Raw genomic sequence first — 72,089 nt, forward strand, 5'->3', positions numbered from 1 at the left:
CGAAAAACTCTCGTGGGGGCTCCTGCAGGGCCCAGGGCCTGGGGCAAATTGCTCCACTTGCACCCATCCGCCCCCCCTCCCCCCCGAGCCACCCTGATCAGGAAGTTTAGACTTGAAATTAAATGAAGGTTTCTAACCATCATAGGAGTGAAGTTCTGGAACAGCCTTCCAAGGGGAGCAGTGGGAGCAAAAGTCATATCTGGATTCAAGACTGAACTTGAGAAGTTTATGGAGGGGATGGTATGATGGGATAGACTAATTTTGGCAATTAATTGATCTTTGACTATTAGTGGTAAATATGCCCAATGGCCTGTGATGGGATGTTAGATGGGGTGGGATCTGAGTTACTACAGAGAATTCTTTCCTGGCTGGTGAGTCTGGCCCACATGCTCAGGGTTTAACTGATCGCCATATTTGGGTCAGGAAGGAATTTTTCTCCAGGGCAGATTGTCAGAGGCCCTGGGGGGTTTTCGCCTTCCTCTGCAGCGTGGGGCAAGGGTCATTTGCTGGAGGATTCTCTGCACCTTGAAGTCTTTAAACCACGATTTGAGGACTTCAATAGCTCAGACATAGGTTAGGGGTTTGATACAGGAGTGGATGGGTGAGATTCTGTGGCCTGCGTTGTGCAGGCAGTCAGACTAGACGATCATAATGGTCCCTTCTGACCTTAAAGTCTATGATTCTATGACAGGGAACTGTATCATAGCACTGCAGTGCCCCGGCTGTGCTCCCACATGGCTGGTTCTTGGCTCCCTAGGCAGGACCAAAAGGAGTTGGAAGCATGTTGTGGAACTACAGCATAACCAACACAAACCAGGATGCCTCAGAGCCAAGCCCCATTGTGTGTGGAGCCAGCGTTTAGAGAAATGGAGCTACATGCATCCTTGTGCAGCTTCCCCAGCCTCAGCAGTCAGGCCAAAAGTGAATCCGGCCCCATGGCCTTGTTTGGCCTCAGTGTGAACATGTGCCACACAAAGCATGCGGCTCCTTGCTGTTTCTTCCCAGGAGGGGAGCGAAAAACTGCTTCAGACAGGAGGCCGGGCAGACTCAGAATAAAGGTACAGCCAGACCCAGTTACAGAACAAAGGAAGGGACGGGGAGGCAGCAGATGGAACAAATAGTATCTGCCTATTGCCAGCTAGAAGGCCTTCACCCTCCAGGAGCAGGGGCTTTTCTAATCCTGAAGGGTAAGCCATTACCTTCTCTCACTGAGCAAGTCCCCGGCTCCGTCACAGCTTCCCAGAGGGAACTGTAATTTACCATTAAATCACTGTAGGCTGTAAACCAGTCACCAGTGGAAATTTTCCTTTCCATCACCCGCTTTTTTATTTATAGCGCGCTCTGATTTTCAACAACTTTTCTTTAAAAAAATAAAATATTTCTTTTGTCTGAAAATTGATATAAAAAGAAATCCATCTCTCTACCGTCATTTCTTTTAATGATGTTTACATCAGCAGATGGGTGGAAAAAGCACTTTTAAAAGAGAATTTATTACCCGCTGACCCAGAGCTCTACTATACATCATTGTGGCTTCAGGAAGTTAGTTTCCACAGCAACATGATGTAACTCTCCAGCGTGGCTGCAAGCTGTTGAATTTAACCCTTTCTTTCCTGCACTGTGTGGCTGCATTTTTTTTGGAGAGGTGGCGCTAATTGGTGTGTGACGCATATGGGATTACCTCGGAGTGCTCAAACTCCAGCTAGATTTGAAAGTCACGTTTCAGTAGCTGTCTCCAGCAAATGCAACGAAATGAGGACGATCAGATACAGGGATTGACAGACACCTACAAAGTATCAGTGTATTGTAATAGACAGGTGGCGCCAAGGAAATCCCTTTTCTAGAACCTGCAGAAGAAACACTAACTTAGATATAATAGCCCCTCTTTCAAGGTGTATTAGCAGAGCCTTGCTTCACCTACATCCTCAAAATAGGTGATGAATTTCACCCTGGGCAGAGGAATTGTGCTGGTGAAGCTGTTCCTTTAGCTAATCATTTCATCACTGTGATTAAGAGTAGGAAGTGTACTGAGATACTGAATATTTGTCTGTTTCACTACCTGTGTATCTATTTAGCTAGCTAGGGCTGGAAGGGACCTTGAGAAGTCATAAAGTCCAGCTCCCTGTGCAGTACCAAGTAAACCTAGACCATCCCTAACAGGTGTTTGTCCAATCTGTTCTTAAAAGCCTCCAGTGATGGGGATTCTACAACCTCCATTGGAAGCATGTCCCAGAGTTAACTACCCTTCTTGTTAGAATGTTTTTTCCTAACCTAAATCTCCCTTGCTGAAAATTAAGACTATTACATTTTGTCCTACTGTCAGAGGCTGTGGGGTGTACAATGGGGGGAGAGTGCAAGTGGGTTGGGGTTTCTAATGGTGGGAGCGGGTTGCTAGTGCTGGGGAGTATAATGGTGGCAGTGTGTAGGTGTTACTGGGCTCTATAATGGGAGAGCTTTGGTGGTATGTGGGAGGTATAATGAAGGGAAGTGTGGGTAATACAGGGTGTCTAATGGTGGAAGGAATGAGTGGTACTGGGGATGTATGATGGTGGGTAGTAGAGGATGTATACTGGTGGGTGGTACTGTGGTGTACAATGGTGGATGGGCATTGGTGTTTGGGACTGTATAACGTTGGGAGGTATTGGGGTGCATCCCGGTTGGATGGTGGTGCTAGTACAGGGGTGCAGAATGGTGGCTGGTATGGGGTGTATAATTGAGGGAGGCTGTGGGAGGTACTTGTGGGAAGCAACTATTTCACCACTTTATTTCAGGCATCACCCTATCGTGACTGGTTGTGGCAAGATATGACAATGTTGCATCGAGTCATTATGGTGCGTCTATGTCAGTGGAGTCATTATGCTGTGTCTATCCCTGTGGCTCGCGCCACTGCCTGCAGCTCCCATTGGCTAGGAACAGTGAATCACAGCCCCTGGGAGCTGTGGGCGGCAGTGCAAATGTAAACAAATTGTCTGGCATGAGGCCCATGGGCCGCATGGTGAATTTAACAGCATTGCAGCTGTTTGCAATGACAAAATGTCATCACACATTCATGGGCCATCATGTTGTTCAGATGCCTCACCATGGTCACAGGATTCTGGGAGGGGGACTTTGTGTGCAAAGGGCTTTTCTCATGTCTACGGGCTAAGTAATGTTGTCACAATAAAACTTCCCCCCCCCCCCCCCCCGCACCATGGGATCCCCTGGTAAGCACCAGTGTTGTATATTGCTAACACTTATATATGCAGGGGAAATGATCTTGGGAAGGGTTGCAGGTGTGAGTGTGGAGTGAAAGATTCCTTTGCAGGTTGCAAGAGGACGAAGGGGGAGGAAGGGAGAAAAGAACGGGTTAACTCAACGATTCAGCAAGGCTCAAAGATACGGAATGAAACTGCCACTCAAGGCCAACACACACAAACAAGCTCCCTGCTGCCAAACAGCCAAAAGCCTGTGGGAAAAGAGAACCAGACAGATCTGAAGGGGGATGCAAACGACAAAGATTGCAAAGGCCAGTGAGCTGAAAAACAACAGTCTTGCGACCCTGAAGCCAGTGTGTTTTGGGGAACCTAAGGGAGTCACAGAAGGCCGGTTCAAACTGTTACAGAGAGCACGGGAGATGAGGATCCTTGGACGAAAACGCCCCCAGAAGAACCCAGGGCTTAAAGCCCTCCCAAAAGCTGAAGCAAGTCAGAGATCAACAGCGGATCCTAGACGACCTGTGCACAGGACATAACTCCCGTCTACCCTTCCCCCCCTCTTCTTCTTATGTTACACCCACGCTTGGCCAGCCTTGGGTTGTGCGTGTGTGAGTATGAAAGTGGGTTAGGGCATGGGCACTAACACTTTCTTCCTTCCTTTGAGTGATGTGGGGATCACCCAGCACTCACCACTGTTATTTGATTAATAAAGCCTTAAATTTAGTCACTTGGTGTGCTCCTTCATCTCCTTCCCTAAAGATCCTGCGGCTTCAGCCTGCTCACCTGAAGCCCCAGGCAGGTTGGTAACATAAATCTGTCACAATGTTAAGAGCGTTTTGTCCTTCATCCACTGAGTCAGCAGTTCTGTAAAGATGCAAATACACCAGTGTGCTGCTCAGACAGTCTTTACAATGCTTTATCAAAAGACTAAAAAAGTGACTGGCCAGGCTTGCCCTACTGTGTGCAGCACTGAACTTGGCTTAGGCTTGTCTGGTACTTGGAACTCAACAGAGCTGCATTCAATTCCTACCTCTGTTACAAACTTACCGTGGGAGCTTGGACTTTGTCTGGCTGGGCCCAGGGATTTGTAGAAATTTTGGTGGTGCCCAGAACCCACCCCCCCAAACTCCGCCCCCCACCTGCCTAAGACTCTGGGAGGGAGATGGGGGGGGAGATCTGGGGTGCAGGCCCTGGGCTGGGGCAGGGGATTGGAGTGCAGGACAGGTGAGAGGTTGGGCTATGGGAGGGAATTTGGGTGGGGGAGGGTGTCTGGGGTGCAGGCTCTGGGATGGAGTTTGGGTGCTGGGTGCAGGCTCTGAGAGAGTAGGAGGGTTGTGTGGGAAGGGGGTGGGGGTGCAGGCTCTGGGACAGAGTTTGGGTGCTGTGTGCAGGCTCCGGGCTGGAACAGGGGCTGGGGGTGCAGGAGGGGATGAGGGGTGCAGGCTCTGGGCTGGGAGTGGGGGTGCAGGCTCTGGGAGGGGGGTTGAGGGTTGGGAGGGGGTGAGGAGAGAGGGGATGCAGGCTCTGGGAAGGAGTTTGGAGGCCAGAGGGGGGTGGAGGGAGGGGGTGCAGGCTCTGGGAAGGAGTTTGGGGGCCGAAGGGATGTGTGCAGGCTCTGGGAGGAGGTGGGGGGTGTGGCGCTTACCTGGGGCTCCTAGGCAGGGTGGGCCGGGACTCTCCATGTGCTGCTACCCCCAGGCACTGCCCCCACAGCTTCCCATTGGCCGCAGGAGCAGTTGGGGAGGGACACAGACCCACCCTGTCCAGAGGTTGCAGGGAGGGGCTGGCAGCCACATGGAGAGAGCAGTCAGGAAGCCGCTCAGCTCCACTGCGCTGCGGGTGGTGAGTGGGGGCCCCGGGCCATTTTAAATGGCTCAGGGGACATGCGGGGCGGGGGCGCCCAGGGTGGAAAGTGGGGCCGAGGGAGAGACCCAGCCTCAGACAGTGCTGGAGCCAGACCCATGGTGCCTGGGCACCTTGCCCAGGCACCACGGGACCATAGAACTCGCCGCTCATGGTTGGGCCTCCGTCCAGACCAATGGCATTGGCATTTACTGCTTCTGCTTCTTGCAGTGGTAATGGGATATTCCCCCAACATCGGTCTTCTCTGTCCAGTCACTATTACCGTGAAGTCAAAAACACTGTGCTGGAGACATCAGTCTGTTCCAGTGGAAACTATTGTGCTGTCACAAATTCAGCTTTAGGGGCTGAATTCTGCCCTCAGTTGCACTAGTGTAAATCAGTGAAGACACTTTGGATTTATGCTTGCATACAGGAAAGTACAGTTTCCTTTGAAGATCTACCAGGGCGAGAAGAAAGGTGGAGTCTTTCCAGTGTTTTGATCAGACTCCATGTGGACATTTTGACCTGCGCTGCCTCTGTTATTGCAGTTCCAAACCGCATCCGGGACCCTCCCTGCATTGCAACACCCCTTCTGCTCTTCTAGTCCTAAATTTCTCCAGAGCGAAGGCTGCCAGGGGGTCACTGCCAGCCAAACACAGTGCTCGACTGAGATTCTGGCAAACGTCTACTCAGGACTAAGCTTGACTCACCAAATTCAAGGAAATGTAATTTCTGCCAGCCTCAAGCCCAAGACTGTAGAGTGAAAATCTACCGTTCCATCACGCTCCTGCAAGTTTTCAAAATGCTTAAGGGTTTAATGTGCCTTAAGCCTAAAGTTAGGTTTCTAAAGCCACATTTAGGCACATAAATAAAATTGGCCTGATTTTCTGAGATGCAGAGCACCTGCATTGTCTTTGGACATAATATTAGCATGCTTTTGGGCCACTGCATCTCTCAGGAGAGACAGCTCAGGGCAGAGACTGGAGGTAGGGAAAAAGTGACATTATGCCACCCTTGCACCTCTAGGATTCTGGGGCTGCCAAGGGTCAGTTTGGCCTATAGTGTAAGCTAGAGCAGCCCAGAGGTTGCTCTACCATATGCCTGAGTTGCAATGATCTTAAAAGGGTAGTCTAGTAGTGGATTCCAGCCACATGCACTCTCACCCTAGCCACTCCTCTGGCATTTTTCAATGCCCATGGCTGCAAGGATGTAGACTGCCTCAGGTTTTCATGTTATTACTACACTGTCCAGGAAATTTTCAGAGGAGTGTGCACTAGGGAGGGAAGCTCTAACTGCTTTCTGGCCCCTTTACATTACGAGGGTGGTGTAAGGAGGCTGCAATGCAGCCCAGAATCAGTTGCCCTTAATCTACAGTGGTTCAAGGTATGAATACATTAGAACATAGCCAAGTCTTTAAGGTCACTTTAAACAAAGAGCTTGAAACAGCCAGTGACTCTCATGGACACAAATGTGTCATCAGTTTGTCTGGAAGTGCACAGAAATGCTAGGTCCCTGCCCCCTGCTTCTGTCTCTTTAAATATGAAACACAGTTGCTTGAATAAACATGGCCTGTAACTTTTAGACCCATTGGCAAAAACACTGGACTCTGCACATGGAGATCACGAATTAGAGGTTTATGGAAGGCTTGATGACCCCAGAAGGGATAGCCTAACATACAGAGCTTTGCCAAAGCTCTTATAACAACAATACAATCTTCTTATCCTGTGCTATGTAGGACAGCAGTTACACTAGTGAACATCTCCAGTGAAGGCTAGTTAATACTAATGTATGCCAAAAAGAAGCAGCCACACATTCTGAGAGAGCAGAGTATTGCCATGTGGCTTTTGTTGCTATTCTTAATAAGATCGATATCATTAACGAAATCATTCTCCCGATGCCCTTTACTCTACTTAGCTTAAAATCCTTGAATCTATGAATCATTGTTAAGCTTTGTATCCAAAAGCCTTGTGTGGTCTATTTATTATAAGCCTCAAATTAAACAGGCTACAACTGGAAAGCTTTTGTTGCAGCGAGTCCCATACACTGATCATGTCAGAAGTAAGATGGGTCTGAGCTGCAAAATTTTACCTTTCAGTTGGAGGTCATGAATCCCTTGGCCACTCACAAAGTTTGAGGATGTTCTGCTTCAGGCATCTGGTTTGGCCCATACAGAGATATGCCCCAAGCAACAAGGGGTCAGCCATCAGCCACTGTGGGTGCATGGGCAATGCACCCTTTACTTCCTTGCACAGGCTACGAGCAGCACAGATAGCCATGTAGGAGGAGAGCAGCTCCTACAGGGCCACACCTCCTTCCCCAATACCCTGCCCAGTGAAGTAATTAGAATCATCGAATCATAGGACTGGAAGGGACCTTGAGAGGTCATCTAGTCCAGTCCCCTGCACTCATGGCAGAACTAAGTATTATCTTGACCATCCCTGGGAGGTGTTTGTCTAACCTGCTCTTAAAAATCTTCAATGATAGATATTCCACAACGTCCCTAGGCAATTTATTCCAGAATTTAACCACCCTGACAGTGATGAACTTTTTCCTAATATCCAACCTAAGCCTCCCTTGCTGCAGTTTAAGCCCATTGCTTCTTGTCCTGTCCTCAGATGTTAAGAAAAAACAATTTTTCTCCCTCCTTGTAACAAACTTTTATGTACTTGAAAACTGTTATCATGTCCCCCCTTAGTCTTCTCTTTTCCAGACTAAACAAACCCAATTTTTTCCATCTTCCCTCATAGGTCATGTTTTCTAGACCTTTAATCAGACCTCTTCTCTGGACTTTCTCCAATTTGTCCACAGCCTTCCTGAAATGTGGCACCCAGAACTGGATACGATACTCCAGTTGAAACCTAATCAGCGCCGAGTAGAGTGGAAGAATTACTTCTCGTGTCTTGCTTACAACACTCCTGCTAATACATTCCAGAAGGATGTTTGCTTTTTATGCAACAGCATTACACTGTTGACTCATATTTAGCTTGTGGTCCACTATGACCCCCAGATCCCTTTCCCATACTCCTTCCTAGGCAGTCATTTCCCATTTTGTATGTATTCAACTGATTGTTCCTTCATAAGTGGAGTACCTTGCATTTGTCCTTATGGAATTTCATCCTATTTACTTCAGACCATTTCTCCAGTTTATCCAGATCATTTTGAATTTCAATCCTATCCTCCAAAGCACTTGCAACCCCAATTGGCACTAAGTATAGGGCTGGCATAGCTTACTTCCCCCTGAGAACAAGGGTGGGACCAGGACCCACAGGGTGTATCTACACTGCATTGTAAACCCACATCTGTGCAACTCAGGCTTATGGACTCAGTGTTTCCAAGCTCATGCTTAAGCGTCCACAGTGCATTGTAAACCTGGGTTTACAATTGCGGGAGATGGGTCTCACAGCTGTGCACTAGGCAGACCTTTTGACTCTGGTCTTTGGCTTAAGCTGCATCCAATTGGGGATTGGTCCTGCTTTGAGCAGGGGGTTGGACTAGATGACCTCCTGAGATCCCTTCCAACCCTGATATTCTATGATTCTATGATTCATACTGCAAAGTGACAGGGCTTGGACCTGAGGCACAGTGGGATCCACCTCCCTAGCAGGGTCCTAGGACCTGGGGCCGGAGTGCCTGCTGACCTGCATCAGACTGATTTGTGTGTGGACAGAAGAGGGGCTTGGGCTCAAACCTGAGTCAGAGCCTGGGCTTAGCTGGCAGTGTAGACATACCCTAAGGGCAGGTCTTCACTACAGGAGGGGGTCGATTTAAGATACGCAAATTCAGCTACGCAAATAGCGTAGCTGAATTCGACGTATCGGAGCCGACTTACCCCGCTGTGAGGACAGCGGCAAAATCAACCTCCGCAGCTCCCCGTCGATGGCGCTTACTCCTACCTCCGCTGGTGGAGTAAGCGCGTCGATTCGGGGATCGATTGTCGCATCCCGACGAGACGCAATAATTCGATCCCCGAGAGATCAATTTCTACCTGCCGATTCAGGCGGGTAGTGTAGACCTAGCCTCAGAGTCACAATCTGGATCTTAATTGCTCCCAGGGCAGTGCAGCTATGTGCTTCCTCTTGCTCAGGGTTTGTGGCAAAGCCACAAATTTGGATCCCGGTTTGTGATGATATTTCAAACCTCATCCCATCCCAAGGTATTCACAGCCCATGCGGCACTTCAGTTCCACCTTTGACTAGAATAGATCTGTGAGAAACTGAAAACTGAATCCATTGGAAACATACAACATTGGAGAAGTGACATATAACTTATCCTCCACCATGCTTACTGGAACTGAACAACTTGCCAGGGAAACACATGACTATAATATTGGACACTGAAATACCTGACTACAGTATTAGACATTCCAATGTGTGTGGCTTACTAGCACCTGATGATAACAATTTCTTTCTCCTATCACACGTCTTGTTCTAGCTCTTTGTACTACAATAGTCATTCATTGCCCCCTACAGTCCCCCCCCCACTCACACAAAACTCCCACTGAAGTCAAAATGAACATAAAATAAAAACAGCTGCTGCCTGCTGTCACAGACTAAGTGTGTTAACATCTCTTTATCTACACAGGGGCAGCGCAGCCGACCTCTGGCTTCCACTGTTTTCATGCCATCTGTGTTAATAACATCTCTCTCTCTCTCTCTCTCTCTGCCCAAGTGATAAGGAAAAGATATACTTCAATTGGCATATTTTATCTGCAATGAAATTCGAGACCCAATATTTAGTGAAAATCTTTGCTAATAACTCTCATGGGTGACCCCCACTATCTCATCCATCCTTGGGCACCCAAAGCACTGTGACCAGCCTTCTGACTGATTCTTCCTAGTGAAAATCTCTGAGCAAAATCCTTATAGAAAGGACCCAAAGCGAGAAGCCATGTTTGAGAACTGTGTATTTCTGCCAAGGAAAGTTATCTTCACCATGATACCAAAGCAATCGGCCCACGTTATGGGATTACTGCCTGCCAAATTAGGCTGCTCCCTGGGACGTTGGCATCCAAGACTCCCAACGAAATAGCAATTGTTTTTTGTGATGAGCCCTGTGAACGGCACACCACGGGAGTAATCAGGCAGAGAAATAATGAATCTCACTCTTTAAATTACAATCGATTATAGGGCAATCATGCTTTTTCTCCTGCCATTCTCAACCATTTCTTATGGCCCTTCCTTTTATGCTGTGTCTTTCTCTCTTTCTGTCCCTTTGCCAGTCGGAGCCATGGAACTAACAGTCAATGAAGCAAAGCTGGGTCAGGAAGGAATAAATTTGATGCCTAAACTTCAGGTTCAGAAGATCTAGACTTCATGGAAGCACACGGTCTGTCTGACTACTTTCATATATGATCCCCATCACTGCACCTTCACATGCCATAAAGGACAACTCATCTATATCACTCATCCCTCTGAGAAATTCATGCTTACTGAGCAAAACCTGGAGCATGGAGGCCAATACTTGGAGATGTGGGGCACCTCTTTTCTTGAGTCGCAGCCTGAGACAACTCAAAAGGGGTCTGATTTTCATAATGTGCTGAGCCTCCATCCTCCAAAAATCAGGCCTCTTTGACATATCTCACATTGAGCATCCAAACAGTTGAGGTGTCCAAAACCCCTAGTCATTTCTGAGCATCTTGTCTGCACTCCTGTTCTGTTTTGGAATGAAGAGGGAAGTGGAGCCTCCACATCACAGAACGGCAGTGGTGCTGTGAAGGATGGCCCTGCTCCCAAAGAGAGGCTGAACAAACAGGAGAGGCCAGCCTCTCCACCCTTACTGCCTGGCTAGAGAACTGTCCTGAGACTGAAGAAGGAGTTGCATGGCTGCCAGAGAGTATGTGTGGTAGCTGCTGCAGGGACACAGCAGGCTGAGAGTCTGAGCTTTGGGCTGGGGCCCACACCCAGGGAGCAGGCTGAATATATGGCCCCTATGAGCCTGCCCTATGTGGCAGGCAAGGATCAGCCAGAGCCCAAAGGGCACAGAGGCCCCAACTGGTGACTGCAGGACTGATGCTGGGACGGCACTGGTACTGTGTTTTTGCTGATTAAGGGAAGTGTTGCTGATATAGCTATTTCTTACTAACAGCAGCACTGGAGTGCTTTGTGGAGGAATCTCTGCCTCCCCAAACATGTGGGGGGTCTCGACCTCAAGGCGTGGAGGATGACAGTTTGCAATTGACTACCAACAAGGACTGCCCCCTGCACAGTGGTGTTTCAAAAACCCTCAACCTTGGCCTATCTCTGCCCTCAGTGAAGTCAAGGGGAGTTCTACCCCGAACTGTAATGGGAGCAGAGATAGGCCAATGCTGAGCACATTTGATAACCCCCACCCTGCTATTCAATGACACGCTTGGTCAGAGCAGTGATTTGCACTGGTCTGTTTGTAAAAATGGTGTGTCCTCTTCCCAGTTGCCATGAGCCAGCTGGTCGCTGTCTTTCAGTTTCCTCTCTGAACACAGAGCATCAAGGGCTCGGAGGTGACAGACTCTAACACATATCAAGTACTGTTATGAAAGGGAAAGGAGAGGATGGGATGGGAATGTCAGCAGAGTATGGATCTGTATGCCAGATGTCCCAGACAGCAACTCGGCCAGGTTCAACTGACACAAATACATCCCCTTGACCCCATTCTCCAATGACCTCAACAGCCCCCACTCAGCAACATTCACCAGTGGATGCTCTGTGCTGGAAAAAATAAAGTGAGAAGTAGAGCGGAGCAAATAATTAACCTTTTGATTTGGTGGCTGTAACAAACAATCAAAATTTATTTTTTTTTAAAATAGGTTTGCTTAGAACCAAAGTTAATATTTTCTTTTTACTTTTTGCTTTTTCTCACCAAAATGAAAAACATGGTAAACTGCATTCCGGTTGAAATGCAATGTTTTGAATATTGATTCAAACTGACATTTTGAAATGAAATGTTGACGTGACACAATGTTTTTGGAATGAAATGCCCATTTGAAACAAATTTTTCAGCATTTTTTCACGTTGTAAAGGACGTTGTTAAATGACATTTTAAAAATAGTTCATTTCAATTTTTGAAAAATAATAGTTTGATATTTCCAATACTATTCACCAAAACCTGAAATAGCTTTGGTGCCATGAAACTATTCACCAAATCTGAAATAGTTTTGGTGCCATGAAAATTCATTTTTCAAGGAATTAACTATTGCTAAAAAGAATTGGTCCAGCTCTAGTGAGAACAGCTTGGCCTACCAGCAGTGGTGCAAGTAGGGAGGTGCGCTCCAGTACACTGTACCAGTAAGATATTTATTGCTTGCTACATGTATACACAGGGACTAAAACTGCTTGATAGTTTTTTGATAAAAATAAACCTTTTCCACCAAAAACATGGCTTTTGACAAAAATAAGAATATTTTTTGGTTTTGTCAACATTTCTAAACCAAAATTTTCAAAGTTTTTCAAAAATGTTTGTGTGGTTTGTGGTGTGAAAAATCTCATTTCTCTCACTTTTTCACTCTTCCCCCACATACATGCTCACTTTTTCTGTTAGAAAAAAGTCTAAAAACAGGAGAGTATTTTTCCTCCCACTGAAATTTAACAATTTTTTTTTGTTAAAAGAAAAATTTGTGAAAATGTTCAAACAAAATGTAAAAATAAAAATGCTTGTTTCAAAACTGTCTGTGAAATGTTCTCACATTTTTGAGAAAGCAAAAGAAGAGGAGAGGGCTGAAAACAAAGTTCCATGGGTCTCCAGCAGAGACAGGAATGAGGAAGAGCCACCAAAAGAAATACTAAAGAAGCAGTCAGAGAATCCATGGTATGTCCACATCTTGAATACTGCGTACAGATGTGGTCTCCCCATCTCAAAAAAGATATATTGGAATTGGAAAAGGTTCCGAAAAGGGGAAAAAAAATTATTAGGGGTATGGAACAGCTTCCATATGAGGAAAGATTAAAGAGAGAGGGACATTTTAGCTTTTGAAAAGAGACAACTAAGGGGGAATATGATAGAGGTCTATAAAATCATGACTGGTATGGCGAAAGTAAATAAGGAAGTGTTATTTACTCCTTCTCATAACACAAGAACTAGAGGTCACCAAATGAAATTAATAGGCAGCAGGTTTAAAACAAACAAAAGGAAGTACTTCTTCACACAATGCACAGTCAGTCTGTGGAACTCCTTGCCAGAGGATGCTGTGAAGGCCAAGACTATAACAGAGTTAAAAAAAGAACTAGATAAATACATGGACTATAAGGTGGGTAGAAAGCTGGCTAGATCATCGGGCTCAACAGCTTGTGATCAATGGTTCCATGTCTAGTTGGCAGCCGATATCAAGCAGAGTGCCCCAAGGGTCAGTCCTGGGGCCGGTTTTGTTCAATATCTTCATTAATGATCTGGAGGATGGCGTGGACTGCACCCTCAGCAAGTTTACAGATGACACTAAACTGGGAGGAGTGGTAGATACGCTAGAGGGTAGGAATAGGATACAGAGGGACCTAGACAAATTAGAGGATTGGGCCAAAAGAAATATGATGAGGTTCAACAAGGACAAGTGCAGAGTCCTGCACTTAGGATGGAAGAATCCCATGCACTGCTACAGACTAGGGACGAAATGGGTAGGCAGCAGTTCTGAAGAAAAGGACCTGGGGAGTACAGTGGATAAGAAGTTGAATATGAGTCAGCAGTGTGCCCTTGTTGACAAGAAGGCTAACGGCGTTTGGGGCTATATAAGTAGGGGCATTGCCAGCAGATCAAAGGATGTGATCATTCCCCTCTATTCAGCATTGGTGAGGCCTCATCTGGAGTACTGTGTCCAGTTTTGGACCCCACACTACAAGAAGGATGTGGAAAAATTGGAAAGAATCCAGAAGAGGGCAACAAAAATGATTAGGGGCTGGAGCACATGACTTATGAGGAGAGGCTGAGGGAACTGGGATTGTTTAGTCTGCAGAAGAGAAGAATGAGCTGGGATTTGATAGCTGCTTTCAACTACCTGAAAGGGGGTTCCAAAGAGGATGGATCGAGACTGTTCTCAGTGGTAGCAGATGACAGAACAAGGAGCAATGGTCTCAAGTTGCAGTGGGGGAGGTTCAGGTTGGATATTAGGAAAAACTTTTTCACTGGAGGGTGGTGAAGCACTGGAATGGGTTACCTAGGGAGGTGGTGGAATCTCCTTCCTTAGAGGTTTTTAAGATCAGGTTTGACGAAGCCCTGGCTGGGATGATTTAGTTGGGGATTGGTTCTGCTTTGAGCAGGGGGTTGGACTAGATGACCTCCTGAGGTCCCTTCCAACCCTGATATTCTATGATTCTATGGAGGATAGGTCCATCAATGGCTATTAGCCAGGATGAGCAGGGATAGTGTCCCTAGCCTCGGTTTTGCCAGAAGCTGGGAATGGGCGACGAGATGGATCACCTGTTCTTTTCATTCCCTCTGGGGCACCTGGAATTGGCCACTGTAGGGCCAGATGAACCTTTAGTTTGACTCAGAATCTAAAATGTTCTTAGAGGTAGGCCTGATTAAAGCCTAACAATGTCAAAGGAATGCGGCTCAGCGTGAAATCCTAGCCCCATGGAAGTCACTGGTAAAACTCCCATTAACTTCAGAAAGGGCATGATTCCACCCTAAGGCAGAGACACCAAAGGAAGACAGGATGTTACCAACACAGTGACAGGAAGAACTAAGATTGAGAACAGGCCTTGAGATTTAGCTGGGAAGAGGTCCCTTGAGGCTTAAGCAGGAGTGGTGTCCAAGGAGCAGAAAGGCAAGGAGCCAGGTGGCACTGTTGGAGGGAAGGAAGTAAAGACAGCTGCAGTGGACAGCCTCTCAATGAGAATACTAAGGAGGGAAGCAGGACGGTAGTTATAGACACAAGCTGTGCATATGGATTTCCCTGCCACTGTGCACAGACATCTAACAGCTTCGTGGGAGAAATAAATGCTGCCCAAGGGAGGGAGGAAACAAACATTGGAAGGAGAAGCCAGCTGCAAAGCTGAGCAAGGAGCTAACAGCTGGCTGAGTCGACGGGATGCTGAAAGGAAAGAAACCAGCAGTGTTTCTTGTAGTTTACAAAGGAACGGTTATTGGCCAATTACGGGAAGGAAGTGACAACTGAACCATGTCACATCTCCCACTGAGAGTGACTGATGGGTCTGTACTCAGCATGCCTGTAAAGTTAAGGGAGGTGAAAGACAGCCTCTGGATTTTCTGTGTGGAGGTGTCTCCTCATGGCTCTCCTAAGGGTGAGACAGATGGCCTACAAGAGGAGCTGTTGCTGAAGCGGAGGAGGAGCATGTGGAAAAGGAATCAAGGGTAAAATGAAGCAAGCTTCCCTTGTCAGCATCCTTGCTTGGGAAGCCACCAAACTGGGGCTCAAGCGCATGCATGCATTTACCCCCCCGGCACGTCCCTTTGCATTAGTGAGCAAGGGCACCAAATGTGGGGGGGCAAGGAAGGGCAGAAGCCCCTCCCCGCCCCAAGTTTCTTACAGGAGGTGTGCAAGCTCCCAGGTGGAGCTCTTAACTACAGCACAGCATTAAGCCTTGTCTACACTGGCAAGTCTGTGTGCAGTAAAGCAGTTTTGAGCGCTGTAACTCCCGAGGTGTACACACTACCAAGCCACTTAGTGTGCAGAAACTGAGCAGATGCAGCGCTCTAAAAAAAACCACCTCGATGAGAGGCATAGAGCTTTCTGTGCCAGGGCTACAGTGCTGCGGTGCCAGTGTAGACACCATGGTGATTACAGAGCTGTGATTGGCCTCTGGGAGGTATCCCACAATGCCTGTTCTCACCTCTCTGGACATCAGTTTGAACTCTACTGCCCTGCCCTCAGGTGACCAACCATCAGCCCGACCCCATACATTCCTTTACAAAATTGAAAGTCCCCTTCCTGTTTGCTCGGTGATGCGTGCAGTGGTCTCAGTGCATCATTCCAGATGGCCATGACTGATCCACGCACCAGGCAATTTCCCCCGCTTGTAGCAATGCCAAGCTGCTGGACCTCATGGGCATTTGGGGAGAGGAGGCAGAGCAGTGACAGCTGCTCTCCAGCCATAGGAATTATGATACCTATGGACAGATTTCTAGATGCATGATAGAAAAGGGCCATGACCGGGACACATTGCAGTGTAGGGTAAAAGTGAAGGAGCTGCGGAATGCCTGCCACTAGGCACAGGAGGCAAACCGCCGCTCCGGTGCTGCACCCAAGAGCTGCCGGTTCTACAAAGAGCTGGACGCGATACTCGGTGGTGACCCCACCTCCACTGCAAAGGCCCCTGTGGATACTTTGTTGGCTTCATTGCCAGTTGAGAGTGAACTGAGCCAGGAGGAGGCAATCTTGGATGAAGAGGGGGAGGGGGACCCCGAGGCAGAGGATGGCTCGGAGGCCAGAGATGTATGCAGTCAGAGCTCTTTTCTACCCCGGAGGAGCCTAGCCAGTCACAGCAGTCGGATCTTGGTGAAGCGCAAACAGGAGAGGAGGCCCCTGGTAAGTGGATCTGATTTTGGGAATTGCTGAAGTGAGTTGCTGGGGGCAGGAGGGTTGCTGAAAGCAGGCTTGTCTCCCACCTCCTGCCTAGTTCGAGTGGCGGAACAGGCTGTTGATACACTCCCTCACTTCACATGTATCTCCCTCAGAGATCTCCAGGAAATTCTCGTGGATATTCTGGGCAATCTGCTCCCGCAGGTTCCTTGGCAGAGCTGCTTTGTTTCTTGCCCCATTAACAGTAATTTTCCCATGCCATTGTGCCATCACCGGGGGGAGCAGGGGGGAAAGAGACCATAGCTGCACACAGGCTAGCTGCACAGGGGCCAAGGCGGAAGTCGCATGCTTGGAGAAGACCCTCCCTTGATTCCCTGTTCACCCTCAGCAGCGAAATATCTTCCATAATGATCACCTCACAGTCCAGCAATGTGGACTCCCAATACCCACTGCACTCAACACCCATCCCTCTGCAATTTGGCCCTGCTGAAGTACAGCACCCACTGCATCGTACTCCAAAGGAGAAGGTTGGGTATGATCCCTGGACATACACAAATCTGTAGCCGTCGCAGGACCCCTCCTCCTCTTGAGACCTTCCATTCCCCCCTCCCACTCCCTGCTGATGAATTTTGTCATTTGACTCTCTCCTCTGGTTGTTGTCTTTCAGTAAAAGAATTGTGTTTGTTTGAAAGCAATCTTTATTCTATGAAGTGAAAGCAAAAGGAGCACTGCAAAGCAACATACAATTTTGTTAAGGCCCCTTCTTGCATCATGTGCACCAATCACCTCCTAGCATTACAAGCACTGCAATCCTGAGCATAGCAACAAATATTACTAGCTTTCAGCTTCAAATTGCTGCCTCAAAGCATCCCTGATCCTTATGGCCCCGCGCTGTGCCCCTCTCATAGCCCTGGTCTCCAGCTGTTCAAACTCAGCCTCCAGACACTGAGCCTCTAAGGTCCAGCCCTGAGTGAAGCCTTCACCCTTCCCTTCACAAATATTATGGACTGCACAGCATGTGGCTATAAGCATAGGAATATTGTAATCGGTCATGTTCAGCTTCCCATACAGGCATCGCCAGCGGGCTTTTAAACGGCCAAATGCACACTCCACAGTCATTCTGCACCGGCTCAGCCTGTTGTTGAACCACTCCTTGCTGCTGTCAAGTTGCCCTGTATATGGCTTCATAAGCCACGGCATTAGGGATAGGCGGGGTCTCCCAGGAGCACAATGGGCATTTCGACTTCCCCTACAGTAATCTTCTGGTCTGGGAAGAAAGTCCCTGCTTGCAGCTTCTTGAACAGGCCAGTGTTCCAGAACGTGCATGCATCATTCACCTTTCCAGACCAGCCTGCGTTAATATCTGTGAAACGCTCATGGTGATCCACAAGCGCCTGGAGAACCATTGAGAAATACCCCTTGCAATTAATGTACTCAGTGGCTAGGTGGTCTGGTGCCAGAATTGTAATGTGCGTGCCATCAATTGCCCCTCCGCAGTTAGGGAAACCCATTTGTGCAAAGCCATCCACAATCTCATGCACGTTGCCCAGAGTCACGGTCTTTCGGAGCAGGATGCGATTAATGGCCCTGCACACTTGCATCAACATGACTCCAATGGTCAACTTTCCAACTCTGAACTGGTTAGCGACCAATCAGTAGCAGCCTGGAGTAGCTAGCTTCCACAATGCAATCACCACGCGCTTCTCCAATGGCAGGGCAGCTCTCATTCTCATGTCCTGGCGCTGCAGGGCTGGTGCGAGCTCATCACACAATCCCATGAATGTGGCTTTCCTCAAGTGAAAGTTCTGCAGCCACTGCTCGTCATCCCAGACATGCATCACGATGTGATCCCACCACTCAGTGCTTGTTTCTTGAGCCCAAAATCAGTGTTCCACTGTGGTAAGCACCTCCGTGAATGCCACAAGCATTCTCGTGTCATAGCTACTACGTGTGGAGAGATCAATGTCGCACTCCTCTTGCCTTTGTAGTTTAAGGAACAACTCCAGTGCCACTCATGATGTGTTGGCCAGAGCAAACAGCATACTGGTCAACAGTTCAGGATCCATTCCTGCAGTCAGAAAGAGGCAAGGCAGGGCACGCAGTACAAAAACTATTGAAAGATGGCGCCAAATGCAGACGGAAGCACAGGGATTGCTGGGATGCGAAGCAAGGCATCATGGGGAATTGGGACAGGACCCAGGATGCCCCGCGACCCCTTCCATCTTCCCACAAGTCTTAGCGGCAAAAGAGAAAGAGGTGCTCTGTGGGATAGCTGCCCAGAGTGCATCACTCTGAATTGTGCCACAAGTGCTGCAAGTGAACACGATATTGCACAGGCAGCTATCAGTGCGAACACACAACAGTGGTTTTTCTTCGGCACTATCTGAGCAGCACTGTAACTGCCAGCGCTGTAACTTTTCCAGTGTAGACGAGCCCCTAGTGTGAAATATAAGTTCTGCAGAGGAGAGGTGCCCCTGGGGCAGGGAGTCAGTATTTTGTTTACAAACAGAGGCAGGGTGATTAAGAAAAGAAAAGGCTGGTGATTAAATTAAGGATATGGAAGTTTAGCCTGTAAAAGAGGAATCCCTCTATGGAGGCGGGAGAGGGAGAAGGGATTGTTTTAGAGAGAACACAGAGGGGGACTCAGAAAAAATACAGCAAAGCATTGAGCCTAGGTTACATTCAGAAAAAGGGGGAGATTTGGGGGCGTAGGTGAAAAGAAGGGCTCAAACCCAGGGAAAGGCTAGCAGTGTATAGAGAAGTTCCCACTCTACCTGTGGTACTTATGTGGCCCCATCACCATGATATCTGAGGCTGCACCTTACAATGTTTAACCTATTTCTCCTCCCAGCCCCTCAGTGGGATACCCGTGGGGGAAACACAAGGAGGAGGTTTCAGAGTAGCAGCCGTGTTAGTTTGTATCCACAAAAAGAACAGGAGTACTTGTGGCACCTTAGAGACTAACAAATTTATTAAAGCATAAGCTTTCATGGGCTACAGCCCACTTCTTCGGATGCATACAGAATGGAACATATATTGAGGAGATATATATACACACATACAGAGAGCATGAACAGGTGGGAGTTGTCTTACCAACTCTGAGAGGCCAATTAAGTAAGAGAAATTTTTTTTTGAAGTGATAATCAAGCTAGCCCAGTTCAGACAGTTTGATAAGAAGTGTGAGAATACTTACAAGGGGAGATAGATTCAATGTTTGTAATGGCTCAGCCATTCCCAGTCCTTATTCAATTCTAAGCTGATTGTATCTAGTTTGCATATCAATTCCAGCTCAGCAGTCTCTTGTTGGAGTCTGTTTTTGAAGTTTTTCTGTTGTAAGATAGCCACCCGCAGGTCTGTCATTGAATGACCAGACAGGTTAAAGTGTTCTCCCACTGGTTTTTGAGTATTATGATTCCTGATGTCAGATTTGTGTCCATTAATTCTTTTGCGTAGAGACTGTCCAGTTTGGCCAATGTACATGGCAGAGGGGCATTGCTGGCACATGATGGCATATATCACATTGGTAGATGTGCAGGTGAACGAGCCCCTGATGGTATGGCTGATGTGATTAGGTCCTATGATGATGTCACTTGAATAGATATGTGGACAGAGTTGGCATCGGGCTTTGTTACAAGGATAGGTTCCTGGGTCAGTGTTTTTGTTCAGTGATGTGTGGTTGCTGGTGAGTATTTCCTTTAGGTTGGGGGGTTGTCTGTAAGTGAGGACAGGTCTGTCTCCCAAGATCTGTGAGAGTGAGGGATCATCTTTCAGGATAGGTTGTAGATCTTTGATGATGCACTGGAAAGGTTTTAGTTGGGGGCTGAAGGTGACAGCTAGTGGTGTTCTGTTATTTTCTTTGTTGGGCCTGTCTTGTAGGAGGTGACTTCTGGGTACTCGTCTGGCTCTGTCAATCTGTTTTTTCACTTCAGCAGGTGGGTATTGTAGTTTTAAGAATGCTTGATAGAGATCTTGTAGGTGCTTGTCTCTGTCTGAGGGATTGGAGCAAATGCGGTTATATCTTAGAGCTTGGCTGCAGACAATGGATCATATGGTGTGTCCTGGATGGAAGCTGGAGGCATGTAGGTAAGTGTAGCGGTCAGTAGGTTTCCGGTATAGGGTGGTATTTATGTGACCATCATTTATTAGCACAGTAGTGTCCAGGAAATGGACGGCTTGTGTGGATTGATCTAGGCTGAGGTTGATGGTGGGATGGAAATTATTGAAATCATGGTGGAATTCCTCAAGGGTTTCTTTTCCATGGGTCCAGATGATGAAGATGTCATCAATGTAGCGCAAGTAGAGTAGGGGCGTTAGGGGACGAGAGCTAAGGAAGCGTTGTTCTAAGTCAGCCATAAAAATGTTGGCATACTGTGGGGCCGTGCGGGTACCCATAGCAGTGCCGCTGACTTGAAGGTATATATTGTCCCCAAATGTGAAATAGTTGTGGGTGAGGACAAAGTCACAAAGTTCAGCCACCAGGTTAGCTGTGACATTATCGGGGATGCTATTCCTGATAGCTTGTAGTCCATCTTTGTGTGGAATATTGGTGTAGAGGACTTCTACGTCCATAGTGGCCAGGATGGTGTTTTCTGGAAGATCACCGATGGATTGTAGTTTCCTCAGGAAGTCAGTGGTGTCTCGAAGATAGCTGGGAGTGCTGGTAGCGAAGGGCCTGAGGAGAGAGTCCACATAACCAGACAAGCCTGATGTTAGGGTGCCAATGCCTGAGATGATGGGGCGACCAGGTTTTCCAGGTTTATGGATCTTGGGTAGCAAATAGAATACCCTTGGTCGGGGTTCTAGGCATGTGTCTGTACAGCTTTGTTCCTGTGCTTTGTCAGGGAGTTTTTTTAGCAGATGGTGTAGTTTCTTTAGGTAATCCTCAGTGGGATCAGAGGATAATGGCCTGTAGAATGTGGTGTTAGAGAGCTGTCTAGCAGCCTCTTGGTCATATTCCAATTTATTCATGATGACGACAGCACCTCCTTTGTCAGCCTTTTTGATTATGATGTCAGAGTTGTTTCTGAGGCTGTAGATGGCGTTGTGTTCAGCATGGCTGAGGTTATGGGGCAAGTGATGTTGCTTTTCCACAATTTCAGCCTTTGCACGTTGATGGAAGCAATCTATGTAGAAGTCCAGTCTGTTGTTTCGACCGTCCGGAGGAGTCCACACAGAATCCTTTTTTTTTTTGTAGTGCTGGTAGGGGGGATTCTGTGGGTTAGTATGCTGTTTAGAGGTATGTTGGAAATATTCTTTGAGTCGGAGACGTCGAAAGTAGGATTCTAGGTCACCACAGAACTGTATCATGTTCCGGGGTCTGGAGGGACAAAAGGAGAGGCCCCGAGATAGGACAGACTCTTCTGCTGGGCTAAGAGTATAGCTGGAAATATTAACAATATTGTTGGGTGGGTTAAGGGAACTACTGTTGTGGCTTCTTGTGGCATGTAGCAGTTTAGATAGTTTAGTGTCCTTTTTCTTTTGTAGAGAGGCAAAGTTTGTGTTGTAAATGGCTTGTCTAGTTTTTGTAAAGTCTATCCATGAGGAAGTTTGCGTGGAAGGTTGTTTTTTTATGAGAGTATCCAGTTTTGAGAGCTCATTCTTAATCTTTTCCTGTTTGCTGTATAGGATGCTGATCAGGTGGTTTTGTAGTTTCTTTGAGTGTGTGTGACACAGTCTCTCAGCATAGTCTGTGTGATATGTAGATTGTAATGGATTTTTTACCTTTAGGCCTTTTGGTATGATGTCCATCTGCTTGCATTTGGAAAGGAAGATGATGTCTGTCTGTATCTGTACAAGTTTTTTCATGAAGTTGATGGATTTCCACTCCATATGGCTAAATGCAGTGCCTTGTATAATGACAGGTTTCAGAGTAGCAGCCGTGTTAGTCAGGAATCATAATACTCAAAAACCAGTGGGAGAACACTTTAACCTGTCTGGTCATTCAATGACAGACCTGCGGGTGGCTATCTTACAACAGAAAAACTTCAAAAACAGACTCCAAAGAGAGACTGCTGAGCTGGAATTGATATGCAAAGTAGATACAATCAATTTAGGATTGAATAAAGAAGTTCGCAGATGACACTAAGCTGGGGGGAGAGATAGATACGCTGGAGGGTAGGGATAGGGTTCAGAGTGACCTACACAAATTAGAGGATTGGACCAAAAAAAATCTGACGAAGTTCAACAAGGACAAGTGCAGAGTCCTGCACTTAGGACAGAAGAATTACATGCACTGCTACAGGCTGGGGACCGACTGGCTAAGCAGCAGTTCTGCAGAAAAGGACCTGGGGATTACAGTGGATGAGAAGCTATAATATGAGTCAGCAGTGTGCTCTTTTTGACAAGAAGGCTAACGGCAAATTGGGCTACATTAGTAGGAGCATTGCCAGCAGGTTGAGGGAAGTGATTATTCCCCTCTATTCGACACTGGTGAGGCCACATCTGGAGTATTGTGTCCAGTTTTGGGCATCCCACTACAGAAAGGATATGGACAAATTTGAAAGAGTCCTGCAGAGGGCAACGAAAATGATCAGGGGGCTGGGGCACATGACTTACGAGGAGAGGCTGAGGGAACTGGGGTTATTTAGTCTGCAGAAGAGAAGAGTGAGGAGGGATTTGATAGCAGCCTTCAACTACCTGAAGGGGTGTTCCAAAGAGGATGGAGCTCAGCTGTTCTCAGTGGTGGCAGATGACAGAACAAGGAGCAATGGTCTCAAGTTGCAGTGGGGAAGGTCTAGGTTGGATATTAGGAAACACTATTTCACGAGGAGGGTGGTGAAGCACTGGAATGGGTTACATAGGGAGATGGTGGAATCTCCATCCTTAGAGGTTTTTAAGGCCCAGCTTGACAAAGCCCTGGCTGGGATGATTTTGTTGCTATTGGTCCTGCTTTGAGCAGGGGGTTGGACTAGATGGCCTGCTGAGGTCTCTTTGAACCCTAATCGTCTCTGATTCTATGATTTCAAGCTTGGTGAACTGCAAAAAGTGATAGAAAGTAATCTAGATTTTTCTACAATTTTTTCAATTGTTGTATTCAAGAGTTAGTAACAAAGAATATACGTTAAAATCTTAAACCTAACAAGTATTACTTAAGTGACTTGACACAAGATGTGAGAACATGTTAATATTCGAGCTGAGTGGGTCTAATATTTATTAAATCATCTTTTTTTTTATATTGGAATTAGATACAGTGCTCTTATCAGCTAATTTCTAAGTTATCTGCAAAAACAAACAAACAAACAAAAACAACAACCCTAGAGTTTTCAGGTGGCTAAGTAGCCCTTGGAATCACAGTTAAAGTTGCCCCCCACCATCCCAAATCTGAAACGGCTCCCCAGGCCTGCAGGCCCATGCAGGGGAACACAGGAGCATGGGGGCCCCTTGCTCCTCTGTGGGGGTGTATGGGGAGTGGGCAGATAGGGACACTGAGCAGGTAAATCCCAGGCGCCACCCCTCTTTTGCCAGCCAGCAAGGAGGAAGGAATCTGTGCCAGAACAGGTAGGGATGCCCCTCTGAGAACACGAACCTTAGCCTGTGCAACTTGACAGCCAGCAGTGCGTACTGAGTGCCCTCACAAATTTCCCAGAACAGCTCCTCAAACAAGACATGGTTCTGGGAATCCTCAGAACAGGACTGGCTAAGCTTATTGCCCTCTGGAGCAGGCAGAAGCAGGCACCCGACTGTTACCCTGAGTCACACAATTCAGTACTTGTTCTGCTTCTGGCAGTTCCAGCTGCAGTTCTAATGAGAGGGGAAAACCAGAGCCAATCAGATTGTTTTTTGTGTGGAAAATTTTGAGTTTTCATCACAACATTGAAATCCAAATATTTGCATTCTGAAATACCAACATGGTTCCTCATGGGAGTTGTATGTTCAGGTTTCCTCATGCTCCTATTCTCCTCTATTGACTGGGTTCCCTGGTTGGACTACATCTCCCATGATGCACCATGTTTCCCCTCTCTCAGTATGAGGGTGTTGTGTATGACGGGAGTTGCATGGCCAAGGTGCATCATGGGAGATAAGTGTGGCTGGGGAGCCCAACCCATAGAGGAGAACAGAGGCATGAGGCACCCAAATGATATTTCAGAATTGAAATATTTCCATTGTGGAGCATATATTTTTCTTCAATGAAAAATCTTTTTTTTTTTTGTAGAAAGACTCTTTTGCAAAAAAACTTCATTTAATTGAAAATCCAATTTTCTGTCAAAAAAGAGTGTTGGCAGAACATTTTCAACCAGCCCTAGGAAAAAGAAAAAAAAAGTGTTTTTTGAAAGACATTATTAGGGTGCTATCTCCAGTTTTCAGGCATCCCTGGTTCTTCAATTTAAATAGTGTGCAGAATTTTAAACTGATGTTAACCCTTTCCCTTCTAGGCTTTTTATAAACAGGGCATTGTTACAAACCATTGTATGAGACTTGTCTGCCTGTACTGAATGACAAGCAAAGCCGAATGAGCGCTATCCCTCAGGATGCACAAAGAGTGACGAGAGGATAGGATGAATAAGTAAAGCACCTGCTGATCCATTCAAAGCCAATATTTATCTAGTTATGGGCACATTTATAGGAAACACAGAATTAGTCTGCAAATACTAGCATATTTTTTTATAGCAACCATGCGGGATACTATGCGATTTAAAAATGAAAAAGCAAGAACTTGACTTTTCCAAGATTTTACATCTGCTTTAGTCACTAATAGTCATTGATTTTCGCAAGCACAAGTTAAAAACAAAACAAACCAAAACGAAACAAAAAAATGAATCCAAGCCAGTTCTTTACTAAATAACCATTTCCTGCAAGCTTGTATGTAATGCTCCAGTGACTGCTGCATTCTATACCTGTCCAGGACCATGGTTACTGGTAGCTAAAGCAGAGCAAAAAAGCCTTCCCACCATGAATCTGGGGACGTACAGGCCTTTTTGCCCAATTTGCAAACACACTGATCCTCTCCCCCACTCCATGTTCCTGGCAGTTACCAGCAAGAGACAACCGGTAATATTCCATATGTTTTCACTGTATTTTTTCATAAAAGTATTACAACAGGTGTAAACACTTAATTTCTGTTAAAGCAACAATGATAGTGTTTTCCTGGTTGAAACTACAAAGTGCCAATGCATGTACAGTTTTGTTGCAGGTTAGGTATTGAATGAGGCTCAGGTATTGACTGGCGGTGTATAATTGATTGCAGGCCTGAAATGATTATAGATGTGCAAAGAAGGTGGTTATTTGTGTACTATTTACAATTAATCTAATCAATCATTTCCATTCAGTTTATTACCAGCCCTTTATGGGCAATAATAGACATAGGAGCAACATACCAGATTACATTATGGTCCATCTCCTCCACCATCCAGTCTGTGCCAATAGCTGGCAGAAAAAGGAACAGCAGTTCAATGATTAGGGTACCAGTGAGGGATTTAGGAACTGCCAGGGTCAGGTCCTTGCTGTGCCACAGATTTCCTGTGTGTCCCCGGATAGGTCATTTAAGCTCTCTGTGTCTCAGCTCCCCATCTGTACAATGGGGATAACAGCACTTCCCTACTTCGCAGGAGTGTTGTGAGGATAAATACATTGAAGACTGTGAGATGACCCGATACTAGGGTCATAAAGTCCAGATAGTACAAAGTGAGAAGGCAACAACATCCTTCCTCTAATGCACTGCCCAGTTGTTGCTTCCAGACTGATTATGTTTTACCTTTACGCATGAGGCCTGAGTACCCTTGTAGTGCAGCCTACCTGATGTAATGTTCCTATTGGGTGTTACCCCTTTTGAATCCTCCTAAACTCTTGGCCTAACTAAAATCTTGTGGCAGTGAATCCCACAGGTGAATTATAGAAGAAAGTACTGTGCTGAATTTGCGGCCATTTAATTACATTACATCACTTGTCCCACTGGTTCTTGTATCGTGGGCCTGAAAGAGTTATTTATGAGGAAAGCATCAAGGAGCTAAAAATGGCATTTTCAGTGGAGCCTAGGTGAATTTAGGGCTGTGCCTGACTCCCTGAAATTCCCAACTGAAATATGCATAGCTTGGCTAAGTAAAGGCTAAGGGAGATTTGATCATTATCTATAATGCTGAAAGGATTTAGTGCCAAGCAGAGGGAGGAATTGGCTAAGGCAGGGATCGGCGGAAGGAGGTGTAATTAGGATTAATGGTATGAAATTAAGCTAAGGAAAATTTAGACTGAATATCTAAGAATTCCGCATGGTGATATCTATTAGTCTATGGAATGGTCTCTCTCAAGGGAAATGGCTAAAATCCTATAATTGATTGACTTACTTGAATCATACAGGTAGGAATTTTTGGCAACCTATTCTGGGCATGTTCTAGAGGATATCTTAGGAAGTTCACAGTTGCAACAGAAGTCTAGTCCCCGGGTATTAAATTCATCCCACTCAGGGAAGAAAAGCATATAGGTACAGTCAAAACGAGCTGATATAGCTGGAAACTCAGACACTGAATACTCCTCATGAGCTTTCATGTATGATCTTCGGTCCAAGAATTATTTGCATGAACTATTCAGAAAATCATTATCCAGGAGGAGTGAATTTGAGAAAAGCCTAAACTACTTGTGGGCATTTTACCAACAGAAAAAGAGGCCAAAATCACTGGCTAATTTATTCGCCACCACTTGATACCTCAGCTCTGCTCCGGAATGTACAATAGGCAGAGAACAATCCAACACTCATAGTACAGAGCATGATGTGATCACTTGCAGGTCTTTGCCATGATTACAGTGGTTCTATGTGTCCTAGCAATTCTGCTCTGCAGAGAGAATCCACAAGAGGCTGGAGATGATACCTGAGAGCAGCTGAAGATCTGGGCGAAATTATTTGATACAGACCCTTAAATCCATGGGAATTACAGATGTGCCCTGAGCTACAGTAATAGGAGATACCTGACCATATTCCCTAAACAAAGGCTTATCAGATGTCTGAAGCACAGCTGGGTGGGAAAGAGTTTTTCCATCCCACAAGAATAGTTGAGATTTAAAAAAAATCCCTTCCCAAATTGAGACAAAATGTCAAAATTTCAAAGATTTTCACAAACCAAAAAGCTCTGTGTGTGGGGGGGAGGGGGAATGGGATCGGGGCAGCTGTAATATTGTGTTTGATCATTTCATATGGGGACAAAAAGTTGAAATATTAACGTTTGACATTATACTGCACCCGCCTGTGTTGCCACAGTATCCCATGCCCTGGGGCAGGCTCCCTGGCCATACTACATTTACCATGGTGCACCTGCAATCATGTGACTCCCATGAAGCCCCATGTGGCATGGTCAGAGGGAGACCATGGCATAAAAAATGTACCCTCGCTAAGGAGTCCAGCCCATAGAGGTGAATGAGAGCACAAAGCACCCAAACTAGAACGACCACAAGTCAGATGTAGTTTAATTTGAACAAACTCAAAATGAAACATTTTGTTCAGTTCAACAAACCAGGACATTTAGATTTGACCCAAAATGAGACATGTAATTTTGATTTTCTTGATGGACAATCAAAACAATGTCAGTCAATCAGAAACTGAAGTAACTGCATTTGCTGTCAAAAAAAAAAAAAGAGTTTGATGGCAAATTCCAAGCAGCTCCAGAACTCAACTGACAAAAGACCCCGTTCACACATTCCAAACTGCACATCATAAAAAGTCTACATCCGCTTCCTTTACCCTGAGTCCACTATGATAAAGAGCCTTTCAGAGGTGTGAAACACCCTGTAAGCATTCAACAAAAATCCAAGCAGTGTGCTGGTTCATTAACACAGGAAGCAGGATTCACCATGCCAGAGAAGACCGTTGGTCTCCTCTCAAGTCTGGAATGCTGCCTCTGGAAGTGCACAATGCCATACGCTTCAAAGGACAGTAAAAAATAATGAAACGTCTTAATGCATCTGGCCAATTAAATGCTGTAAATCAGGCGGCAATGATTCCATCCTGATTCCTTCAGCCAGCAGCTTCTGACCTGAAGCATGAGAATTGATTAGCTTTGGCTTACAGTAGCATGTATAACTACACATGTCATAAAATTATCCTATCCTTTACAGAACCCAGCGTTAGCATTTGACTTTGTGACCTCTCGAGGCATGACGTTTGCAGGCTTAAACATACAGTGGAGATTGCAGGGGGAGGGGCAATATTACTGTGTTTCAGGTATAACACTTTCTGAAAGAGAAAATGCAGTGTAGGGTTTCCAAGAGCAAGTCATGGTGCCCTGGTTTGCTCAATGCACACACTATAAATCTTACTGGCATGTGGTGTAAACATTAAAAGAATAATAAAAAAAGATAAAAATAAAGTGAAGAGCTGTATGGTGCCAGTGTCGTCCTTCATTTCTAATCACTTGGCCTTTACGCTGATGCAGTGGAGAGGAAGAGACTTCGGGCCTGGCCTAGCTGCCTTTCACTCAATTAATAATATGGCTGTCAGCACAATGACTAAAGGAAACTCATCAGATTTTCTTCAAGCCAGCAAAGGCCAAGGTGTGGTTTAACCTTTGTCATACTGTCCCTGCCCTCGACATGCCTACCTCCCAAAAGTACACTTTCACTCTGAGCCAAGCCCTTGGGGCCAAAGAGACTGCATCACCCCTGCACTGATTGATAAATAATTCCTCAGTCTCTTGCTGTGCAAGGTAGCCTCCCAATCTGTCGTCTCTATCTCTTCTACCTGCCCCTCTCCCCCCAATCACAGGCTGGTGTGCTGACTAGAAGCCAGAGGGAATCACAGCAACAACAGAAGCTCCTGGGAGAGGGATTTCAGTAGAAGCCAGGGGATGTTACTAGGTTTATGGACACAGTGCATGGTGGTAGGAGGAGTCAGGCATTAATAGTCCACTGCTCAATGCCAATGTACTATGGGCCTGACATAGGGTTGCCAACTTTCTAATCGCACAAAACCAAACACCCTTACCCTGTCCCCAGCCCTGCCCCTTCTCCAAGGCCACACCTCTGCCCCACCCCTTCTCTGAGGCCCCGGCCCCCACTCATTCCATCCCCCCCTCCCTCCGTCGCTTGCTTCCCCCTTCAGATCATGGTTAAAAGATGATTAAATGCCATCTACACCATGAGCCAAAACTGTGTTTGGACTGTACTGAGGACTCTATACAACCATGCTGTAAATAGGCCTCCACAAAACAATTAGTTTGGGGTTCTAATACAGATGTGAACTGCCCCTATTCATCTCAGAGGGCTATTAGATTTTAAGCCTAACACTTGAAGTTCCAGTGATAAAATGGGAGTGTCGGCAGAACCTGGATTTGTAGCAATATCTGGAATGCATTTCTACAGCTTCTCATCTTCAGGCTGAGCCCTGCTCCATTACAGCTGTAGCCAGCATTTTGTGCACCAGAGAGGGAAGGACTGATGTTTGACCTCGCTAGTGTAGAAGGTCAGTGCCCAGGTCTGCTACCTCTTGTATCCTGAGAAAGAGAATAAATCAAAATGCATTCCGGGCAGACAGTTTGTGTAACATGTCCCTGGCATACTATTGGAGGTAATCTTCCATTGAATCCACGGGGGGCATTTCTAGGCCTGAGTATCGAGTGGCAGATGGGAAGAAATAATTTTCCAACTCCGCTCAAGTGTAATTTGTGCATTCTATCCATTTAATAAGTGTATAATGTTAACAGCCCTCTACACTGTGACCATACACAATGCATTCTGCCAGTGCTGCACCTGGAGCTGTCACTGTTACATGATGCTTTAGGCACAGGGCCATAACAGAGCTCTTCCGTGCAGTGTCAACTCTACCTCATTCCATGATAGGATTGTCCATGGCAACAAGGCCATGAACTCTAGCCTTGGGAAGGGCAATTAGATGCTCCAACTATGCCAGTTTAATGGAAGTAACTTGGGAAGAAAAAGTATCAGAGGGGTAGCCGTGTTAGTCTGAATCTGTAAAAAGCAACAGAGGGTCCTGTGGCGCCTTTAAGACTAACAGAAGTATTGGGAGCATAAGCTTTCGTGGGTAAGAACCTCACTTCTTCAGATGCAAGAAGTGAGGTTCTTACCCACGAAAGCTTATGCTCCCAATACTTCTGTTAGTCTTAAAGGTGCCACAGGACCCTCTGTTGCTTTTTTGGGAAGAAAAACTGTCTTAAGACTGACACAGCAGATCAATCTGCTTGTGGTACTTACACGGCTCCCATCAGCGTAGTCTGTGAGCACCTCACAAGCTTTAAGGAAGTGGTCCCCAAACTTTTTTTTTGGCCCAGCCTCATTTTAATGAATTATTTCCTCCTGGGACCCCAGACAGCATGTAGGACACCTTTCTGAAGAGCAAAATGGCATCCTGCACACAGTCTGACTTTACACGCATGGCTTGTGTGAGGTCACACCACATGGGGGATGACATTTTGCTCTACAAAATGACATCCTCCACACAGCATGACCAGTACATATAGTAGGGTTACCATTCGTCCGGATTTACCCGGACATGTCCTCCTTTTGTGTGCTAAAAATAGCGTCCGGGGGGAATTTGTAAAGCACTCACAATGTCCGGGATTTCCCCCTCCCCCGGCAGAGCGAGCGGCTGGGAGGGCTGCAGGAAAGTCCCGGGCTGGACTCCGGAGCAGCTTCCTCCTCCCACCCCCCCCTCCCTGCATTCTGAGCCGGCCGGCAGCTCCTCCTCCTGCAGCCCGCTCCGGCAGCCCTGTGCAGGGCCAGGGACCGGGTTTTGTGTTTTGCAGGGGAGCTCAGCCATGTGTCCGGCTGGCACAGAGCCCAACACCCTGTTCTGAGCAGCAGGGTAAGGGGGGGCAGGAGAAGGGATAGGGAGGTTCTGGAGGGGGCAGTCAAGAAACGGGGGGGGGCTTTTGGAGGGGAGTGGAGAAAGTTTTGGGCAGTCAGGGTACAGGTAGGGGGTAGGGTCCTGGGGGGCAGTTGGGGGGGGTCTTAGGAAGGGGCAGTTAGGGGACAAGGAACAGGGAGTCTTAGGTAGGGGGTGGGGTTCTGGAGGGCAGTTAGGAGCAGGGGTCCCAGGAGGGGGCAGTCAGGGGACAAGGAGCGGGGGGTAGGGGGCTGGGAGTTCTGGGGGGGAGCTGTCAGGGGGCAGGAGTGGGGAGAGGGATCGGAGCAGTCAGGGGACAGGGAGCAGAGGGGTTTAGATGGGTTGGGAGTTCTGGGGGGGCTGTCAGGGGGCAGGAGTGTGGAGAGGGATCGGAGCAGTCAGGGGACAGGGAGCAGAGGGGTTTAGATGGGTTGGGAGTTCTGGGGGGGGCTGTCAGGGGGTGGGGAGTGGTTGGATGGGGCGTGGGAGTCCCAGGGGTCTGTCTGGGGGTGGGGGTGTGGATAAGGGTTGGGGCAGTCAGGGGACAAGAGGCAAGGAGGCTTAGATAGGGAGTGGAGTCCCGGGGGGCAGTTAGGGGCAGGGGTCCCAGGAGGGGGCAGTCAGGGGACAAGGAACGGGGGGAGGGTTGGGGGTTCTGGGGGGGCGGGAAGTGGGAGGGGCAGGGGCGGGGCTAGGGCGGGGCTCCTCCCGTCCTCTTTTTTGCTTGTTGAAATATGGTAACCCTAACATATAGTGCATGCGAGGTCATGCTATGTGGAGCAAAGTGGCATCCTCCACCCACTAGTGATCGCCGCAACCGAGCTGATACCATGAACCGAGGTGGGGTTGTGACCCACAGTTGGGGAAACGCTGCTTTAAGGTATTCATCCTCACAACATGCATCATATGTAGGGCATCACTGTTAGCCCCACGTCATCAATGGTGAACTCAGGCCCAGAGAGGCTCAAGGTTCATCTACACAGCAAAAAGCCTGGTCAACCAACTCAGGATCATGGGGCTAAAAATAGCAGGGTAGACAGTACAGCCCAGAGTCCATGCTCCAGCCTAAACGTCTACACTCTAGTTTTTAGCCCCGCGAGCCCAAGTCAGTTGACCCAGGCTCTGAGACTTGCTGCCCTGGGTTTTGGTTTTTTTTGCTGTGTAGATCAGGAGTGGGCAAACTATGGCCCGCGGGCCAGATCTGGCCTGCCAGGCATTTTAATCCGGCCCTCGAGCTCCTGCTGGGGAGTGGGGTCTGGGGCTTACCCCCTCCAGCGCTCCGGCGCTCCAGCCAGGAAGCAGGGTCAGGGGCTGCTCTACGCGGCTCCTGGAAGCAGTGGCATGGCCCCACTCCAGTGCTCCAGCTGGGGAGCAGGGTCAGGGGCTACTCCACGTGGCTCCCAGAAGCAGCGGCATGGCCCCCCTCCAGCTCCTACACATGAGGCAGCCAGGAGGCTCCGCTTTGCACACTGCCTCTGCCCCAAGCGCAGCCCCCATAGTTCCCATTGGCTGGGAACCTGCGGACGGGGCAGTGTGCAGAGCCGCCTGGCCACACTGCCACATAGGAGCCAGAGTGGGGACATGCTGCTGCCTCCAGGAGCTGCCTGAGGTAAGCGCCGCCTGGAGCCTGCACCCCTAAGCCTCTCCCCATGCCCCAACCCTCTGCTCCAGCCCTGATCCCCCTCCCACCCTCCAAACCCCTCAATCCCAACCCGGAATACCCTCCTGCACCCCAAGCCCCTCATCCCCAGCCCCACCACAGAGCCTGCACCCCCAGCTGGAGCCCTCACCCCCCCCCTGCACCCCACTACCCTGCCCCAGCCTGGAGCCCCCTCCCACACCCTGAATTCCTCATTTTGACCCCACCTCGGAGTCCACACCCCCAACCAGAGCCCTCACCCCCTCCCGCACCCCAACCCCAATTTTATGAGCATTCATGGCCGCCATATAATATCTATTTCCAGATATGGCCCCCGGGCCAAAAAGTTTGCCTATCCCTGGTGTAGATGTACCCTGAGTGACTTGCCTACCTTGCAGGGTTCTAGAGCCCAGACTTCATCCCGAGCCCAAATGTCTACACTGCAAATAAATAGCCCATTACCCCGAAGCGCCATGGGCCCAAGTCAGCTGGCATGGGGTTTTAAACTGCAGAGGCAGAGGCAATGTGTGGAGAGACATGCCAGGTAACGTGCCCCACCTGCCCCCAGTTTTGCTGCTTGGCTTATACTACTGAGCATGCTCACCTGGACTGGGCATGCTCAGTAACACTGCTGAAGCCATCTGCCTTCGCTCTCCTCCCCCCAACTATTGGCAGGCACCGTTCGTCTCTGCCTAGAGGCCCCACCCAAGGCCAGGGTTCTATTATGCTAGGCACTGCACATATATATAGTAAGAGGCAGTAATTGCCCAGAGAAGCTTACAATCTAAATAGACAAGAGAGACGACAGGAGGGGAAAGAGAGGTACAAAACAACTTGCTCAAGGTCAACACACCAGAAAGTGGTGAGTTAGGAATAGCACCCACGTCACCTTGCAGCAAGGCTGCTGGAAGCCAACTTGAATATCCTGAGTGAGCGACCTGGCACTGCAGATAGCCTCAGGAGCAAAGCACTGCATTTGGTTACATTGCCTGCAAAATGGGCTGGTTTGAACAGTTCTGCAAAGTTACTCAGATACTGAACTTCGAGTCTCCTCTTCTGGAGAATAAATTTCCAGTCATTAGCAAAAAAGAATTTAAAAGAGAGCAAAACAGGCTGAGTGGAGGGCATGCAAAGAAAGGACAGAAGGGAAAAGAAAACAAAGAGGAAAGGAGCTGGCAGGTGTGCACTTGAGACACAGTCCTGCCTGATCCTGTCTCGCCTGGAAACTTGTTTCTTTTGACATCCCCAATTAGTGCGTGGCTGGCTATCCAGCCAGCAGGGATCTTGTCTCTATGGACAGCTGGAGACAGAGGAAGGAGTATTTAATTCTCCTGCATGGCTGGCAAAAGGCTGCCGTGGTTGAAGGGTTTGGCTAGCAGCCTGGGGCCATATTTAACCTTGTCACATGATTAGAAAAGGGAAAGTGACAGGCATCTTGGCTGGAGTCATCACGGACTTCCTGGATCCCAGCAGGCTCCTGCTTCCCTTCTCTTGTTTTCTTTGGTGGTTTGCAGGTGGTCCTGCTCAGAGAGAGTACAAAGGCTTTGAATAGCAAAGTATCTGCAACAGACTTCATCCAAGGCAGGATTTACTTGAACAGCTCAGTGGGGTGAGTTGAATTTTTGTAATGTGCCTTTGCACCTTCTGTGACTGCTACAGGTGAAACATTTCCCTTAAAGCTTGCACTAATGCCCGGCAGGCAAAGGGCTACCCCCCAGAATCTCGTCCATTCCTTTGGAACAGAGGAAGAGAAGAAGCAGAAGTGGATTTCTGCAGCCAGCTTGACTAGTGCAGAGCCTAAAATACAATGCTGAACTTCATTCTGCTAGGGGTGTCTGTCCTGGGTGTGTCACACTCCACAGTCATCCATTTCTCCATGCTCTGTAGCTGCATTGCACTTCATGCAGTTCAAGGGGAGAGAATTCCAGCAGAAACACAGCTCCTAACTCCTGCATTGCTCCTCTGTTGTAGGCACCTCAAGGCCTGTACTCCTCTTTGCAGGTCAGCCAGCAGAGAGCGACATAATAACACTTGAGCAGGTCTAACACTGGCCCTCAAAGGGCAGTGGTACCTACATGCCACATTACAAGTTCTTTCTCTGAGATAATCCAAGTATTTTACCAGCCTTTATCTGAGAGTCTCAAGTAGCATCGCTGTAAGACCAAGATGAATCCAAACGGCAGAAACTGGACAGTGGGCACCTATTCTGGGATAGGGACAAAAGAGAAGAGAAAGAGAGAAACAAACAGAAGCACAGAGGAAAGGAGTGAGGGAAGTGAGTGAGACTGAGGGGGTAATTAAAGCAATAAATGTAACCTCTTACCAGTTGTTTCCTCCTTCACACTAAGCCCCGTTGTAGCTCCGCAGCAATAAATATCCATTGCACTAAGGAGATGATGAAAGTTTCAACAAGTAAAATGCCAGGAATGCCCGAATGGAGAAATGCACTGCACCCCTTTGGCTAAGTAGGGCTTTCTGGCTCTTCCTCATCACTACCACCATATCTGTGTTGTGTGAGTCTGCACAGCCTCCATTGTGTGATTTTCACACTTTGCCCTCTTCACTCAGTCCGTTAACACCTCTTTCTAATTAGTGATACACGGACTTCCTCTCACTGAGGGTATGTCTACACTACGAAATTAGGTCGAATTTATAGAAGCCGGTTTTATAGATATTGGTTTTATACAGTCGATTGTGTGTGTCCCCACATAAAATGCTCTAAGTGCATGAAGCCGGCAGACCGCGTCCACAGTACCGAGGCTAGCGTCGACTTCTGGAGTGTTGCACTGTGGGTAGCTATCCCACAGTTCCTGCAGTCTCCGCCGCCCATTGGAATTCTGGGTTGAGATCCCAATGCCTGATGATGCAAAACAGTGTCGCGGGGGGTTCTGGGTACATGCCGTCAGGCCCCTCCCCCTCTGTCAGAGCAACGGCAGACAATCGATTTGCGCCTTTTTACCTGGGTTACCTGTGCAGACAACATACCACGGCAAGCATGGAGCCCGCTCAGCTCAGCTCAGCTCACCATCACCATATGTCATCTGGGTGCCGGCAGACATGGTACTGCATTGCTACACAGCAGCAGCTAATTGCCTTTTGGCAGTAGATGGTGCAGTATGACTGGTAGCCTTCATCAGCTAGCTGGGTGCTGGCAGACGTGGGGCTGCATTGCTACACAGCAGCAGCTCCTTGCCTTTTGGCAGTAGATGGTGTATTACGACTGGTATCCATCGTAGTCGTACTCCAGTTCAATCATAGGCACCTGGGCAGACGTGCTTTGTCTCCTGGAGACTCAGTCCTGCCGGCAGTCCTATTGAACCATCTTGACGATGATGGCTAGCAGTTGTAGTACAGTATCTTCTGCCAAGCACCCAGAAGATGCCGAGGGCTATCAGTCATGCTGCACTGTCTGCTGCCAGCTTAAGATGTAAAAAATAGATGGACCAGATTTGTTCTGTATTCATTTGCTTCCCCCTCCCTCCGTGGTCACCTGTGCTCTCCACGCTGGGCAAACAGGAAATGAAATTCAAAAGTTCGCGGGGCTTTTCCTGTCTACCTGGTCAGTGCATCTGAGTTGAGAGTGCTGTCCAGAGCAGTCACAATGAATCACTGTGGGATAGCTCCCGGAGGCCAATAACGTCGAATTCGTCCACACTACCCCAAATCTGACCCGCAAAGGCCGATTTTAGTGCTAATCCCCTCGTCGGAGGCAGAGTAAAGAAACCAGTTTAAAGGGCCCTTTAAGTCGAAAGAAAGGGCTTCGTCGTGTGGACGTGTCCAGGCTTAATTCAATTTAACCCTGCTAAAGTTGACCTAAACTCGTAGTGTAGACCAAGGCTGAGTGTTTGCTTTTCCTTCAGCCACCCTCTGCAGTGGGAATTCGGGGGTGGGGAACCTTTACAAATGGAAAGGACATGTGATTACCCTGCCCTTTTCAAGGATGCCTCCAAAATTAGCAAACCCAGGCCACTCCAGTGATGACTTTTCAGTGTCCACAGCCCATCAAAGAGCTGATGCAATATGAAAATGTCACAAGGAGCCCATCTTGCTCCCCTGCCTGGAAACATAATCAAGCCCTATCCTCTCCTCCGCAAACACTGTGGGTGTTCATCACTCCCTCTCATCTTCCATTGCCCTTGTAGCTTTCATCCAGGACTAAGGCAAGGAACAAAGAGATAGTTGTCTTAGTGTTGTGGTAGGATGTCAGGACTAGGGGGAGGCAGCCAAATGCATTATTTAATTAAATCTTTTTAATTATCTCCACCAACTCCAGGTTTCAGTGAATGTTAATCACACAAGGCTGCACCTTGGGAGGCTTTAACCATTGGCCAGCCAGTCTGGGAGAAAAGGAAAGGAAAATTATTCTGGCCAACGTGCATATTCCCAAATTAAAGCTTTGTCTGAATAGAGTTAAGGCTGTAGATACCTGTCAATACCCTCAGTGGAACAGTTTCCTTTAAAACACATGTGGAAGCCAAATGAGTCAAAGTGAAGGTTACACTTAAAATAAATAAGCAAACAAAACATTAGATGGAATGGTAAGTCAGAGTTTCCTTATCTCTGCCTTCCTGTCCCCAGTCACCCACCAACTCCTGCATATTACATACCTTCATGCAACCTAGGAAAGAAAGCGGATTTTGTAAAATAGCATCACTGGAGCTTTAATGTCTGCGCTACATAGAGAGTAGGAGAGGTTACTCACCTTGCTCGGTCATTGAATTTTTTGCAGTGTGTCCCTCCAGGCATGCTCCGCTTCAGGTGTGCTTACACCCCAGGCACCTTTGATTGGAGATTTTTGGTAGTAGTGCCCATTTGGCCCAAGTATGCACCCTTACTCCTTGTACACTACACTGAGGATATATAGGGCTGCATGGGCAAACTGGCTTCGGTTTCTTCTCCACTGCAAAGTCCCGCAAGGAAACTGAAGCAGAGGGGAAAGAGGACAGGTAGTGGAGCACCCACAGGGACACACACTTTGAAGAATTCCAGTTACTGCGCTAGGTGAGCAACCTCTCCTTCAAGTAGTGGCCCTATGGGTGCTCCACTTCAGATGACTTCCAAGCAGTTTCTTTAACAGGAGGAGGGAGCTTTGGAGTGAGGTCCAATACTGAAGACAAGACTGCATTCCCAAGGGCAGCATCTGATATAGAAGAATGAACAACCATGTAGTGCTTGGAGAATTTATATACTGAAGACCAAGTTGCCATCTTGCAGATCTCAACAATGGGGACGTTTTTGAATAATGCCATAGAGGTAGAAAGAGACCTTGTGGAATGAGCTGATACCCTAGGAGGAGGTTGTAAATCAGCAGATTCATAGCAAGAAATAATATATTTAGGAACCCACCCAAAGGCTCTCCAGGTAGAGATTATGGACCCTTTTGACCTGTCAACAACTGACACTAACAGTCTTGGAAATTTTTTGAAAGATCTGGTTCTAGCCAAATAAGAGGCTTGCACTTTCCTGAATCTAAGGTATGGAAGGCAGCATCTTCGCTGATCTGATGTGTGTTTTGAGAAGAAAATTAGGAGATGGATGACTTGGATGCAGTTGGAGTAACCAGATAACAGCCTTCAAATATGTAAAGGACTGCTATAAAGAGGACGATGATCAGTTTTTCTCCATGTCCTCTGAAGGTAGGACAAGAAGTAATGGTCTTAATCTGCAGCAAGGGAGATTTAGGTTAGACATTATGAAAAATGTTCTACCTATAAGGGTAGTTAAGCTCTGGAATAGGCTTCCAATGGAGGTTGTGGAATCCCTATCAATGGAGATTTTTAATATCAGGTTGGGCAAACACCTGTTAAGGATGGTCTATGGGGCTGGACTGGATGACTTCTCGAGATCCCTGCTAGCTTTACATTTCTATGATTCTATGATGCTATGATGAGACTTTGTCCTTGAAACATCTTATAAAGGGAGGGTCTGCCATTGAAGCTGCCAATTCCCCGACTCTGAGCAGAAGTGATGGCTACCAAAATGGCTGTTTCCATGGGCTGGTAAAGAAGGGAACACATGGCCATGTGTTTGAAAGGGAGTTTCATAAGACACTTGAATACAAAATTGAAATCCCATACAGGGGTGGGTTCTCTAATCTGAAGGAAAAGGTTCCTCAACCCCTTAATGAATCTTGCAATGGTGGAATGAGCAAACACTGAGAATCCCTCAACCAGGGAATGAATGAAAGGCTGTTATGGTTGCCAAGTGAACTCTGATGGAACTCATATATAATCCTGACTTTTTTAATTCCAGCAGACAATTAAGGACAGCAAAGACTGAAGAATGAATGGATGAAAGACATCACTGGTCACACCAGGGGTGATTTTTTCCCCATTTCTGCACGTAAGTATTTTATGTAGAACTTTTCTTACTATTTAATAACACCTGTTGTACATCTGCAGACTAGGAAGGCTCTATTCCCATGAACCATCAAGTAACCTAGCCTTCAGGTAAAGAATTCCCAGATTAGGATGAAGAGTCTGATTGGCATCTTGAAAGAGAAGGCTGTAAATGGATGGAAGACTCTGCATTGGACAAACAGCAAGGCAATCAGGAAAAGGTACAAGATCTTTCTGGGCCATGTTGGAATTTTTAATATGATCTTGGACTTGTCTTGCTTAATTTTGTTTACCATCATCATAATCTGGGGCACTGGAGGAAATGCATACAGAAAGCCTCTTGTCCCTGGAATGAGGAAAGCATCTCACAATGAGTGAGGGCCTTTCAAGCACATTGTTTACACTAACTGTTGGTTAATGTGGCAAAGAGATCCACTTCTGGAAATCCTCAAGACAGAAGAATGTGATTGAGATTTTGAGAGTCCAACTCCCATTCATAGTCCTGGGAGAAGTGTCTGCTGAGGTTGTCAGCCATAGTGTTTCATACGACCAGGAGGTAGGTTGCCAAACTTAGGATGCAGTTGACTCTGCACCAGATCTATAGCCTCATTGCTTTGGCACAAAAAGAAGGGAACCTGGCCCCCTCCTCCCTCTGCTGGTTGATGTAGAACATGCAGGCTACCTTGTCTATCATGATTATTATGGCAGGAAGTGGGTATAGGCATTCCTGACTGCCCTCAGCTCCAGGAGATTGATGTATAACTGTGCTTCTTGGACAGACCATTTGACCTGAATGGTGTGAATCCCTAAATGTGCCTCCTCCAAACCACCAGAGATGCATCTGTGATTATGGTGATGGTTGGGGAGGGCTGGATGAATGGAACACCTTCACAGATGCTGTTGGGGTCTCTCCACCAATTGGGGGAGTCTCGTACTTGACAAGGAACTAACACCAGTTTGTCCAGCTTGTGTTTGTTTGGTATATAGACCATCCTGAGTCAGCCCTGGAAACATCAAAGACGTAACTGATCGTCAGAGCCTTGGGCGCATGGGACCCTGGTAACGAGCGAGTGTTGAGAAAAGGCGGAATCGGTCAGCGCTACACTCGGCTGATGCAGCAACTCGTGGTGTTGGATGCCATCAGGTGGTCGAGGGACATCTACATAGAACACATCACCAGACATCGGCAATACCAGGAGGGATGAGCTGTTGTGCTGATGAGAAGCACAGTCAGGAAAGTAACTGAAATACTTTCCTCATGGATTGTATTTTCAAAATGGACAACCAACCTAATTCTCAATTACTGAGGGACAATCTCCACTCATTGATATATTTTTCTTTCCACATCCAAATTTCTGTACAACTTTTCATGAGTGATGTACCCGAGTATTCGGATTCTAATATCTAAACTGTATTGTTAAATCTATTCACCTAAATTTGGATTATTGCTGATTATGTACTCTATGTATCATATGACTTTTAAAAACAAACTTTGTATTTGTGGATAATCTAAGCACTATACCGAGATGTACAGACATTCTTTTCTCAACCTATGTATTATATACTTTTTTTAACATTAGCTTTAATAAAAATTTTATGGGCACATTCGCATGTCAGTGGTATCTTTTCTGGTGTCTGCCCGCTGGTCTTGGTCCAACAGCGCCTCATGATTGGCAGGGCAACTCAAGCAGAGGGTATCTTTGAAGAATATCCAGGAGCTTATGCTGCAACTCTCTGACCTCTTCTAAGGGATCTGTAAGGTGTCTGCAATGCATTTCATTAAGACTTGAATTGACTGAAATCATCAGCCAGAGAAAGTAGAGGGGCCATAACCACCTCAGCCAGAGAAGATGAGGAGATAATTGTTTGTAGAGTAGCCTCCTCAACTGCTTTGGCCTCCTAGTCTTCAAAAGATTCCTGCACTTGAAGTAATGGAGGAGGAATAGATGGAACAGGAGAATGTCTCCTTCTGTGGTCCCCCTGAGAAAAACTAGGGGCTCATGAGATTTGCTGTTGATTTTCAGCCCAAGGATCCCAGAATGGTCACTGAGGGGCCCATCTGGGATGTGGCATCCAGTGGTGTTTGAACCAGAGCAGAGTGGTACAGGTTCATCTTGGATGTAACTCCTCCCTCCTCCCAAAAGCATCATGAGTGAAGTCCCTTGGTTAGTAAATAGGGGAATCCTGCACTGGGACTTGGGAAGTTGGGAGTCAGAAGAGAACCTCTCCTCATCTAAAGGAGGAGCTCTGTCACTCTCCAGGGAAAGGTCCAATCTCGGCGACTGTGTCACTCCCGGTACTGACAGCCATTTAGTACCCACTAGCAGAGGAGACTCTGACTCATCTGAAATGAATAAGTCCCTGGAGTATCTGAATTCTTGTAGTACTGGGTGGGTTTGAGATGGCACAGGGCAAGGTTCCATCATTGCTGCCATGGGTGTAGAATGCTCTGGTAAATCTTGTCTGACAAAAGACAACAGTACTGACAAAGATGACTTGGGATGAACTGAAATGATATGAGAAGCGTGGCATCCCCCCAGTACCCAGGATGTCTTGGTGGCGGGCTCAAGTATGGAGGGTACCAAAAGAGTTGTGGGTACCACCTTTTGAGAAGTGGAGTGCTTAGACTCCTTTCCTGCAGTGTCCTGCTTCTTCGGTACAGAAGGTCTCAGCAGCAAGACACGTTTGGTGCCTTTAGTCTTAGAGGAGCCTGGAGCCCTAGGTGCCGGGTCAACTCTAATGGAGCCTGGAACTTCAATGGTACCAGAGCAGGATGTGAGGTCTCCAAAGGAGTCTTACTTTGAGGAGATTGAGGCTCGAAGCAGACTCTTTATGAGGAGAATGAGTCATCTTTCTATGTGTCTTCCCTGAGATCTCTGAGGATTTCTCCCAAGTGGATCCAGTTGATGGAACACTATACTCACTCAGAGGCCAGTCTCCTGGCCTGGATTGCAGGCCGGTTGGAGTGAATGCTCCATCATTAATCCAAATAGTACACTTCATACAATTCAGTTTATTGATATGGGAAGGATGAAGTGCTGAGCCAGCCATTTCTGGATTTGAACCTATGGGCCCAGGGAGATTATATATTTTAAACCTGAAGTTTAGAACTCTAAAGCATAACTACTTTAGAAACTGTGACTCAACCTAAATAAATTATCCAAAACTAGGCACAGGTACCAGTCAATACAATTACCAACAGATTAAAATGCTTTTGGAGTTGCCAGGCAAGGAGTTTTAGAGATATTATAAGCCATAAACCAAGATAGGAACATTTCCCAGAAGTGAAAAACACCCAATTTATTTCTCTCTCTAAAGATACAAGTGGAGAGAAAAAGACCTAAGTACTTACACGGGATGTGCAGTTAAAATTGGATACAGTAGATGAGCAAGCTCAATTATGGTCCATTTTTTAAAGTTCTATTCTATATAGGTTCTTATCCCACTCTCATCACTGTAGTATCTGAGCACCTTCCATCGTGCATTAAGCAACGTGACTAACATCTGTCATGTGTGGTTCATTCTCTCTCTCATCCTCTCGCCAAGAGGAGAATTGTGTGTGCAGTGTAATGGGGTTTTTTTTTTTTTGGTGGGATTTTGTTTTGAGGGATCATTTTTAGCTGAGTTTGTTTGTTGGCCAAATTTAGTATGATACTATACTTAATTTCGAAGGGGAGAAATGTTCCTCTCTCATTTTTTAGAAGAAATCGTGACACAACTATCATTTGTCTCTCTCACCGCCAGAGGTTGGACCAATAAAAGCTATTACCTCACTCACCTTGTCTCTCTAATATCCTGGCACCAACTCAGGTCCAACAATACTGCATACTCACTTTGAATGTGTTATTTTGGTTTAGGACAAGGTTCTCTTTTGATTTCACTATATAGTAAATACCCTCAAAAGAATTTTTAAAAATCCAGACTGTAAGAAATTGTTAAAACAACTTGTAACAATTTATTTTTATTAGATCTGGATGAATATCTCAAAAAAAATATTTACTTGAATAAAAATGTGACTTTATTGCATCCTTTGTTTGAATATTCTGCCAGACAAGTTTACCGGTAGGAAGGTTTGTTGAAACAGCAAATATGAAGTGAATGTGAGAGAATATTCTCAGAAAGCAAGTTATGATAAATATTTGTACCACTTCTTCGTTAAACTCATCCAACCAGAGAACAGAACAAATGACATTTTGAACAATCAAAACTTAATAATACTGCTCAACTGTCAGATTCCAAGCTCTTGTAATGAATTACTCACCGTTCATCTACAGGCCATGAATTGTTTGCAAAAATCATTTATAAAATAATTTTCATAGATTCCTAGTTTCCAAGGCCAGAAGGGACCATTGTGATCATCTAGTCTGACTTCCTGTGTAAACACAGGACATAGAATTTCCCCAAAATAATTCCTAGAACAGCTCTTTTAGAAAAACATCAAATCTTCAAATAACAAATACATTGTAGAAAACTATAAACTGTTTGAGCACAATTCATTAAGAGAAATAGAAGCTAAATTTGTACAATCTATTAAATGATAGGAATTATTCTCTCAGCTCTAATTTTAGATCTTGATGCTCTACAGATTGAAAGAGAGCGTGAGCTTCAAGCCACCGAGATATTAAATATATTATTTCTTGATTGGCAGCTAGGGGGTATTGTGGATTCAACACAAACTTTCTCCTCCCTAAAGCCAGGAGTTGTGAATTCATGATGTTTCTGATGTTCATTGTACCAAAAGTCTCTGTAGGGTTTACCAGGAGACTTTTTGTGTGCACAGAGGGCATTTCAGGCTGAAATGCTCTCATGGAAAAGTGGCAGCTCCAACCGGGAGCTGCCACAGGCTCACGGGAATGCGTGTTGGGAGTTGGCCATCGAAATTGGGAAACTTCCTCCAAACAAAGCCTGGCTGCTTTCAGTTCTCTGATTGCAAAGAGACTGCCATCTGGCCATTTTACAGCATCCCTAATTTCTCTAAAAGTGAAACCCAACTGATTCTAAAGAGAAGGCACTTTTTAGTTTCCATTAATGACAACAATAAAGTTATCATCTATGAATGAAATGGAAGATACCTCCCCCAAAGTTAACGCAGCCAGAATTCCATCTGAAAGCTTCAACACAGGCATCTTTCAGGACCTGCATTAATTGGAGCACCACACCTAATGCCCATGCAGTATGAGCATTTGTGTCAACCCAGTCTAGCCAGCCAGTCAAACTGGGTTTAGAGCTACTCTGCATTGTTAGAGTGGCATAAATCCATAGGAGTGTACCAGTGAAACCTGTCCCAGGGCTCAGTGACTTCAGATGAGTGAGACGGAGGTATCAGAAGGAGAATGCTATGTTCCAGCAAGACAGATGATCTCCAAAGAGGAATCGATAATTGGGCTGTGAATAAGGAGAGATGCATCTTTTAGTAAATGGACATTGAAAAGGGCAAGTTTTAGTGAGGACAAATGAGTGGAAGAGGGATTCACTGAGAGTGGGATGGAAATCAGGCTGCCTGAATTTTCATATCTAGAGGAAGGGAATTTGTATGAGAGACAGAGTTTTAGGCAGAGATTTCCACAGGGGCCTACAGGCGTTAGGTATTCAACTCCCATTGGAAAGCAAGGTAATTTGGGTGCCTACATCCAAACCTTATTTATTTCTTAAATGCTGTATAGAAAGAGGCTCAGTTTAGTAGTTTTATAATTGGGCCATAGGGATACAAGCATAGGAATAAACAAATAGGTATAAAGAGTAGAGACCGTGTCAAAGGATTTGGAGGAAAAGCAGTTGTTGACAGAAATTGAGGTGAACAAGACAAAGAGCTCGTAAAGAGCATCAATCAGTTATAGGAAAGTGATGGTCATAAGAGTTTGGCCAGAATAAGGGGAAAGCATCTCTCTGAAAATACTATGGCATCATCAGAATCTTCCTGTTTAATATGACAGGACTGTGGTATCGAAAGGGAGGGGGAAAGGTTAGGAGAATCTCAGAAGATACAGACACCTGAGGGTGGAGAAAGAGATAGCAGGTTATATGAACGGGTTCAAACCCAAGGTGTCTAATAGCTCTTACACACATCATGCAGAAAATGAAACATTGATGAGTCACAGACATATTACTTTGAAGGGGAAGAGATTACAACTCTGAAGGTGTGAGAAGAAGGAAAGGCTAGCAAGCTGTGTCATGGAAAAGGAAGGAGGAAATCAAAAGTGCAGAAAAGCTGTGAATGAGTTTTAACAGTTTATCTTAGTGATGTAGGGAAGAACAACATCCACATGAAAAAAAAAGGTGCACATTCTCCCATCTCATCTATAAGCCAAAGACCCCTTCCATTCTCCTGGTAGAACTGGGACCTGCAAAATCAAGGGGCATGATCTAACCATCATGTGAAGCACAGAGTAGATCCAACAGATTCAGTAGACTTAACTCAGCTCTGATGGAATTGCACTGGCTTCAAAAGTATTATAACAAGGGATGCCTTTGGCCTGATGGGTCCAGCTGGGAGGTGGCATCCTGTGGAACTCATACCAGATTTAATCAGCTGGCTAACACCAGATCAGACCAGATTCCAGTCTCAGAGGCACTATGAGATACCATAACAAAGAGCTAGCCAGACAGATGATAGGACTGGTCTGAATTTTTTTTAATTGCATTTTTTTATGAAAACAGTAAATCTTTAATTTTCATTGATATTTTCCATGGGAAATTTCATGTTTTTGGCTAAAAATTGAAATCAAAGTTTTGGACTGAAAAGTTTTGTACTGAAAATGGGAGCAGTACTTCACAGTCTCACTCTTTGGTGAGGGGAAACTGAACAACGTGGAGTCCTTGGCCATGGATCATTATTGGAAATGTAGTCCAGCAGGGGAATCCCTAACCACAGAGGCAAATGGGGACATGAGGTGTAAAGTACAACTCCCATTGTCAGCCCAAACCTTTTGGTTTTCAGCTAAACTACTTTGATGAAGGAACAACATTTTCTGCAGAAAGTGGATATGTCTCGTGACAGAAAATTATTTTGTTGACAACCCAAGTTTCCATCAAAACTTTTTTGACGAGCATAGATAGATTAGATTATAAATCCAGAGCAACCCCTCTATAGCCATTGGTATTACTCCAGATTTAGATCTGTGTAATAGACATAAAATGTGTCTCCTCTTGTCTCTTTCAATGATTACCTCCTTTCTCCCCTACCTTATGCTTCATATGACCCCCATATCTGACCCAACCAACATCAAAGTAAGAAACCCACCTTTTCAGTTTTACAATCTTGCATCTATATCTTGGAGAACACAATAAATATACCCTCCCAAACAGCAACCACACAGCTAGGATCTTACATTAAACACAGAGTGCCTGGTATAATGTTACCTCGGAGGAAATTATTAAAAGGATCAGGCTAATTTTGTAATTCACACCTGGGCTGCAAATGTGATGGAGCTTGCAATAATCTTTAATGAAATATTACATTGTTTAAAGAGTTCCCAGTGAAATTTGCCCTTAATTGATTTCTGATCTGTGAAAAAACACTGCAGAGAAAGAGATGAGCTATTAGTCAGGCTCCTGTTTTATCACCCCTGGGAGTATTTTCTTTCCTTTGTTTCTTTTCCCCACAGATATTCCATGTGAAGCTGGAGAAAGCAGCCTTGAAAATATTGGAGAACTAGTAAATAACATTGGTGTAAAATATCCAATACCAAACAGTGATGTATTCTCCATATGCTTCCAATCTGTTTTGTAAATGGTCCTGCACATGTACAGTACGTGAAATGTCCTCTCCTGACAGCAAAATTCAGGAATGATAGTACCCAAGTATGCAGTTGGAGAAAAAATGTGTTGACAGATATAACACAGGCATCTCATGGCTCAACAACAGAACACTAGGAGATCTAGAATTTGCTGATGACATATTTCTTCTAAACAATGTAATATTTCATTAAAGATTATTGCAAGCTCCATCATATTTGCAGCCCAGGTATGAATTACAAAATTAGCCTGATCCTTTTAATAATACCTAAGTGAGGGTTCAATCCACATGCAAGCAAAGACTGTCCAGAACTACATAACAGATGAGGTTAATTCATCAATTATGAAAAAAAATAAATCTAATATGAAACGCAGAAATTTGCAATTCAAGCAACAGAATACAAGACGAATTCACCTACCTTGGCAGTAGTGGAGCAAACGAATGGAGCTATCCAGAAGGAAATAATATCACAAATTAGCATGGTTGAAGCTGCATTTACCAACTTACACAAAACTGGATTGTCAAAAATTTACAACTTAAAAACCAAACTACAAATCTTCAACTCAAATATTATTTCTCCCTTAACACAGAGATGTAAACACTGTAAATACGCCAGCGATACAGACAGATGTCTAAATGCCTTTGAAAGCAAAATGCTAGGTATTAAATATAATAAAAGTATAGCAAACGGCAAGAGATCAACTACCCCAAAGTAGTACGTGGGATGTGTGGTATCCTGTATCATGCAATGCACTAAACATCTTGGGCCAGATTCTGTATACACTTACGCCACATCAATTAGAGATAACAGTGTTAAGACAATTGAGCACCTGCAGTTTCATACAGTGACACTCAGATCAGACTGGCCCCTATGGGAATTCGGAGGAATTTCCGACTTTGAAAAACACAGGTTGGTGGGTAAGCACAAGTGAGGGATTGGGTGTTTCAGGCTCTGTTGGAGGAAAACTTTTCATCACAGTTCAGTAATGATGTGTCTGAACAACACTCATCTGCTATGGCTGAATGACACTCACCACAGCTGAGTGCTGATAAGCCTGAACACCACTAATTGACATGGGTCCTTAGCTCCCAGTAGGGCCACTGAGATTTCAGCATCAGACATGGAGTTAGAATGCACTTTGGGGACAGAGTCCTTTGGGGGTACTCACATGTAGCTGAGAGCTGAATTTGTTATTTAGCAGCTAGAAGAATACCAAATCATTCCACCAGCATCAGGAGCAGAATAGAAATATCTTGACTAAACCTCTGCCTGGAAACCATCCATACACGGGGCTTTTGTTGCCTGCACTGATCTGGTTGCTTTCTGCACCTCGTCTCCCTGAAAGGGGTTGGCCCCTGTCATGCTGAGCTTTGGGAAGTTTGGATAACCATCTCAAGAACTATGACCTTGAGGTCTGAGTGAAGGAGTGACCAGCAGAGCTCTCCACAAATGTGTTTAATTATAAAATGATCTGTGTAGATTCCTCAGATTGAGGACACAGATTTCTTGAGGGCTGGTCCAAAACTGTGGAATAGGGTGACCAGATATCTCGATTTTATAGGGACAGTCCCAATTTTTGGGTCTTTTTCTTGTATAGGCTCCTATTATCCCCCATCCCCTGTCCCGATTTTTCACATTTGCTGTCTGGTCACCCTACTGTGGAATGAACTCCCACAGGAACTAAGAACCACCATTAACAACCTCATCAGCTTCAGTTTGAAGTGCAAGGTGCACTCCTTCAACCTTGCTTTCCTTAAAGCTGTGATACTCAAACTGAGACTTGGGAGCCGCAAGTGGCTCTTTAATGTGTCTCCTGCGGCTCTTTGCAGCACATGGTATTAAATCACTGTGTGATTTAATTATTAACCAATCTAAGTTATTAACCAATCAAGGTGCTTTTATTATGTTATTAACCAATTGTAGAATACTTGGTCAGTCACTTTGCTGTGAGAATAATATATATAGTAAATGAAACAATGAATTCACACTACTGTGGCTCCTTTGGGTAATGCTGATCGCTAATTTGGCTCCTGAACCAATGAGGTCTGCGTATCACTGCCTTCATATAAACACACAGCTGTACATACAGTGTATTAAAGAACAAAACCAAAAAAACCTTCACCAAAACAAACTATCACACTGCCCACACAATTTTCCTATTAGGGAGAGGATGAGAGAAAGAACAAACCACACGACAGATGTTAGTCATATCGCTTAATGCATGACTGAAGGGAGCTCAGATACCATAAGGATGATGGTGATAAAAAAGGCTGTAGAGAACAGCATAATATAATAGTACCTAGCTCTTATCTAGCTCTTTTCATCCGTAGATCTCAAAGTGCTTTATGAAGGAAGGCAGTATCATTATTCCCATGTTATAGATGGGGAAACTGAGGCACAGGGCAGTGACGTGACTTGCCCAAGGTCACCCCACCAGGCCAGTCGCAGAGCCAGGAAAAAAATCTCATGTCTCCAGAGCGTCAGTTCAGTGGTACATCCACTACATCACACTGCACCCCTGGGATATGGACATATGTTTGTCTATTTTAAAATGCCTCTGCTAGGGCTTTTCTGGCCTAATTCCCTTGGGTATAGTATTTTGGTGTACTGCATCTAATTGAGTTTTCTACCTTGGAGGTTTGGAGCATCACTAATTTGCCATCAGCTTTCTTCGGTTTGTTTGGTTTGTTTTAATACAGTTTATCCAACCTCTTCTCCCTTTTCTTTGTTGGGTGTTTTTTAAAAGCTTGATTTGCTCTATCAGATTACGGCCAGCTTTTGGTTTTGACTTGATAAAGTAGTGTGGAAAAATGAACTGCCTTCTGATAAAGGCTTTCAGGATCCCCATTTGAGGGACAGCATATATTCTTCTCTAGAGCGGTGGGGAAAAGATCAGCTTGGCTTTTTGTTTTACAGAGCACTATTCTAGATAGCTTCCTAATTATCGTATAGCTTTATAGTATGATAGTCCGCTATGTACAGGATTATGTCTAGGAACATAAAGAAGATGACTTTCAGGAAGTGCTTGTTGAGAGAAGTCAGCATATGTGGAGGAAGGAATAAAACCTGGCTGTTGCTTTCTCTCCTTTCATGCCTGAACGCAGATATAGGTAGTTAGTAACATAACACAACATTCCAAATCTAGGGCTTCCTTTGATGGGGCTGGGATACTGGTTGTCACATTTTTCCTAGCCTAATTCAAGTTCTTTTAAATATATGATCATGTTTCATGCCTCTGTTTTTGTGGTATGTGGTTCAGCTCGGTTTTCACAATGTGATATGTGTTCAGATGAAGCAGTGAACCCTCTTTTGTAGTGGCTGTGTAGGTGGAAATAAAGGCCCTTTGGTTCATGGAAGAAGAGTAGGTGATAAACTCAGGGACCTGTTGATACACCTGCACATAATCAGACTCCAAAGACCAGCTCCACTGCTCCACATAGTTCCAATGGAGCTACACCAATTTACACCCGCTGAAGAACTGGCACGAAGACTCAAAGTTATGTGTAAACTATTCCTTAACATGTACCAGCTGGTGAATTTTCCTACATTTTCACTGCCAAAAGCTGGTGCCTTGATTTGGAAAGCAATCCATGACACGTGGGCATGACAGATGCTGCATTGAAATAAACTCTTTTCTATGTCAGATACTTTTCCAAATGGTTTGAGAGAACCACATTCAGATACTGAGCCATGGAGCGAGGACCAAATTTTAAAAGCTTATTTCCCCTGCACACACACAAGCTCTCAAGATCAAAGGACTAAATCCTAATTTTTTTTTGTCTTGATAAGGCCTCCTAAAAGCCTTTTTGGACTAACTTGTTCTTCTGTAAGGATCTCTGAGCCAGTTCTAAAGGAGTTGGAGCAAAGTCAATCAGTCAGAGAGGCTACTCTGTGTCCCTTTTCAACCTCCACCCACACTCCATTTGTATTTATTTTTTCAATTTTTTTTTTTTATTTTCTATAAGCAGAGTCATTAATCTTCCTCACATACACATAGCTCTGACAGCTGGGGTCATGACACCCTCAGCGCCTCTGAAGGAGACTCTCCATAGTCTTAAAAAAAGGGAAAAACCCTTCATAGCTCACCAGCTACAGGGCTTTGATTAGAAGGCCAGAGCGGGTGAGGTCATGTGAACAGGAGATGAGGGGGAAGGGAAGAGAGGGGAAAATGCCACAACTCCCATAAGAAACTCCGAGACCCACTGAAAAGGTCAACATGCTTTTGAATCATCTGCACTGCTCTCTGACACAAAAATATACTCAGCCTGGTGTAGAGATACTTGATAAAGAGGCTAATGAAGTGGAAATATTGCTGCAAGAACAGAATAGGCCTCTCATCCTGGCATCCCATGATGCTCCATTGGGTTGCTATGGTGATTTGGAAGAGGGTTTTTTTGTTGTTTTGGAGGGCCTTCTCCCTTCCCACTAACCTTGACCTTTTGCAGTTTTTTTTTTTTTTATAAGCGATAAGGAATTCCATTTCTTCTTATCTGGTCATGGCTGGCTGGCTGGCTGGCACTGATGTGCATGGGGGGCCGTCAGCTTGTCTCAGAGCGTGTAGATTCAGCAAGGATAAGAGAAAGAAAATACAGAACGGATAGTTAATTAAGGCTGATATTGCAAAGGACATTGTTTGCTGAATAATGAATTCCATATGCTTCAGAAACACAAGTGCAATTAACGGTGTGAGAGACAGAGAGAAATGAAGGGCAGAGGAGAATGATGAGAAATGTGTGCTGGGTCACATGTGATGGTCCAGGAGATCCTAACGGGCCCTCCAGGACTACAGGTTCAAATAAAAAAGATGCATCTTGCATTATAACCATAAATTACTTCTTATCAAAAGGACAGAGGCGTGTGCTGCTTAGGTCCTCCAGGTGAAGAAGGTTACCAGTGGGATACAGCTAATAGAAAGTGATTTAGGAGAAATTCTGTGAAGATTGAAGCCAGTTTGCGTTGGGTGACACCTTGTGCAAGATGAATATGGAGTCAATCAGGCATGTTGGAAGTGGTTATTGCTGCATAAAAGATAACAAAAGTTAATTTTCAAGTAATCTGTAAGGAGTGAAGAAGTATCTAGATACTCCACACACCTCGATTCCCCCCACAACAGGCTTCACCCAGTCCTAGAGCCAAACTAAACCCAAACCTTTTCAGAAGCAAACTGTGGGTAATGACCCTCCATCTCTCTTGTCCCACATGGCCCCCTAGTCCTTCCCACTATCTCCCCCAGCATTCCTTGGCTGCTGTGATAGGTCTGCTGAGAACAGGTTTGGTGGATTCCTACACTCTCTTCAGCATCAGAATTTCCTTTTCAGGAGGTGAGCAGGGAGAGGGAGGATTCCTTTGCTCCCAGACAGCTTACTGTTCTGGAAGGTTCTCCCTCTTTACCAGGATGGAAGATCATTGCTTCTTGCATTACATTTGGGGCCATAAGCATCATAGTGACTGTTACCTTTTAAAAGAGCAGATCAGCAAGATCTAGAACACATGTGTCAAACTCAAGGCCCGCGGGCCACATCCGGCCCGCCATACAATTATATCCGGCCCGCGAAATCGTTTTATATATCTGTTTTTAATGGCCCTGTGATATGACGCCCCAATAACACACACTACAAATCCCATGATGCAGTGCAATTGCCGCCAACGGCAAGCCGCGGTTCAAGTTCGCGGTCTGTTGATGTATACAACGCTAATATCAAATCAAAGCTAGACCCCAACAATGGCCAAGAGAAAAATTGATTCTGAAAACCGAGGCTTTCAAAGCCGGTGGGAGAATGAGTATATGTTTACTGAAATTGCAGGTAAACCAGTGTGTCTCCTTTGCGGGAGTAATATCGCTGTAATGAAGGAGTATAACCTAAGACAGCACTACGAGACGAAACATGAGAACAAATTCAAAAACCTGAGCGCAGGACAGAAGCTACAAAAGGTAGAGGAGTTGAAGAAGAATTTGACATCCCAGCAGACGTTTTTCACCAAAGCAAAATCACAAAGTGAAGCTGCTGTGAAAGCAAGTTTCATTGTGGCCGAAGAGATCGCCAAATCAGGACGGCCGTTTACCGAGGGGGAATTCGTAAAGAATTGTATGATGAAAGTGTGCGACGTCCTTTGTCCAGATAAAACGCGAGCGTTTGCAAATGTAAGCCTCAGCAGAAACACTGTTGCTAATCGGGTTTGTGAGATGGCGACTGATTTGAAAACACAGTTGACTGAAAGAGCAAAAGATTTTGTTGCATACTCCCTTGCCGTGGATGAAACTACTGACGCGACTGACACTGCACAGCTGGCGATATTTATCCGTGGTGTGGATTCCAATTTGTGCGTAACAGAGGAAATACTGGACATTAAATCGATGCACGGGACAACGAAAGGAGAAGACATCTTTGGAAATGTATTTCAAAGTGTAACCGACATGAAACTGCCGTGGGAAAAACTCGTTGGACTTACAACAGATGGCGCACCTGCTATGTGTGGTGAAAAAAATGGACTGGTGGGAAGGATGCGCTCAAAGATGCGGGAGGAGAACTGTGCCGGTGAGTTGACAGTGTATCACTGCATCATACACCAGGAATCGCTGAGTGCTAAAGTCCTAAAAATGGATCATGTGATGAACACTGTAACACAAACCGTCAACTTTATCAGAGCCCACGGTTTAAATCACCGCCAATTCCAGTCTTTTCTGCGGGAAATAGATAGCGAGTTTGGCGATATGCCATATCATACGGAGGTCCGGTGGCTAAGTCGGGGAAAAGTTCTCAAAAGACACTTTGAGCTGCGAGAGGAAATCTGCCAGTTCATGGACAGTAAGGGGAAAGACTGCACAGTTCTGCGGGATGAAAAGTGGAAATGTGAGTTGGCGTTCCTGGCTGACATAACGTCGCATCTTAGCGCTTTAAACCTTCAACTCCAGGGACGGGAGCACATAATAACCGATATGCATGATGCAGTGAAGGCATTTCAAGTGAAGCTGCGCTTATGGGAGACACAAATGCACCAATGCAACTTGTCTCACTTTCCCTGTTGCCAAGTAATACGGAACCAAGAAAGTGCCACAGTTTTCCCAAATGCCACCTTTGCTGAAAAACTCAGCGCGCTGCGCACTGAGTTCGCACGGCGCTTCAGTGACTTTGAGGCACAGAAAAGTAACTTCGAGCTGCTTCGCAACCCATTTGCAGTCGATGTGGAAACCGCACCTGTAGAAATGCAGATGGAGCTGATAGAACTGCAATGTAACGGGACACTGAAGGCAAAGTACGACACTGCGGGGCCAGCACAGTTCACTCGCTTCATTCCTGAAGCGATGCCGCAGCTCCGCCAACATGCGGCTCGAATCCTGTCCATGTTTGGCAGCACATATCTGTGCGAGCAGCTGTTCTCTGTGATGAAAATTAACAAAACGTCACACAGGAGTCGCCTCACTGATGAACACCTGCAATCGATCCTGAGAATCTTCACAACACAGAACCTAACCCCAAACATAAACGAACTTGTTGCAAAGAAAAGACTCCAAGTATCAGGCTCTGACTAAATAGGACAAGAAAATGGAATGTTATGATTTGTTATGATTATACTTTTGCTTTAAATTCAATTTTTTATTTATATTTTCAGATTTTTTAATATTCCAGCATGTACAGATTTTGAATGTATTGTATTGACAGGATATTTTTTTATGAAGAGCAAAATATTTTAAGTTGAAATGTATTTATTTTGGAATGATATCCTGTATTTTGGTTCATATTAATGGTTAAAAAACATAAATATTTAGTCTGTTAAATAAATGGTTATACTGTTCGGCCCGCGAGTTTTGAGTTTTGGCCCCCTGTGCAATTGAGTTTGACACCCCTGATCTAGAAGATGGTAGGATAGTGTGTTGGGGGAGCCAACCTCCTGATCATCCCTGAACACCTCAATGTGAAAACAGGTGAACGGACCACTTGATTGTCCTCTGAAGAGGAGATCTCAGCACTGGAAGGGAAAACTGCCTCCAGGCCTTGCTTAAAATTGAAAACATCTCAAATAGCAAGAGCGAGAGGGCCAGATTCCCCATTGCTCTATGCCATGTGTAGTGATAGCAAATCACAATGGTAGCCTAAAGACACCCACTTTGGAACTGCTTTAAATGACAACACAAAGTGTAGGGCCATGGAAAACTAGTCCCTGGATAGATGGACTCTGGCCTTTTGCATTTCTCCCATTTCCAATAATTTGGGTGTCACAGCCAAGGTTCTCTGTGGTTAATATCAGTCAGATTTGGCTTTGGGCTTGCTTGCCAATACCTTTGTATTGCAGTGGATACAATAAACTGCTGGATTGCTTTAGGATAGATAGTTGAATTTTGAGCTTTAATGGGAGTTTTGTCACTGACTTTAATGTAAGCAGAATTAGGCCAATGCAGAACACTTTGGAAAATCCCTCTCTAAATTGTTGGAGGGTTTATAAATAGCTCATGCAGATTAGGGTAGGTACAATTGGGCGAGGATAAGGAAATTATGAGGTTTTATGACAGTTTTGGCAAATGAAAGGCATGGGCAGTGGTTAGGGAATAATTATGGGAGGAAAAAAATACAGCAAGAGCTGGTTTACAACTAGCAAATGGCCAACTGTTGGGTTCGACCACTACAGGGGTTCTGGTGGGAGGTAGTACAGGTCTAAGGTGCATTACCTGCACCTGGGTCTCCAGCAGGGCTGCTACTGAGCAGCTGCAGAGTGACTCCAGTATGTAAGAGAGACAGTGGACCAGCAGCTGTCTGTGCAGGGACACCCCTTTTTCTGTGCTTGCTCTGCGGGGCAAGTAAGGGACGCAGCCTCCAAAATCCATCACCTCCCAAACCCCTCCCTAATAAGAATAGCTCATTAACACTTTCTCTGCCTGGTTTCTCACACATTCAGAGGCAGTCTGGCTCCAGATTCATTAACATTCCCCGCCCCGTACACAACATTTATCTACCTGAAATCTAACCCCCATGTGCTGATGAAGCCCATGGAGCAGCACAAGTGATTTGCAGGGAAGGGACTGCTGCCTACTTTCCCAGGGCAAGATCCTGACATCACTCCTGGCATAAGGTAGCACCTCCTTATACCTCTAGCCCTGTGGAGACCAAGGTGACTATTGCAGAGTAAGTCAGGATGGCAGAATCTGTCCTGTTTGTGATGTGGGCTACATGTGTGTCATGGATCTGGCTTTCCACAGATTCTGGGACCAGAGCATCGTGGTTCAGGGGCTGAATGGCCTGGTGGCAGGCAGATGGTTTGATGCCCTGGGAGGGGGAGGTTGGGGACGAAGCAGTGGAGAAAGAAGCAATAACCTCCTAGGTCTAGATGCTGAGCTGAGCTCCAAAGGGACTATGCTGATGAGATTAAATGATGCTTGCTCCGCTGCCAGACCTCTTCCACACAGGTACTCTGCGACAGGGAGTCTGCATCCTGAAATTTAACATCAGTCTCTCCTTAGACCTTCCGTAGACTAAGATTTTGGGAGTGGGAACCTGGCCTGTCTGTGTCTGAAAAACATCTAGCCCAATGGGGCCCTGCTTCTGGTTGCAGCCGTTGGGCACTATTGTAATACATGGAATAATGACACTAATAAAACCTTACCCACCTCCTAAATTACCCCTGTGCATATCTGTGCTCCCCAGTAGAAATCGTGGTGCAGAGCTTCCTTAAGTTCTTGCTCACTCCCAGAAATCCTCCCTCCCAGTCACTAACAGGTTGCTACATCTCATCTTTGAGTGCTAGGGAAAAAAAATTCATAAAAGATTTATTGAAACAAATTTCTTTTTCAGCTGAGAGTGCTGTTGATCTGATCGCCTTTTCATTTGGTCTCTCTCGCTCCTCCTGAGCTTACAATCTGAACAATTGCCTGGGCTTGTTTCACCATTCCCAGCCCGCCAAAACATTTTCAATAAAAAAAAAATCCATCTCCTTCTGCTCAAGGCTGCATTGTCTTCAGATCCTTGGAGATCAGATCGCTGTTCTCCCGTTTATCACTTCAGCCACACGTGTCGTGATTGCAAACACCCTGATAACGCTCTTGTTAGTCTCTCACCAGTGAAATAATAAAGGATAGATAACATTTCTAGCAGTGATACTCTTGCTGTCATCCTACACCGAGATAACAAGGAGCAGACGGCCTGCACACCTGTCTTGTTTTGATATGGATCTTGTCACCACAGATACAAGTGAGATAAACTTTCTAAAATAATATCCTTGTTCATGTCACTTTGCTCAGGTTAGGTAACAGATAGTGCCATTCCTTTCTCACTCCACTCCCCACAAAGAATATGGTTTCTATCATCCACATCACTGGTGAGCTATGTGTAAAATATTTTAAAGGGCGGGCTGAGTGCTGCAATAACCTTTGTATTGATCACTCCAATGAAATAACATTTTTCATCTTAAGGTTTCCAACCAGCACTCAATGAGAAAATGGATGTGCGCACAAGTGCATCTTCTTGCACACGTGAGATAACCTCTAACCTTGTGATGTAATGTCACCCATCGCACCTTGCACCGACACAAGTCACCGATATTTTTGGTGTTGCAATGTATCTCATAACAATCAAAGCCAATGAGAACAGTTGTTTCCTATTGCAGTAATGTGCATACAATACAATTTTCTGAAGTCAAAACATTTCTATTGCTTATCTCCTGAGAGGTCAACTATACAGAGTGGTAGAGCAGTGTCAGCCAATCAGATTGCAACTCTGAGGAGCTAATCAATTAGCATATGCAAATGTAAATTTCTTAAGTGGGTCATCAGAGAAGAATGCAAAAGTTTTGCTGGACCTCACCTTTTTCTCTCCTTTGAATGGAAAGGAAACTTATAAAAAAAAGTCCTGGACATAAATAATGGGGATATTTGCATGGATTACAATCAGTATGGTCTTTATCATGCCTGATACCAACTCCATAGATGAGCCTTTGCTCATGGATCACTCACCGAGTGCAGAACCTGTCGAGGGGTTAGGGTGGAGCAGTGCAGGTTGTGAGCCATGCAAACACTCACTATTACTTCTCTGAAGCCCTAGTTAAAAGAAACATTCCCTGGCGCCATATGATTTAGTTGGGAATTTGAGCAGGGGTTTGGACTAGATGACCTCCTGAGGTCCTTTCCAACCCTGATATTCTATAATTCTATGATCCTTTCTATACAGCTCCCACTCCCAGGAGCCCAGGGGGAAGCCTGTGGGGGGTGGAGCTCCTGGTCATGGTGGATCTAGGAGGGGACGTGAGGAGCCAAAATGGGTATGAAGACCAAGGCTTCCATGAGAACGGCCTCAGCCTCACTCATACTTGATCAGGTGCCCCACAGCCTATTCCACAGGAGGTCCATTCCACCCCACTCCCAATGGGATGGTTCCTGGGACACCTGGGTGGTACACCTCACAAGGACCTCTTCTTCCAGAGCCCCCACCCATTGGTCTGGCTGCCGGGGTTGATCCAGTCACCATTCGGAGCCTGTGTTTATCAGTGGTTACCACTAGAACTGGTCAACATTTTTTTTGTTAAATTGTTTTTTCGATGAAAAATGTTTTTTAAACCAGAAGCTGATTTTTTTCCAGTAATTTTTTTTGTGTTTTCATAATTATTCCCAGAAAACCAAAAAAAAAAAAAATGTTTCTCCCCAAAACAATTCATTTTTAGAAAAATTATGAAAAAAAATGGTTTCTCTTCAAAAGAATGAAAAAAATGTTCACACGAACTTAAAAAAAGCAAAAATATTTCAAAAAAAATCCTGTGGAAAAATTGGCACTCTTTAACCATCTCTATAACCACAATGTGGTGTGTCTGACTTCGTAGCATTTCCCTATGTTTAGAACAGGAATGCTCTCCAGCATCTCAGATACAGCAGCTGGTAAATGCTTATTTTTTAATGGAGACCACTTTCCAATGGCTTCTCATTTCAATGAATATTAATATTTATTTTCCCTGGAGGTAAATATTGAACTTGGCTTTTGCTTCATTTACATCTCCAGTTAATAGATCTTGATTTTCACCTCAACAAAAGCCAGTATCTGCCTATTATTATATTAACCTTTATAAAGAAGATAACAGCTGTTTTTCCTTATACAGAATAATGCACCAATTAGATAACAAAGAAAGATTTTTGTATGATAATGTTTTCTCAACACCAACATCCCCGCTGAAAAACTTGACACAAATGAAGGAAAATGCACTTAATAGCATTTGTAAGGCTGCCCATCTTTTGTAATAAATTATCTGTTTCTAAGATAGCTATTTGGACCATTACAAAAAAATTCTCTGCAGTTTTCCAAAAATAATAATAAAAATTATTAATAAAATGTTAAAAATTGTGGGAAACTTTCTAAACATGATTCGGCACATGCATGATACAAGTTTATAACAGAGAGGAATCCAGCTGTTCTTCATTGCATGCAATAGTAGGGTAAGAGAGATACAGGTGACGTGCCACTTTTGGGGACCATATCAACTCATTTGATTTTTCCTCAAGTTGTTTCTTGGGGACATATCTGATGAATTCAAGTCCCATTGCAGCACCTGAGCTCCAACCCAGAAATATCATTGCAATGAAGCTCTAGGAAAGGGGACACAAAAGCCAACCTAACTATTGGAGGTTAGAAGGAAACTTTCCTTGGGGACAGCTTATCCCATAACTGGCTACTGCAGAGGCACTTTCCTCTGTAGCACCTAATACTGGTCACCATCAGAATCAGTGATTCTCAAACTTTTGTACTGGTGACCCCTTTCATATAGCAAGCCTCTGAGTGAGACACACCCCACCCCTTATTAATTAAAAACACTTTTTAATATATTTAATACCATTATAAATGCTGGAGGCAAAGTGGGGTTTGGGGTGGAGGCTGACAGCTCGCAACCCCCCATGTAAGAGCCTCACAATCCCCTGAGGAGTCCCGACCCCCAGTTTGAGAACCCTTGGACTAGAAACTGGGTTAGATGGACCTCAGTTCTGATACAGTTTGGCAATTCCCATGATCCTCAAGGTGCAGTTATTTGACCAACGTCCCTATCACACACTTCTAGTAACCAACAAGGAGTAAGTTAAAGATCCCATGGCAACACAGCAACCACCCAGGAGCTATTCCGGATATCCAGTATATCCCCTCGATAAAAACAAATGCTTAATTCCAAGGTTCTGTGAAATATGGCTAAGCATACAATGGTTGTCACATTTTCCTACACAGTCACTAAGCTACCAATATCTAACTCATTGCTTTGTTTGTAAAGCACTTTGAGATACAGCACATTGGCTATTAAAGGCACAACATAAAACGTAATTCCTCTATATTGTAAAGCTCCAAGGCTCCTTTTAATATGATATACACTGCCCCCCACCCCAGACTGAAACTGTGCTTCTTTCTCATGCTGTCCATAGACCCTAGCCAGACTTCCTAAAACAGAGCAAAATATATATTACCCAGATATTTGTCACAGTTTCATTAATCTGGTACTCTGAGCATGTCTGCCTGCCAGGGGGCAGGTTGTTGGCCTTGGGTAGCTGCTGGGAGCTAGAGAGGATGATTTGAGAGAAAGTGTTAATAAGAAAAGAGTGAACTAGAAGGACATGGAGGTAGAGGAAAGGGACAAAAAGCAGAGAATAAAAGTAATGAGTTAGATTTTCAGCTGGTGTAAATCAGCATCACCCCACTGAGGCCAACAGAGAGAAGTTGTTTTACACCAGATCAAGATCTGGCCCTTAATATTCTTCTGTTTGCCAGTGCCCATTTCCAAAGGCTTCTGGGCTTTTTCACAAAAAATAAACTAAAGCCATAATAATATGCAATAAAGCGACAACATGCCAGAGTAAGTACCACAGCGGGACCAACGTCTGGGATTTAAAAAAAACGGCAAAACAATACAGAGCTACAAAACACAGACAGACCGCATCCAAAACCAATAATAAAACACAGTTTTGTGCCTAGCACTGGTAGCATCTGCCAATGTCAAGAGGCATAAAATTCCACTATACAGGCCGTTGAAAGAGAAGACCCTGACTCGTATCTTCTCATGATATTATGGTGGTAGTAGGCCAATAAGCTAACGTTGCCACCTCTGCAATACAAAAACACTCTCTTCAAAACTCTCTACTCAAGGGAGGATCCAAAAGGCCAGCTAGAGGGCTTCCACTTCTCTCTACTACCCTTATATCTTTCCTTAGCCTGGCGAGAGTCTTCCTGCTCCTTACAGGCCTCTCAACTTCCCAAAGAAGGACTGCAAAGTCCCCACTCCCACCCCCCGTCTCCCTTACTCCTTGTTCTTTCCCCTCTTATCTATGCTTCTTTCCTTTATAGCAACCCCCAGCTCCTTCCCAGCTGGGTTTCATCTTGAATTAGGCCTATCAGACCCTGTAGTTGCCACCAGGAGCCCTAACTGAGCTCTCCAGCTGCCCCTATCCCATTTAGTCCCAGTGTGCGGTATACACCCCATCATAAGGTTTTTATACAGTTTTCATCTCCACAGTACCTGTGCACTTTCCAACTGTGGATTAAGCAACATGATTAACACCTGACACATATCTGCTCTTTCATCCTTCAGGAATAGATGCTTACTTTTCTCAGTAAAGTGCACTAGGATTTGTAGTAGAACCGGAGTTATTTAATATATTTGTTCATTTTCTCTCTGGAAGAGAATGTTTATATTAAGATCCCAACATCTGTGGATTTAAGTTAATTAAGACTAGGGTGACCAGATCAGCAGTCCAAAATATTGGGACGGGGAGGGGGGAGGGAAAAAAAGGGGGGGGTGGAGCAAAAAAAAAAAAGGGCGTTTAAAAGGGGCCGGGGGCATTAACAGGCCTGGCCCCACGCGCTGCCCTCCCCGCGGAGCCTCCCGCCCCCCAGCCCGCCACGGGCATATGCGGCACGCAGTGGATCCGGGCGGGAGCAGCGCGGAGCGGGCAGGAGCCGGGTGGGCGGCAGGGGCCGAATCCCCTCTGCTGTCAGGGAGCCCCGCGCCTCTTCCGCCCGCTCGCGCCTGCGGCTCCTTCCCGGCGGGACACGCCTCACGCCGCCCCGGCCACATGCGTCCCGCGTCCCCTGCGCCTACTCTCCCTCCCGCCGGAAGGAGCAGCTGGACGTGTGCCGCATGTGGCCGGGGGGCGCGTCCCGCCGGGAAGGAGCCGCAGCCACGAGTGGGAGGGAGAGGCGCAGGGCTCCCTGGCAGCAGTAGGGATTCGGCCTACGCCGCCCAACCGGCCCCTGCCCGCTCCACGCTGCCCCCGCCCGGACCCACCGCGCTACCCCGCGGGCTGCAGGGCTGGAGCAGCCTCCAGGCTGCGCTCCCGGCCCCGGGTGCAGCGGCCCGGGCAGGAGCCCTCTGTCGCGGCGGGGGGGCTCAAAGCTGAGCCCCCCGTCTCCCTCCTTTGCCAGCCCCCCTTTGTCCGCCGGGTGCCCGGGTGCCAGAGCTGACTCACCAGCTCCAGGATCCAGGCACCGCCGCCACCCCCTCCCTCCCAGGCTTACACCGCCATGCTGCAAGCCTGGGAGGGAGGAGGAATGCTGCATGGTTGGGGAAGCGGCGGGGCCATGGCGGGGATTTGGGGAGGGAGCCCATGGGGGCGGGGGGGGGGGGGCGGAGCGCAACATTTCTTTTTTGTCCAGTGTCCCGACCAAACATCGGTCAGGACGCGGGACAAAGAAGCAAAAATCGGGACAGTCCCGATAAAATCAGGACATCTGATCACCCTACTTAAGACTAGTTAGAACTTCACAGGCCCTCTCAGAGGTCCAGAGAGGCCTAGGCCACTTCCAGCTTTTGAGACCCCTAGCCATAATAAAAATAAAAAATGACGACACATGAAAACAAAATAAGGCACCAAAAAAAGAGTGAGACATAATTTGAATATTTTTTTATTTAACAAATGCTTTTCTAGCCTCTTTCCTGTGCAAATGCACTAATTATTGAGGAAAAATCTAGCTTTTGTGCAATGTCAGTTGATATTAAGCATGGTGAGTCCATTCAAACGCTCTTGTCCCAAGACAAAAGGATGACATATATATAGTAAACCCAGACATGGATACAGACAGAGAGATAATGTCCAAAAATTTCAAACGTGTGTCCTCATGAAACTCACTGTACAAGATTGTCCTCACAAATTTTCACTTGAATCTGGGCCTATAGACTACAAAAGCCTATGATGATGCCCAAACTACCAAGCTAGGGCTCAACCAACCAACCAACCAACCAGTCACCTCTTTTAGCTACCATATAATAAGATAATAATGAGGAATTCTCACACATATATAATTCCTTAGTCAACTAGACGTAAAACTATAAAGACACTAAAATGTATCAATTCTCTATCTTTTAACACTCACGTGATCCAGCACCAGCCACTAGTAGTAGTTTGTTTATATAATCAGCTGATCAGAGAGGACACGTTTATCACGGTCTAATCTTGTGCCATCAGAACTGACATATTTTTATTCATATTTATGAACATTTTTAACCCTTTAATATGACAAAATCTATATCAGTTAACAAAAAAAATATGTCTTTTACCAAATCACATCTCTTATTTGCTTAAATTTGAAGCTCTAAGCTGAGAGGGTGTGTCACATTTTGGTCTTACAGGGATGCGCATAAAAACAAAAAAGTTTGCGAAACTTATCAAATCCCAAAAAATTAACAAGTTTCTAAATTTGAGGCCCCCTTTGAGCTTGAGGCCCAGGCTAAATGGCCCTCCGCCTCCTACCCGCCCCCCCACTCCCGATTGGCCCTGGAGCTTCAGAAGGACCTAACAAAGCTTGGTGAAGGGGCATCATGATGGCAGATGAAATTCAATATAAAAAAATGTATGATATGCTCAGTACTGCCAATCCAAAGCCCTCAAAAAGGATGAGTTGGGCCTCAAAAAAACATGAGATAGGCTTAAAAACTCATGAGATTTTTAAAATAAAATAATAATAAATCACAACTTTGGGTTCTTTTTGGTCTTTTGGTTTCTCAGTCTGTAGGCCACACTCAGGTCACATTTTCAGTCTCTTCTCCTCAACCATGAGAACTGGAATGGAAGCTGAGAGTCTCAAATAATCACGACTCCAGGAGTTGTGGGGTTAAGATAAACAGCAAGTATCACAAAATTTGCAATACAATAGTGAAAGTTGACAACACTGTAAGTTAAAAGGAACAATCTGAAATATTCATACACTTTGATAGGTTCTCAGTCAACTCAAACTATCTGTAACCATTCGGGAAAAAAGACCTAAGTATGAGTGTGAGCAATTTAATGAAGAAAAGCAAACAAAACCATATTAAGGGTATAGAGAATCATACTGAAAATGTGCCATGCTCCATATTACTGGTACCTCACCATGAATACTGAGTTCAGTTAATCTTAAAATGGACTAAATAGAAATAGAGCAAAGTCCAGGGGGGAAAAAAATCCAGCAGAAATTATTAGAGGCTTGAAGAGATGTCACCAGCTCAGAAATTCATGATTGTCTCTCAGGGGGTGGCTCTAATATTTTGCATGGCTAATAGGCTAACGTTGTATGGATGCAATGGAGATGGGCCTTACCACTTTGCAGTCAAAGTGATGATGTCATGGCTGTGTGAAGCTACATAGCCCTTCCTGGCTGCTGAGGGAGCTGCAATGGGGCCTCCAGGCCATTAGATGGCAGCAGCAGCCAGTGGAGGACCAGAACAGTCTCAGAGCTACTTCTTTAGAAGGGGAAATGGACAGAGCTACTTTAAAGAATCATAGAATCATAGAATATCAGGGTTGGAAGGGACCTCAGGAAGTTCTCTAGTCCAACCCTCTGCTCAAAGCAGGACCAATCCCCAACTAAATCATCCCAGCCAGGGCTTTGTCAAGCCTGACCTTAAAATCCTCTAAGGAAGGAGATTACGCCATCTCCCTAGGTAACCCATTCCAGTGCTTCACCACCCTCCTAGTGAAAAAGTATTTCCTAATATCCAACCTAAACCTCCCCCACTGCAACTTGAGACCATTACTCCTTGTTCTGTCATCTGCCACCACTGAGGACAGTCTAGATCCATCCTCTTTGGAACCCCCTTTCAGGTAGTTTAAAGCAGCTATCAAATCCCCCCTCACTCTTCTCTTCTGCAGATTAAATAACCCCAGTTCCCTCAGCCTCACCTCATAAATCATGTGCTCCAGCCCCCTAATCATTTTTGTTGTCCTCTGCAGGACTCTTTCAATTTTTCCACACCCTTCTTGTAGTGTGGGGCCCAAAACTGGAACTGACCCTTGAGGCACTCCGCTTGATACCGGCTGCCAACTAGACATGAAGGCATTGATCACTACCCGTTGAGCCCAATGATCTAGCCAGCTTTCTATCCACCTTATAGTCCATTCATCTAGCCCATACATCTTTAACTTGCTGGCAAGAATATTGTGGGAGACCGTATCAAAAGTTTTGCTAACGTCAAGGAATAACACATGCACTACTTTCCCCTCATCCACAGAGCCAGTTATCTCATCATAGAAGGCAATTAGGTTAGTCAGGCATGACTTGCCCTTGGTGAATCCATGCTGACTGTTCCTGATCACTTTCCTCTCCTCGAAGTGCTTCAAAATTGTTTCCTTGAGGACCTGCTCCATGATTTTTCCAGGGACTGAGGTGAGGCTGACTGGCCTGTAGTTCCCCGGATCCTCCTTCTTCCCTTTTTTAAAGTTGGGCACTACATTAGCCTTTTTCCAGTCATCCGGGACCTTCCCCAATTGCCATGAGTTTTCAAAGATAATGGCCAATGGCTCTGCAATCACATCCGCTAACTCCTTTAGCACCCTCGGATGCAGTGCATCTGGCCCCATGGACTTGTGCTTCTCCAGCTTTTCTAAATAGACCTGAACCACTTCTTTCTCCACAGAGGGCTGGTCACCTCCTCCCGATACTGTGCTGCCCAGTGCAGTAGTCTGGGATCTGACCTTGTTCATGAAGACAGAGGCAAAACAAAGCATTGAGTACATTAGCTTTTTCCACATCTTCTGTCACTAGGTTGCCTCCTCCATTCAGTAAGGGGCCCACACTTTCCCTGACCTTTCTCTTGTTGCTAACACACCTGTAGAAACCCTTCTTGTTACTCTTAACATCCCTTGCTAGCTGCAACTCCACTTGTGATTTGGCCTTCCTGATTTCACTCCTGCATGCCTGAGCAATATTTTTATACTCCTCTCTGGTCATTTGTCCAAGCTTCCACTTCTTGTAAGCTTCCAGGCTTCCACTTCTTGTAAAGTACTCTCTCTCTCTCCCTGCATCACTGTAGCACCTTCCCCGGTCCCCTCCTCCACCATGCTGCTCTGGATTTAAAGAGACATTACACATATGATTATCCATGGATGGCCACCCCATGCTGCCCATTCCCCAGGTCTTAAATAGTGCATAGCCCGTTCAATCGCTACGAAAAGCACTGGATCCTCTAATCTAATTCCATCTTCCTCTGACAGAATTAGCACCTTTCCTTGATTTAAAAGGCATTGTATCTACTCTGGAAGATTTGCAGAGTTATGTCTATACACTGGTACATAAACCGTGTAAATCAGATTGAATAGATGTAGGAACCCTGCTCTAGAGCTGCTGGAAAGTTTTGGTTGAAATGCTTTTACCACAAAAAATGTACTTTTTCCTCAAAATGGAGATTTCTGAGAGAAAACAATTTTTTACTAATATTTTGGGGTTTCTGTAAAAAAAAATGAAAACCTGAAAAAACATTGGATTTTGGTTGTTTTGGGGGGGAAGAGTGGGAAAGGAAAGTATGAAAACCAAAACAACTTTTGAAGAAAATTTTCAGTGAAAACAATGAAAACTTTTTTGTTTTCATCAAAATTTATAATAGGAACTACAAACATTTCTCAAACAACTCTACCCTTAATAGCCCCTTTCAGTTTTACTTCACATACAATAAAAGGGACTGAGCTCCCTTCTAATCTAAGAAGATAAGCCAGGATATTATGGGTTTTGTTGCCCTCTTTACACATCTTTACCTTCATTTCCCATGCACATGTGCTGTCCTCCACAGTTACCCCTGATCTCAAGATACCATGTTTTCCATTTTGAAGTGGTGATGCCCTGTGAAAACAGTAGTGTATATTAGAATATACCGCATTGCCAAGGAGTTCCAGTGATGGACCAGGACCCCATTGTGCTAGGTACTGTGCAAACATAGAAAAAAAGGACAGTCCCTGCCCAGGAAGATTTACAATCTAAATATAAGACAAGTGACAACAGATGGATACAGACAAGACGGGGGAGTACAAGGAAACAATGACACATTTGTCAGCATGATAGGCTGTTCTCTCAGCACATCAGCATCTTCACCATTGCCAAGTTTTTTGGAGGCATCATGGCACAGCAGAGTTTTGATAGAGGATAACGAGGTAGCTTTGCATGTTTCTGGGGAGTGCTTCCTGTGTGTGAGGGGCAGCAGGGGAGAAAGCAGAAAGGAGCTAGTTTGAAAATGTAACAAGTGAGCAATGGAGGCTGGCATAATGGACCAATTGGGAGTCGTTATCTTGATAGTGAATGAGCGATGATAGGTGGGGTGGAGATAGTACATGAAGGGCCTTGAAAGTGACAATAACTGGTTTATGTTTGACGTGCAGGATGTAGGATGGAATTGGAGGAGAGGAACTCCAGACAGCGGTTGTAAAGAACCTAGAGAGGAAAGAGAAGATGGGGAGGTAGTTGGAGAGGTGAGTGAGATTGAAGGTGTTCGGGGTTTTTTTCAGATGGGAGAGACTGAAGCATGTTTGTATTGTGAGGGGAAAGAGTCAGAGAGGAGTGAGAGGTTAAGGAGAGGAGTAAGGGAGGGTTCAAGGGAAATCAGGAGATCCATGGGGGTCACCAGGGCAAGTGGAGGGATTAAGGGAGGAGTGCAGATGAGAAAATAGAGGTACTAACTATAGCTAGAAGGAGAAGAGGAAGGGAAGTTAGAGAGGAAGTCAAACAAGAGGTATATTAAGTAGAAGTGAACCCAACAGTGGAAAAGAAGGTAGAGCCCTAATAAAAGGTAAAAAAAAAAATGGGAGGGAGGTAAGTGATGGAGTCCACAATAAGATGGTCGTCTGGTTAAAGGACTATGTTAGACTGCAGAGGAGCAGGTTCACTTGCCAATTCTACTAAGTACGGCTGTGAGACCATGGCCAACTCACATTATCTATAAATTGGGATGCTGCTTCATTCCCCCACCTTGTCTGTCTTGGTCATTTAGACTGCAAGAAATTCGGAGCAGGGACTGTCTCTCACTATAAGTTTGTACAGCATCTAGAACAATCAGATCCTGATCTCAGCTGGGGCCTCCAGGTGCCACTAGAAGAGGAATGTATAAAAAGGCTCTATAAAGCAGGGACATCTGTAAATAGAGTATATTTACATCCTAATCCAAGTTTTCTCTATTTCTCTCATTTTTCTTTTAATTGGTCCCATTCCCCTCTCATAACTTTATTCTCACCCCAGCAAAGCAGGGCTATTGTGTAAATAAAACATGTAAAACGCATTTTAATATGGCAACTATCTGTCTCGGCATCGACATTTGCATTTTACAGCCCTTTAAATAACCACCACAAGGGAATGGCAAAGAGATATGACAGCTTTCAGGAATTCAGCTCTGATGCTCTCATCTGCTTTTCCTTTGCCACAGACATCTGCTGGGTGCACACAGCAGTTGATTTTCCAAGAGATCCAGGAATGACATTGCTTCCTCTAGATTATGGAAGAATTTAATTAGACTCCTGTAAAGCACTTTGACTCTTACAGGAGATTATATTTTCCTTCAAATCTTCCCTTTTATAAACAGCATTCTTCTTCTTCTCTGGGTGGCTACACATGCATCAGAGAAGAACACTCTCCTTTTCACTTTGTTTCTTATTGAGTCCACTTCCCGGGCTAATATTAAGGCCTTTTCTTTGTCTGGGAATTTTAGAATCTCATCATCAATGCTCTTGATGGTTTATTAGCAAAAAGTTTTGGGAGAGAGCTATGAATCAAGTTTCAAGTCCTCTATTGTGAAGATCTACTTCTGTGTGAAAGCATATCACTTCTTTGCACTTAGCTTTATTCTTGCTCTGTCCTCCATATATTTATACTTATGCTGTTTCTGAGCAATGTCCTCTTGAGGTTTACTGATTTGAGTTTGAGATGCAGATTCTCTGGCCCGATGTTCAGCTGGTGTAGGTTCCTGTGCCTCTACTGAAATGAATGAGGCTACACTCAATTACACCAATGGAGAATCTGGCCCTCAGTCTTTACTGTCCCCAGTCTAGAACTCTGCTTGATGCCCTCCACCTCAGTTCTGATCCTATTGGCTGATTTATACACAGAAGTCATTTGCAAGGAGAATTGTGCTTTTCTATGTAGCTTTTAGAATTTTTTCTCTTGCAGCTTCCAAGTTTCCCATGCAGGCCTCTCCTCTCTCTGACTGTGTCTTAAGGCAGATTACAAGAGACCAGTTCCACAACCAAACAGTTGCTGAATCCTGATCAAAGTAATTCATTTGGCCTTGGTTTTTCCTTCACATTTGTTTGCCTGGGGGATCCAGGATTGAATGGGATTTGGACTCCCAACTCCTATTGGCTCCTTTGAAAATCTCACCTTAAATTAGTCTTGGCCGCAGATTCTGGTCCCAGCAAGCCGAGTTTGCTGCTGTTTTGGGTCACATTACCTCAGCTAAAGTGCATTAATTGTGACGTGTAACACTGGATGCAGGACTTATCTCAGTTCTGGATCTATGCCAGCCATGCCAAGTTGTGTGGCTCTCTATAGTGAACAAATTCGGAGGAGACTGTGAGGGGTTTGGTCACAGAGACCCCCTTGAGGCTGTCACCTGACATGCTGGAACTACCTCTGAGCCCGTTTTCCACTGCCAGCTTGGGAGTCCAGAACCCTGCAATGTTGAGCCAGGTCTGGTCCATGCCCCCAAAGCTGCAGACTTTAACCAAAAACTGCTTAGCAAGTCACCTATCTCCAGCACCCAGACACCCAGCTCCCAGTGGGATCCAAACCACAAATAAATCCATTTTATTCTGTATAAAGCGTATACAGGGTAAACTCATAAATAGTCTGCCCTCTATAACATTGATAGATATGCACAGCTGTTTCCTCCCCCCAGGTATTAATCACTTATTCTGGGTTAATTATTAAACAAAAGTGATTTTATTAAGAATAAAAAGTAGGATTTAAGTGGTTTTGAGTAATAACAGACAGAACAAAGTAAATTACCAAGCAAAACAAAACAAAACACGCAAGTCTAAGCCTAATGCATTTAAGAAACTGAATACAGGTAAATCTTGCCCTCAGAGATGTTCCAATAAGCTTCTTTCACAGACGAGGTGCCTTCTTAATCTGGGCCCAATCCTTTCCCCGGGTACAATTCTTGTTAGTTCTAGCTCAGGTGGTAACTACGGGATTTCTCATGACTGCAGCCCCCTTTGTTCTGTTCCACCCTCTTTTATACCTTTGGCTCAAGGTGAGAATCTTTTTTCTCTCTGGGTTCCCACCCTTCCTTCTAAATGGAAAAGCACCAGGTTTAAGATGGATTCCAGTACCAGATGACATGGTCACATGTCACTGTAAGACCTCATTCTCCATTCTTTCAGGGCTGGCCTGCACGTACCCAGGAAGGTTTGCGAGTAAATAGAGCCATTCACAACCAATTGTCCTAGTTAATGGGAGCCATCAAGATTCCAAGCCACCATTAATGGCCCACACTTTGCATAGTTACAATAGGACTTCAGAGTAATACTTCATATTTCTAGCTTCAGGTAAAAGAATTATACATTCATACAAATAGGATGAACACACTCAGCAGTTTATAAGCTTTGTAATGATACCTTACAAGAGACCTTTTGCATAAAGCATATTCCAGTTACATTATATTTCCGCTCATAAGCATATTTCCATAAACATATGGAGTGAAACGTCACACCCTCCTCACGAACTTTTCAAAAAATGCTGGAAACCATGTGCTTTGTGATTGCTCTCTCTTTACTTATGTGTTTTGTTGCTCACTCTTGTACCAGTCCACAGGGGCCCCTCGTACTAACCCTCTTTGCTTATTTAAAACACAGAAGCCTGAACTCAACCACACTTTGCCACCTGAGACCAGAGACCTGGAGTCCTTGACTCATTAAAAAGCGAGATGCAATTAGAGCCAGCACGGACTGCCTCCCTCCCTCCCATTCAGTGCCCATGTCTGAAGCTCTCTTTCCTTTGTGAGCTCTAATGCATGTTTAATGTGCATCTTAATTATTTGATTACAATGGCATAATTATATAATTGTAATGTATTGTGCAGGCTGGCTGGAAAAAGACTGGAGATGCTCATTGAGTGACGATGGGTAAACAGAACAACAACATCAAGAAAGAGAATAAATATAATGAGATGATAATTTGGGAATGTTTTAGGAAATGGGCACTTTGGAAAATGAAACTGGCTGGGTTCCCCTCCCCCCCTTTCTTACCATTAGTGTGAATTTTTCTCTTGTTGCCAGAATGAGAGAGAGGCTATCCTGTGCTAGATCATTTTGAGTAAAGATGGGTAACATGCAAACATTCTGGCACCTCAAACAATATAACCAGGGTATTTGTTGGTAACAATACCTTCCATGTACCTCAGTGCACTGACTATTGTCTCTGGAATTTAGATAAAGTGTGGACTAATATGTTAGGATAAGTCGTGAGCGACTCATGACAGAGGTTAGTCACATTGCTTAATTCACGACCAGAAGGTGTTTAGATGCTATGGTGATGAAGGTGGTATAAGAACCTATATAGAATAAAATACCCAATGAAGTCAATGGAAGTCTGTGACTGACAGCACTCCTGTATTCACACCCTGCACGTTATTGTAATAATCTTTGAGCAAAATATGCCTCATGAGGTATCATTTAAAAACCAACAACATGCTGATCATCAATGTTCTTGTGTAATGTATGTACGAAATGCATATTAAGCATTATGAACATAAGTTGAAATTACAACTACAATCTGTTTACCAGAAAAGTCTGAGGAATGGGTCAACTGATTTCTCAAAGTCAAAGGACAAGTGGACGCCTCCAGCCAGGTGTCATCGAAGTTGATGGGCAATCACCTGGCAAGTGACCATTCTTTGGCACCAAAGGGGGGCAGGAACAGATCGAACTGCACTTTAGCAAACAACAACATGGAACCTCTTTCA

This window comes from Chrysemys picta, chromosome 9, assembly GCF_011386835.1.
Source record: "Chrysemys picta bellii isolate R12L10 chromosome 9, ASM1138683v2, whole genome shotgun sequence".
NCBI classification, from domain to species: Eukaryota; Metazoa; Chordata; order Testudines; family Emydidae; genus Chrysemys; species Chrysemys picta.